Genomic DNA, 60,660 nt, shown 5'->3' with positions numbered 1-60,660 from the left:
GGTTTGAACCTGTTTTAAAGTCTTAAATGATCATTTTGTAACTGGTTAAAAAAAAAAATACTGTTTTTTAGGATATAGCAATATACTTGACACCCAAAATGCATGTGAGTACATGTAGGTAGCATCTGAGAACCGTCTAAGCCTTGTCTAGATGGTGTAAAAGTTTATAAAATGAAAGTTTATGTAAGTTTACTGGCAAGATAACCAATAAGCGCTCTCTTTTATACATTGTATTTGACATAGAAGGGCCACATTGTCATTTGAAGACCAGTCTTATATCTGTTTTTATGGCTAAGTCAATTTCTGATGATTAACACTTTGCTAAGAGTTATAAGAGATTTAATGTTGTCCTTTGATTTTTGTTAATCTGTGCAGATCTGTGATTATTATCACCCTACACTCTGGATTCTAAACTGTACTTTCTAATTGGAAAGCACTTTCCCAAGTTGGTGTTCTCCAAACCAAAATCAGGTGTAGCAAAAGTCTCGATTTTGTATGGAAATAACAAATTTGGTGGGTATTTATTCACATATCTGATGTTTTATAGCTTGATAAGGAAACCTGTTTTCCATAAATTATATATACAATTTTGTGTTGATCTTCACACTGCAATTGGAATTCAAATGTATTTTTTGATGGTATCAATGAGAGCCTGATCTGTTTAAAGGTGACATTGTAAAACATGGAAACATTCTGCCACTTTTTCCACACAAAAGATAAAAGCTCTCTTAGCCTTTTGGATTCATGTTTCAGATGTCATGTTGAATTGTCATTTGTGAGGAGCCCCTCCTCACTGAGATAAGGCTCTGCCTCCCACCGTACCCCGTGTTAGAATGACTCCATACAGACCAGACTTCAGCTCCTTTAAAGTTGTTCAAAAGATTGATTTTTGTTGTAAGGATTACTGTGATCTCAAACAGTGAATATAATATGTAACTAAGTAAAGTTTCAAGATAATAAAAGGCATTTTTCATGGTTTACAGCTATTACACAAACGGAATGTTTTTGGTCTGTTAATTTCATTTTGTATTTTCCCTGTAAAATTTATAACTGTTGCCTATTAGAAGTATTGCTTCACAAAAAAAAAAAAAAACCTGGGTTAATCTGAGATAAGCCACCACCTACAGGATAGATAGTATATAATGCTGACTTCCAGTACTAATACCACCATAATTAAATGAAAGTGGGATCTGTAAAATTATAGATATTAAGTTATGATTTGTTACTCCCTCTTGAACATTGGTGAAACTGGCTTCCTGGGTGTTTAAAACCAAAAACTTAGCCAAAGTCAAGGAAGTAAAAGGGCCGAGCAAAAAACAGCCAATATTTTGGCACTTACCCTCTAAGGTCCGCCAGGAGCTGGGGAACAGAGGACCCTCTCTGGGCCCTGCAACTCTAAGCCACTGAGGGGACCTAAAGAACAGGAAGCCAACCAGTGACATTCTGCCAAGAGGAGGGTCGCTAGAGATCTCCCTGGTGCTTCCAAGAGAAGTCATGTTTGATAGCCAGACCCGGACCCATCCTGGCAGGTGGCTGGCAGAGGAAAGCTAAAGGACAGGCAGGAGGCTTCGCACATGTCCCCAAGAGTGACCCCTGAGGAATCTCAGCTGACTCTTAAGACTAGATAGAAACAAGGTCAGTTTCTACCAACTTGGTCTTAAACAGCTGGCAGGAGAGTAGAACCTAAAAGCACAGTCCTACATGGACATTTAAAAGAAAAAAGATAATGTTTTAAAATATGAATTAAGATGTACTTATGTCAGCCCTACTAACAGTCGTAAAGCTCAAGGCTATAAAGGAAGGGTTCTTGGCTGTGAGTGCCTAATAATAGTAATCACAAGAGTTACGGATTCATCCTGAGTTGATCTGAGTCTGATTCCATAGACCTACGAATCTTCCTAACCTCTTTTACATTGAATTTGATCTGTTTTTCACTGATAAGATTATGAGTTACTGTACTTGTGTTTTTTAAAGACTGGCTGAAATACAAATTGTTTGTGCTGATTGCTTACGAAAAAGTATTTGCTTTGCTGTCTTTATCACTGTCTTAGCATGACCCCTGCCCTAGGTGTGCCTTGTCCAGTCACCTGCCACCTGCCACTTTGGACGTCAGGATTGCTCTGATGCTGAATGCCTTAATGATCCATGACTTACCTGACAGAGAACAAGGATTTTGGGTTACTTCCCCCAATTTCACCCCCTTTTAGCAGGAAGTTGTAGCCCACTTTCCATAGAAATGGAATGTAGAAGTTGACGGTGGGGAATTGTAACAGGGTTCACTTGATGCTTTGACTATATCCCTTGTGGCTTTGAAACTTACACTTTTTTCTTTTTCCGAATCTTCTCTTCCCTAAACTTCTCCTCCCTGATCTTGTTTTCCCTGAACTTCTCCTTCCTGATCTCTCCTCCCCAATCTCATTTTCTCTGAATCACCTCTATAAAAGCCCTTGTTCATGCAGATGGACAGAATCATAGCCTTTGGGACAGAATCATAACCACCCCCCCCCACCCCCCGCCCCAAGCAGGAAGGCCAGAGTTGGGCTGGGAAGCAGAGGGAGTTGGGAGGAGAGGTGAGTCAGGAGGAGTCAGACCAGGAGCAGGGAGGGCATCTTACTTTTTCTCCTTTGGTAGCAAAGCAATAAACCTTCTTTTTCGTTTTTCTCAGAACCACGTCCTCCTTATTGAATTGGCAAGGGGACAAGGACTGAGTTTTCAGCAACAGTGATGACCAAGTCTGCTGACTGAGCGAACAGAGATTGCTTGGAGTTTTGTGCTCTTGCATTTGAACACAGTTCTGACCTGTTCCAACCCTGCTTATAAGCATGAGGATAGAAAGTCCCATGGTCATAAAGAGGCTGATTCACAGTGGGTAGGGAGAGGGAGCATGGGGGGAATAGAGGACTCTAGACAGGGCAGAGGGGTGGGAGGGAGGGAGGGGGCAGGAGTTAGAAATGATGGTGGAATGTGATGATCATTATTATCCAAAGTACAGGTATGAAGACACGGATGGTGTGAATATACTGTGTAGACAACCAGAGATATGAAAAACTGGGCTCTATGTGTGTAATAAGAATTGTAATGCATTCCGCTGTCATATAAAAATAAAAAAGGGAAATGCTAAAAATATATATTTCTTTTTTTTTTTTAAAGAGAGAGAGAGAGAGAGAGAGAGAGAATTTTAATATTTATTTTTTAGTTTTCGGCGGACACAACATCTTTGTGTGTATGTGGTGCTGAGGATCGAACCTGGGCCCCACGCATGCCAGGTGAGCGCGCTACCGCTTGAGGCATATCCCCAGCCCCGAAAAAAATATATATTTCTTGATTGAGTTGTGATTAAAAAAAAAAGAAAAAAGAAAGTCCCATGGACCATTTTCAAAATACAGTATTTAGCCCTAAATGTGACATCACTGGGGATGTTAAAAAAAAAAGACAAAGGGGTCATGAAGAAATGGTCACCAGCCCTTAACTCCTTAGTGGGACAGATCCCATCCCCTCCCTCAACAGACAGGTGAGGAGAGGGGCCTCTGTTCCTCAAGTCTCTAGTGGGTTCTCTGGGTTAGGATTGTGGTGTGCAGTGTACAAACAGGCTTGACGGGCGGGGCCTCAACGGGCCAGGATCCCCAGGGCAGGCTCTGTAGCTACCTGTGTGGCTCAGGATTGATGAGGATCAGTAGGTCTACCTGATGCTATCTCTGTCCTTCCACAAAGTCCTGCTTGTTCTCAGGTCTTGGATGCCCTTGGGGACTTGCCTGGACGTCCTTTTGTCTGAGGAGAGGGCCCCAGAGTCAAAGTTCACTTGAAGTCCTCCTAGACCTCCTGCAGGCGGGGTGATCAGAGTGTCTGCCTGAGGCTTTTTTTTCTTTAATATTTTTAAGTTGTAGATGGACAGAATACCTTTCTTTTATTTGTTTTTTATGTGGTGCTGGGGATTGAACCCAGTCCCTCACGCTTGCTAGACAAGCGCTCTAGCACTGAGCCACAGCCCGGGCCCATGCCCTGAGGCTTCAGTGCCACAGCTAGCTGCCCAGTGGCCCCCTGAAGCCTGGGGATGGACTGCTGCAATGCTCCTGGATGTGGGTGCCCCTTGTCCTGGTAACCCTGGCCGGCCAGTGCAGAAAGGTGCCAGGCTCTCTCACTAGGCTGAGAGAGGTGGGAGGAGGAAGGCTCCTCAAGGACACTGTTGGCTCCCCTGTTTCCTGGTCCACAGGGGAGTGGGAGGGGACCTCCAGCTCTGCTTGCTGTGGCTGCTGGCCACCCTCAGGCCTTGGGCGGGGGCCTAATATCTTTCCTCCCCACTCTTCCTGGAGGGCAGCTGCTCTTATCTGACTCCCTGGGGACCAGTTTACTTGCACTGTGGTCACATCTGGCTCTGAACTCCGTGGAGGGTAGGCCCTCACTCTCTGGTTTAAGTGCAAGGCGTCCTGGGGCCTGATTCCCAGCCGGTGTGGGAGCCATGGGCCAGGGCTGCTCTCCAAGGGCACAGAGGGATCCTGTGGGACTCCCCACACCCTCAGCAAGGGGCAGGAATTACAAAAGAGCGGCCCCAGGGGTGCCTGACCTGCAGAGCAGTGGCCCTAGGGGTGCCCTGACCTGCAGCCAGAATGGAGCTGCCCCCCCCCCCCCCAAGCATGAAGGCCAGAGTTGGGCTGGGTAGCCGAGGGAGGAGGGAGGAGAGGTGAGTCAGGAGGTGTCAGACCAGGAGCAGGGAGGGCATCTTACTTTTGCTTGGGTGGGCTACAGACCCATGTGTGGCTTGGGAGGAAGGAAAGCTCGGCAGAGGGAGAGGCCTGAGGCCCTGGTGGAGCCCTTCAGCTCTGCTGGCTGGGCCATAGCTCTATTGCATGTAGGTGAGGACGACTGCAGACTCCAGTCTGCTCCCCCGCTCCCCAGACCTCAGGCCTCACTGGTCTGAGCTGTCACTTCAAGAGGGTCCCCCCCCCCCAGAACTAGCAAATGGCACAGCTGGTAAACAGGGGTTTGAGACTATGCTGGTGAGCACTGAATTTCCAGCCGTCTTCCAGGGCCTGGAGAAGGCTGAGGGGGACACAGGTTGTTCCCCATGTAGGGGCCTGTCCACTTCTACAGACGTTTTTCCACGTCCCCTGCCAGGAGTTCTCAGGAAACATTCTGGAACAACTAAGTGCCCACTTAGTTCTCAGAGGCCCAGCAACCGCAGCGCAGAGCTGTGGTGCCTTTCTTTCCTACCATCCAGCGAACGCCCTGTTTCCAGCAGGGATTTCCTCCAGGGTGGGCGGCCTCTTCGGGGTGGGGGGTTCTGGACACGGACCCCGTCGCAGGACGTTGGAGAGAAGATGCCTTCTTAATTGCTTGGCTGCCCACTGCTGACCCCATTTAAAGTACCCTTGGCATGGGGAGGAGGCCGAGGCTGCAGAAGTACCCTTTACCTCGCCATGTGGCCACAGCGAACTAAAAACCGACGGCCGAGGGCCAGCAACGGAGAGCCACACGTGGTTCTCACGCCGAAACGCTGAAATCCCAGGATGCTATGGCGGCGACGGGACCATAGGAGGCGGCCGACCGGGGTGGCGCGGTCCCCTAGCGGGAGGTGGCACCTAAGAGATCGCAGGGCACCGAATTCCCACCCGCACGAGGCGCTGCCCTGGACGCGCTGGCGCTCCTTCCACGGTCCAGCTTCTAGTCCCGCTTTGCGGCTACCCGGGGCTGCAGTGCTGCGCCTACCCCCCTCACTCACACCCGGGAGGAGACCCTGGGCTGCACCCAGGGCGGGACCCACCGGGACCCGCCCCCTCGCTGGCTCAGGGCTCCCGGTCCCCTAACCCCGGGTTTGAGGAGGCCGAACGGGACCTCGGTGGGCGCGGGATGCAGGCCTCCAACTTGTATATTCTCGGACCCGAAACGGAGGGGAGCTGACGGAAAATGGGATCTGCGCTTTTCTCCACAAGAGAACAACACAGGGGCCGCACGGCTGAAGTCTAGGGCGCGCGCACGAAGCCCAGCTGGATTCCTAGTGGACTCACAGCCCCTCATCTTTGCGCACGGCGGAGAGGTCTGGGTAGTTGGAGGAGCAGGTGCACCCGGCCCGCCGCGCCCTCCGCCCGCGGGCTCCCCGCCCACCGCCAGCCCCGGCCCGGCCCCTCCTCCCCTCCCCCGCCGGCCCCTCCTCCCCTCCCCCCGCCGGCCCCTCCTCCCCTCCCCCCGCCGGCCCCTCCCTCCCCCGCCGGCCCCTCCCCCGGCGCTCCGCGGTCGCCTGGGCCCCGCCCCGCCGGAAGGACAAGCGCGCCCCGGGGCTGGCGGCGCGCGAGGCTGGGGCTCAGCCCTGGGTTGGGCTCTGCCCGGGATTGGAGTCCGCGCTCTTGTGGGGTCGGCGGTCCGCCCCCATGGAGCCCGCCGAGCGCTTGCAGGCGGCGCGGGCCCGGGTGCCCAGGTGGGTGGCGAAGGCCGAGTCCGAGCCCCGGGGGCTCCTGCGGGGGCGCCGCGCTGCGGGTGGCCAGGGAGGATCCCGGACAGTGGGGACTGGAGGCGAGGGTCGGGAGCGACGGGGAGTCCTGCAGTGAGGCGGGATCGGGGAGGGAGGAGGCCCGGCAGGGACTCGGGGTGTCAGGGAGGGAGGAGCCTTAGGCAGAGAGGGGGTCTGCGGGGTGCAGGGTCCCGCGAAGGCGCGACGGGAGGGACGCGGGTCCGCGGGGTGCAGGTCCGGGAGGGTCCGGCCGGGGAGGGGGTTGCGAAAGGAGGAGGGGCCGGCGGGAGGCCGGCGGGGGGTCGCGTCCTGCACACAGCCTTCTCCAGCGGGCGAGCAAACTTGGATTGGAAAACAGAATTTCCTTTGTGTCTAGGGTCGATCCGTATGGGTTTGAGAGGCCCGCAGACTTTGATTACGCAGCTTACGAAGAATTCTTTTCCACGTACCTGGTGATACTCACCAAGAGAGCCATAAAGTGGTCCAGACTTCTGAAGGGCGGCGGCGCCGTCCGGAGAAGCGCCACAGGTGAGGGAGCCCGAGGACTGCACCACCCACCCCTTCGCGACGGGCGAAGTCCAGCTCCTTCCCCCAGGCGCTGGCGGGGAGGCTGCTTCTCCAGACGCAGCACCCGGAAACAAAGCCCGTCTTCTACCTTCAAAATCAGATGGGGCAGGCTCTCCTTTGCCCCTTCTTCACGGAGAAAGTGGGAGTTGAGGGAGTGGGCCCTGTCCAGACCCCCGTGTTTTCCCCGGTCACTGTCCAAGCCACAGGTGTTATTTATGTGCTGATCTTTTGTTTCCTTGCTGAGAGTCTGCGCGTCCTGCAAAGTGGCTTGACCAGGATGGTGACTTCAGTATTTGTTAAGTGGGCAAGGCAGTGTTGGCCTGCAAGAGGCCACATACAGACCTCCAGTGCACCACCAGGGCAGTGCCTCCCAAGCCGGGCCAGTGAGGGCTAGGCTTCAAGGGACAGAGCTGGATGAGCCAGATGGTAGAGGTGTGAGGGAGAGTAGACATGAAGCAGAGGACCCTGTACTGGCCTGAGGGCCTAGGGTGCTGCGTGGACAGTGAGCAGACAGAAGCACCTGACTCTTTTTTAAAAATCTTTTTTTTAGTTGTAATTGTACACAGTACCTTTATTTTATTTATTTTTATGTGGTCCTGAGGATCCAACCCAGCGCCTTGCTCCGGCTAGGCTCTACGGCTCAGCCCCAGCCCTGCCCCAGCCCCAGCCCCACACCTGACTCTTGAAGGGTTTTAAAGATGTCAGCAGAGTGTTCCTAGGCTGTGCTGGGTTGAGGGACAGAGGACTGGGGTGGGGAAGCTGGTCCCTGCTCAGCCCCTGGGCTTCTTGCCCCTGCCTCCCTCCAAGGCTGTTGCTGGGAGGGTGGGTGAGAGGGTGGGTAAAGGCTCCCAGTGTAGCATACAAGGCAGAGCCCAAGGGACTGCAGGGGTGGCTCGCCTTGGCTTTACAGCCCTGAAGTCAGGGTCCTGGGTGTCCCACAGGTACCCTGCTGTCCCTTCCTGTCACCTGTTTGTCCATGCTCCAGCAAACACGTACCTTTACTTTTCTTCTTTTGGGCTTATTCTTAAAAGTTGTCTTTTAACTTAAGATGTCACATGTTGGTATGCATATCGTGTTTGCACTGTACGTGATAGGTACAGGTACAGTGTGTGTGTGTCTGTGTGTGTGTGTGTACATATATACTTGAAAACATGCAAGATTACGCACAAGGGAAACATTCCGGTCACACTAAGGGTTGGAAAATGAAGTTGTTTATTGCCTGCTCTAGGCCCCAGCCTCTCATACAAGTGACCACTAGGGACTGTCCAGGTGTCCCCCAAGAGCAGAGGTGCCAGCACACAGGCTCACAACTAATGGCATGGGCTCTGCACCACAGGGGCCCAGTGGGAAGAGTCCCTGAGGGATGTGTCTCCTGTGAGACCAGGGCACGTTCCTTCTGTCTGGCTTTGTTGTTGATCCCATGCTGCTTCCCTTCTGTGAGTGGTGGGAGCCATGTTCCGCTCACCTCCGTCTCCCCATGATGGGGGTCTAGCTGGAGCAGGAGTAGAAGGCATCTGGGAAGCAGTCTGCATGCAGAATATAAAATGCTCCCAGGCTCTCGCTCTAGTCCAGCGGTTTTGCTTTGCTTTGCTTCTTTTGAGCACTATCTTAATTCTTTTTAAAAATTTGACTTAGTTTTTATTGAAGTAGCCTTTTCCTGCTCACATTTCTTTAGTAATGCAAAGAGACTGTGATTATGGTAATGAGCACAATCACTGTCAAAGGACTGTGGGGAGATCATTGTGCCACTCAGGGATGCTCAGCCTGAGGACTGGGAGCCACCAGCATCAGCCTGAGGTTCTGCTCAGTCTGGTAGGGGTGAGGGGGTCTGCACCCTGTGTGTCCTTGCTGGCACAAGGTGTGGTTTCTGGGTCCCTTACTGTGGACACAAGGCCCTTAGTACAGGCAAAACTCCAGGTGGACTGTGAGGTCTGAAATAGGAGAAGATACAGGCTTTCCTGCCAGATGCTCTGGGTGGGTGCAGTTGGGTGGCAGTGTGCTCAGCTTCAGGCCCCTGGGTCACCAGGCGCCCCTCCAGTGTGACGTCGCACTCACTGGGTGTTTGTCATGTTGTGGAGGCATGTCGCCCACCTTTTGTGTGTCCAGTAGCACAGTTACCTACAAATGTTGGCATTCAGTGTGTCTTAAGACACACTTACTCTGCTCAGTGCCCTGTTTGTGGGTACAGGGCACACGTTATTTTTCTGTTGTAAGTGTCTGCCAGCAGCCCTATAGCCTGTCGCTCCTGTAGCCTAGAAAGACTGACCTCGGCACACAAGGTTCTGCTCTCCTGTTTCATTTCCTGTCTGGGTGTGAAAAGGACTTCTTTCAGATCTCCTTCTGAGTTGCTTAAGATGTTAACACATCTAAACGAAAATTAAATTACAGTAACATTTTCAAAGACAAATGCCAAAATATGTGACTTTTCTTCCTTTGTCAGGGCAGACAGATGGAAGCTAATTCTCTGGGTACATCTGTGCGCAGGCCCTGCCCTTGGGAGAGGGTCAGTCTGGGAGGACAAGAAACCATTCCATTCCCTGCTAAAGAAACAGTGTAGGTTCAGATAGCAAACTTGTCAAAAAGTAGCAAAAGCTTTTGTTCTGTGTAACCTGCAAGTGTGGCTGCCATTGCCAGATCCAGCCAGGCCTCGGGCACCCTTGTCCTTACCCTGACACCAGGTCGTGCTCCGTCTCTCTGTGTATTTGAGACTGAGCTCCCCAGGTGTGCAGTTTATGGTCAGCAGAGCAGTCGTCTCCGGCTTGTTTGTCCGGGGGAGAGAACCCAGGAGCATCTTCCCAGGAAGCCACATCCTGGCACTTTATAATTTTTGAGACAGGATCTCTCTGAGCCGCCCAGGTTGGCCTCAGACTTGTAGTGCCCCTGCCTCAGCCTTCCCAGTCACTGGGATCACAGACGTGCATCCCTGTGCCCAGGCAGAGCAGGTGTCTGAAGTCGAAGTTGGTGTGTGTAACCATTTTGCCCTTTCATTCAAAACAAAACAAAACTTTATATTGCCAAATTATTTTTTAAATTTACAGGAAAACATTTTTACCTGTGTGTATTTCTGTGAGTTTAGACATAGTCTTCACCACAGTGAAGATTCAAAACAGTTCTATCTCCTTCAGAAATTCCGCTTCTTGCCAAGTGTGCTGGTGCAAGCCTGTCATCCCACAGAGGGCTGAGGCAGGGGGATCATGAATTCAAAGCCAGCCTCAGCAACTTGGCAAGACCCTGTCTCAAAATAAAAAATAAAATGGGCTACAAATGTGGTTCAGTGACTGGGCACCCATGGGTCCGATCCCTGGTACTGGGGTGTGGGTTTCACCCTGCCATCAGCTCCCCCACTGGCAGCTGCCCATCCGCTCTCTGTTGTAAGGGGCGGAGCTTTCCAAGCGCATTTGGACACCATGCATCGGACTCCTGGGACCCTCTTGTGTACTTGGTGGCTCACTCCCGCCCGTTGCTGAGAGTGACGCACTTTCTGGATCTCTCTAGCCATCAGTTGATATTTGGGACGTGCCCAGTCGACCCTGTAAACAGGCAGGTGCTTCTGTGTGAACTTAGCTCTTTCCTCTCTCTTGGAAAACAACCTAGGACTGGAATTGCCGGGTCATGTCAAAGTTTGATTAGTAAGAAATTGCATTTCCTAGCAGATGCAGGGTTTTAGGTCCAGTGCCCGCTCCCCACACACAAAAAAGGAAAAATAAGTTGCAGATTCTTTTTCTAAACGACTGTTCAATTTTGCATTTCTCCCAAAACTGTATGAACACTCAAGTGGCTACGCTTTCTTGTTACAATTTTATTTTTTTTAATCCATTCTTTCTTTTGGACAGATTATTCTTTTTTTAATGTTTATTTTTTAGTTGTAGTTGAACACAATACCTTTACTTTATTTATTTTATTTATTTATTTTTATGTGGTGCTGAGGATCAAACCCAGCGCCTCGCACGTACTAGGTGAGCACTCTACCGCTGAGCTATAACCACAGCCGCTGGACAGATTATTCTATGTGCAACTTTGTCAAAAGACACTCGATTCTGTCTGTGTGAATCCCTCTCTGGTTCTTTCCTGTGTCCATTAATCCACTTGCGTGGCCTTTCACCAACACCACATTGTTGTCACTGTAGTTATCAGTCTGCCAGTCCATGAGTGGGGCGTTTGTCTGCGTTTGCTTGGGTCTTTTGATTCCTTCTGCAGTGTTCAGCATTCAGACCCTGCAGGTGCTTCGTTTGGTTTAGACCCTTTTCTGTTACTGTTTGGTGTTATTGTAAATGACACCTTTAAATTTTTTGCTTCCTGGTTGTTCGCAGTTGGTTTGTGGAGACACCCCTGGTTTGCACGTGTCCTTTCCTTGTGGCGATTAATTTCCTCTGGTTAGAACAGTCCTTGCCGGTGTTGGGACTGACCCCTCTTGATGCTGGCCTGCAAAGAGTGACTAAATACGTTCAGAGCACTCTGGTCACTGTGCCCTCTGAGGGGTTCTGAGACCCACAGCCCAGTTTCAGTACAAATCTACTAATTTGGAGGGAAGGTCAGGTCAAATTATTAGTGTCTGCTTGAATTTTAAATGGGACCAAGCTCCTGCTCTCCGTGTTCACAAACACAGTGATTAGACAAGCTGGCTGGGATGATCTTGTTAGAGCAGGATCCTTAAGGACACTTCTAAACTGCAAAGAGGATCTCCCAGGTTCTTTGGTTCTTGTGGATGGTGCTTGGTCTGTCCTGCCCTGCCTGGGCCTTCCTGGCCACCCACAGCTCTTGTCAGAAGTGGCTGAGCATTCCAGCCTGACTGGGAGGCCCAGTGGGCAGTGGGTGAGGCTTGTCCTCCTGGTGCCTGTATCAAGGTGCCCAGGCCCAGATGTTCATAACTGTGGGTCCCTGAAACTTGTGTTAACAATGTTTGTTACTCATGGATTTCCTGTTGGAGCCTGTGAGGTCCTTCCTAGGGCTTATGATACCTTGTGAAATTTCACTAACTGCACGAATTTTTACTTCTTTTCTTCCCGTTCAGCCAGCTGTTACTATAGCAAGACCTGAGGTCTCTCTTGGCTCACAGCTTTGGAGGCCGCCCTTGTGGGTGGTTGGCCCTGCTGTTCTGAGCCTTGGTGAGGCTGTGCATAACAGCACGAGCATAGGGCTGAGCAGAACTGCTCATCCCAAGGCCAAGAAGCAGAAGAGCAAGAGGACGAGGGGGCCGGGGGCCAGGGTCCCACAGTCCCTGTCGGGCAGAGCTCCCATTGACCCAGGGACCTCTCTGGGCCCCACTCTTAGAGGTTGCACCCTCCCAGAAGTGCCACCTGGGACCAGGCCTTGGCCATATGGCCTTGGAGGACGTCTGACGTGCAAACCTTGGCATTTCCTACAGTGTGGCTACTTCAGAATGGTGTATTCATAATGTAATGGCAGAGGAACACAGCAAAGCCTTGAAAGCTCACTGTTTTGCAGGCTGATGTCATAAAGGCGCAGGGGACACCTGGTCTAATTTGATTGGCCTGTCAGTCTCACTTGGCATCAGTTATCTGAAGGGGTCTTTGAGTCTGGTCCTCTGTTTCTATGGTCATTAGAAGATTACTAATTACTGGCTGGGGATGTGACTTAGTGGTGAGACTCATGCGTAAAACAGGGTTTGATTGCCAGCACCATAAAAAAAATTACTTTTTCTTTTATTTATTTTCAATGAAAATAAAACCACAAGTTGTAGGGCTCAATATACAGGTTAACTTCAGAACCAGGACTGACCACTAGCACCACCTCCCAAGCGCCCCCAGGTCCGTGTGTGCTCACCTCAGCCCTACTGGCTCCGCCCTTCAGCCATAGTCCACGTGGGTGCTGTGCTCCTGACTGGGCCCACTGTTACTCACCGCCAGGTCGGTGTCAGCACCTGAACCTGGTACATGGGGTCCTGTGAGGGCTGCACTGCCTGAAGTTGTGCTTTGGCCCCTGCCAGTCTGCCTATAGCTCCCAGGAACAGCAGAGGGTCAACACCTGCCCCTGCCCTCTTCTGCAGAGGGCCATCTCCACCTGGCCTGGTGCCCACTCAGCACATGGTCGGCCACTGAGCTGTGCCCTTCTCTCCATGTGGCTCTGTATCAGCTCAGGCTCAGCACAGAGGCACAGGGCTGCTGGGGTGAGTCTCCCAGGGCAGGAGCCCGAGGCAGAGCCTGGAGTCTGGCAGAGTCCACAGGGCAGGCAGAAGGGGAGGACCTGGGAGGAGCCTGAAGCCCAGGCCTGTCTCCTCAGGTGCCTGGCAGGGCAGAAGATGAGCAGCGGTGACTGTACCGCCTCTCGTGCTGCTCTGTGGGGAGAGGAGTCTGTCTTGGAGAATTTACAGAGTGTATGTGTGGCTTGGGGGGAGGCTTGACGTCTGGGCCTTCCGCCCGCGTTGTTTAGGGAGGGCAGGCGTGGGAGGCCTGCAGCCACAGGGGCACACTCAGCCCCTCCTGGTTCTGACTTGTGGGCGCTATCTGTCCTTTTGGTTCCAGTGAAACGCTACGTCCGGAAAGGAATCCCGCTGGAACACCGGGCCCGTGTCTGGATGGCAGTGAGTGGAGCCCAGGCCCAGATGGACCAGAACCCTGGCTACTACCACCGACTGCTCCAGGGAGAGCGAAGTTCCTGCCTGGAGGAGGCCATCAGGACAGGTGGGAGCCAGGGCCTGCACGTGGCGGGGTGGTGGACCAGGCAGCTCGGGCAGCAGAAGTGCTGCCCTGTGCACAGCCCTGAGGCCTGTGGAGAAAGCTGTTGTCAAAGACGCATCAGCTCGTTTAGATTTGAAATCACATTTTGGAGGAAAAATAAACTGAAGCATTCATGGGAGGGACAGTGTTTTTAATCCATCCAGAAAGTATTGGAGTGCCTGTTGGCTCACGAGCTCTTCACCCCTCTCAGGGGACGGCGGCAGCCAGCAGCACTGGGCACAGAGTGACAGTGCTGTGCCCAGGAACCAGTCACCAGCAACTCTCAGCTTCTTGCCTCAGGGCCCTTAGTGAGCCCTGAGCTCACTGAACTCTCAGAAGCTCAAAGTGCTGGAAGAGTTCTGACCCAAGTTGAACAGGAGCTGTTTCGGAAATAGATGTCCTCTCCAATTTTAACACCTTTTGAGAAATGTAGGTGTGAACGCGACACAGTTTTTTAAATGAACCCGTTTATGTTGAAGCACAAGAGGTTGAGGGAGGGGGGTGGCCCTGACGTGTGCAGGGCTTCGTGCTGCGGCCCTCCTGGGTTCAGTGTCCTCAGGCTCCAGCTGTGGGAGCGGGGAGGGCTGGGGGGTTGGGAGCCAGAGGCTGCATCCTGGTCACAGAACAGAAGCCCAGCCCAGGGTCCTCACGCGGCAGGGCAGAGGTGCAGATGGCGGTGGGGACAGGGAGCTCATGGAAGCCGTGCGTAGCAGAGCACATGGAATCCTGCTGTTTGTTGGAAAAGTGATTTTAAAGGTTCTGTTGAGCGTGGTTTTGGATCAGTCTTTTTGTCTTATCGTAGTAAAGGTAAAACATAAAAGTTACCATTTTATTTTGCCAAACTGAAACTGTCCTCATTGGGCACTAACCTGCCTCGCTGCCCTGTGGCCCCCCCAGGCCCCCTCTGATGTCTCTGCCTGGCTGCCTGAGGGTCCTCACAGGAGGAATCCCCGCACCTATCCTCCTCTGAGCAGCGGCCTCGAGGTTCCTTGGGGCTGCAGAGGGTCAGGACCCTTCCTTTTAAGGCTGCAGTGTCCTGGGACGTGGGCACCACCTTTAGTTCACCCTTCGGACTCCATGGACACTGGGTGGCTCCACCACCTGGCTCTCTGCTGGAGTCGCTGCCTCTGGCCCTTGGCTGTGGGCCCAGAAGTAGGCCTGCTCGGTGGTGGTGGCAGGTGGTGGTGGCAGGTGGTGGCCTGGTGTCTAACTTGGAGGCATCTGGATGAACCGTTTTACAGGGATCGTAAGGGGGTGTTGGGTGCTCAGGGCGCCTGTGAGCCGTGGCCGCACCTGCACCCGTCCACATCAGCCTTTTCCTTTCCTATAGAACGATGAGAGCAAGGAGAAGCTTCTCCCGGCCAGGGTACCACACAGGAGCATTCACAGCTGTCTCTAGTCTGAAATAGTAAGAGCACCGTCTTTTCCCTTGATTCGTTTATTTGAATGTTGACGATTCCAGAAAGAGGTCTATCTGGGGCCTGGGTGGGGATTGGGCAGGGGTGTGGGCCCTAAGACAGGAAGAGGCCCGCAGGGAGGCCCCTCATACAGAAGCCGGCAGTGCCAGTTGATCTAGTGCTCGGGACTCAGTTTGTCCCTTTATTTCTGAGGGAGTCTCTTGTCCCACTCGCTGTGTGCTTGGTGTTCAGAACTGGGAAGCTCAGCGTGTCTGTTCATTTCTGGTTGAGTCTCCTCTCCTTCGCTGTGTGCCTGGTCTTCAGAACTGGGAAGCTGCCCAGAGCTCAGTGTGTCGTTTCCACTGGTCACCCTGGCGCGGGGAGGGCTCTTCCTGGGGGGAGCTGGGACTCAGGTGAGGTGGGCTGTGCTGGTGGGGCCAGTGTGGAAATGGACCAGTGAGGGCTGTGGCTCTGGATAGCTGCTGTGCCATCTCTGATCCCAAGAGAAAGGACAGTTAGAACTTGTTGCCTGTGTCCCCAGATTCCAAGAAAGCCCCCCTTCTTCCCGACACAGAGTGCCGCTGACCTTTCCCAGGTTGACTCAAGAGGCCACCAGGGCCAGACCAACCCTGAGGTCCTGCACAGAATCCCACGGCACTGGGGTGCACACAGAGGCTTGAGTGCTGACCTCTTTGGTGAATTTCCGTGCAGACCTGAACCGGACCTTCCCGGACAATGTGCGCTTCCGGAAGACGGCCGAGCCCTGCCTGCAGAAGACCTTGTACAACGTGCTGCTGGCGTATGGGATGCACAACCAAGGCGTGGGCTACTGCCAGGTGAGCCTTCAGGCCTTCACACCAACACAGGGTCGCTGGGGGAGCCCTGGGCCTCTGCGTGTGCTGCTGGCACAGGGAGCTTGCTCCGGCTGCAGCCAGGCCACCTCCAGGGTTCCCAGGAGAGCACTCAGGCCAGGTACCCGAGGGCCAGCCTGGTGCCGCCGTCATGGGTCGCCAGCTGTAGCCCAGGTCTGCCACAGAGTGGGAAGCAGCTTTTCCTGAGCTGGAGGTTGCGAGCTTCACATGGCCCTCCTGCTCCCTGTAGCTGAGGTTGGCACCAGGTTTCCGGAGAGGATGATGACTGTGTCCTGAGCTTGGGTGATTTTGGTCCTCTTATCCTGGGCGATAGCTCCAGAAGCCCATGGTCAGTGCCAGGGAGCCCAGAGGGCATGGTTTAGGGAACAGGTGTGAACAGATGTCTGCCCAGAGCAGGTCTGGCAGCTTCGGTCCCCACCTGGAGAGCCCTCACATCATTCTCTGGCTGAGCAAGTGGGTTTCAGGGTGAGAGGGTGGCTGTGTGGGCAGGGAGAGGAGCAGAGGAGGCAGAGGACTGGATGGCCTGCTGCTCGTTTCTGGCCGGATGCCGTTGGGCCAGGCTTGTAGGTCGCACTGCTGGACGCTGGTGTTGCATGCGTGCAGCTGAGGCAGGATGTCCCTCCATCCTTGGCTTGTTGCTGTTGCCACCCTCTGTCAGGGAACCAGACTGTGGCCCAAAGGAGCTGAAGCAAAATGTCTTTATATTGTTCTACTTTCTGTTCTTTTGGCTTTTAAGAACAGTTTTACTTTCAAACACAAACACAGTTTTGATGTTGGCATGACAGTGGAGCTCTGCTGCTTGGACCCCACACACTGCGCATTCTCCGAGTTGGCCAACTGAGGCCCTGACAGGCACACACCACGTGGCTGAGACGCAAGTCCATGCTCCTGCATTTCTGGGGCCTGGAAGTCTGAGGTCAGGGCGGTGGGCTGGGTGCCCGGCCCCAGGCTGTGAGCAGGGTCTGTCCCAGCCTCCCCCAGCCTCTGTGGTCGCTGCCGACTGTGGCGTCCCTGGGCTTGTGGATGCCACACTCTGATCTCTGGCGCATGGTCCCAGGGCATTCTGCCTGCTTGGTGTCTGTGCCTATGGTCCCGTTCTGTAAGGGTCTTCACCCCAGTAGACCCTCACTTATATTAGCAGCAACTGCTGGCACCTCCCCAAGGCACAGGGTGGGTCTCAGCCTGGGAATCCGAGGTGGCTGCCCATGCGCATTGCCTGTGTCAGCATGGTCCACCGCTGTGGCTGTCCCCAGACCCAGTGCACGTTGTCCCTGGGCTCTCGGCAGCAGCGCATGCCAGCCCCTGCCTTCACAGTCTTGATGCCACGGTCTCTGTGTTTAGTTTTTAGTTCTGCTGTGCAACTGAGGTGCAGATCTGAGGGTGTGAGAGCCATGTGTGTGCAGCCGGCGTCTGCTCCTGCAAACCCTCGGTGGCACATGCAGGCCAGGCTTGGTGCCACCACAGCGTGCTGCTGCAGCCTCACCTGCATTGCTTCACACTCACCTACTCCTGGTGGAAGTGAGCTGCGCACTCAGCCCCCAGGAGTGGAGCCCTTCCCAGAGGGCCACAGGCCTGAGGTTTCTGGAAAGTGGTAGGACTCTCCCAGGAGGGTCTCCACCCAGTTCTCTCAGCCACCCTGATGGCCCCGGTGGCAGGCCGTGACCCTCACTTTGTGTAATCACAGCCCTAGGTGTAGAGTCACCTTGGGGGAGAGATCCAGGCCAAGCAAGTGGTCAGATAGCCTTCTGGGAACCAGGGGTGGTGGGCTGACCCATGCAGCCCTCAGAGGGTGGTCTTCAGTGCTCCTCGCATTGCTCAGGGGTTTTAACTGTTAACTTTTTCTTATTTTTATGGAGGTTCAATGAACACAGTACTACTGGCAGACCTTTAGTTTCTCTAAGATTCCACCAAAAGATTGTTCCAGGCTCATTCAAGTTTTAGGGAAGGGAAGAGAACTGGGGACCTAGTAGCCGCCCAACTAGTACCCAATTGTAAGGCAGTTGAAGAGTCAGTGAGACCAGTTGTGGTGGTCCATGCCTGTAATTCCAGTGACTTGGGAGGCTGGGGCAGGAGGATTGCAGGTTTAAGGCCAGCCTGGGCAACTCAGCAAGACCGTCTCAAAATAAAAAGTAAAAAGCTTGGGCTGCAGCTCGGTGGTGGAAGGCCCCTGGGTTCAATCCCTGGTACCACCAAAAAACAAAACAGAATGTAAAAACCTCAGTGTGAGTTTTGCTTCTCCTTTTTCTGATTTTAGGGAATGAACTTCATAGCAGGATATCTGATTCTCATAACGAAGAATGAGGAAGAGTCTTTTTGGCTCTTGGACGCTCTTGTTGGAAGGATACTGCCTGGTATGTTGGAGCCCCTGCTACGCCTTCCTACCCTGCCTCTGGGTTAGCCAGGCCAGCTGGCTGACCCTCCAGCTCTAGTGGAGGCACAGCCGTCCTCCTCAAGCTCCCAACATGGGCGTGGGCACCACTAGGTGTGGGGGGTGGTCTGCTGCACAGCATGGGTTTGGCTTTGACCATGCGTTCAGCTCTGCTCTTCCTCTGTTGGCCCTTCCCTAGGGAGTGGGGGACTTGTGGAGTCTGAGGATCACGCAGTCTGCCAGGGGCTGGCCTGGCTGCCCATGTATTGGTCATTAGGTTTGTGAGTTCTCATCAGCACAATAGCAATCTCTTCTTACTACTTTTGGGGAAAATCACTCTTAAATCCGTATGCTTTTTAACTTCCTGACAAGTAAGAACAGCTACCAGCTTTAACAAAGCGTAGTGCAGACTGCATAGTGTGAGGTCACTTTGGGTAGAGAGGAAGAGCCAGAGCTGTCCCCATGGAAGAGGACGTGGGGCAGCTGACTTCCTGTCCCACCCCAGTCTGACACAGGTGCTGGGAAGAGCACTCTGTGCCTGTCCCCAGGCAAGGGCATGAGATACGGATGCTCCACACATGTGTCCTCACTCCAGCCCAGGTCATTTGTGCCACCAGATAGCCAGACGGCCACAGCACCCCTTTCACAGAGGGTCTGCAGGCTTGGGGAGTGTGAGTGTGGGCCTGCTCGCAGGCTCGTGTGCCAGGTGAGGCAGTAGCACCTGGACCTCAGCCCGTGTGCCCCCTGGAAGGGCGCCTGGGCGCACCGTGGTGAAGAGAAGGCAGGCTGAGAGGTGATGCCTCCCTCACAGCAGCCAGGGCCAGGACAAAGGAGAGGGAACTGCAGCAGGTGCCGCTGCCTCCGGCCCTCGAGGGTGAGGCTGGTGTGCACCAGGTCAGCTCTGTCCTTCCCAATGGGCCTGGCATGGTCCAGGCCCTGTTCCGGGGTCTGGGAAGCACCAGTCCTGTCCTCAGACAGGTTCTGGACAGCAGCAGCACACCCTCTCATCCCAGTTGCTCAGATCAGCAGGAAACCATGTGGCACCAGCCCGTTGGAGCCCTTGGTGCCTCGCCCCCTCTCCAGGATGCCACTGCACAGAGCAGACTGTGGCTTCCCTGCAGCAAGAAGACTCCTTGTCTCCCAGAGGAGCCCTCTGTGGATCTGTGGCACTGCTGAGAGGGCAGGCTCTGGGATGAGCTGACGCCTGCATGTCCTGAACAGGAGAACATGTAGGTCAGAGGGGAGAAGGGCCAGGCTCCGGCTCCCCTCAGTGGGCAGCGGTGTCGAGCAGAGCTTCATCCCCACGTTGCTGCCTGCGTGGGTTCAGTTGAACCAAACTGCCACAGAACAGGTCTCGATTCAGACTCGGAACTCGGGTGAAACGTCAGCCAGTGAGAGGAGGTAGTCCTGCCACTGTGGAGTGCTCCAGGTAGCAGAGGCAGGGACACTGCACCTCCCAAGTCTTGTCCCGGGCAGCCTGTGTCCTGCTTTTCATCATCTCTTTTTTAATTATATGAGGGATATACATATAACATTTTCATTTGGAAAGTTAAAAAAAATCTAGTACCAATGATAGGATGACAGTGACAATCTTCCATGAATACATGCCATCTGTCTCCCTCAGAGGTGTTGAGAAAAACAGTCTAACAAAGTTGACTTGACGGACATGCCTAGTTTTCTCTACTGTCAAACCCTGAAGAAACAGATAATTCCTGTTTTATTTAATTATATTTTAAAATAAAGCTTAGCCGGGCACAGTAGCATGTATCTGTGGTCCCAGTTACTCGGTAGGCTAAGGCAGGAGGCTCGTTGGAGCCCATCTCAAAAAAATTGGTCTGGGGTGGATCTTGGCTGTTGAGTATGCTGGCCTGGCACACACAAGGCCCTGGGTGTGATTCCTGGCACCACAAAAACTTTTTCGAATAAAATCTTGCAGAAAATGGAAAATGACGATCCGCTCGTCAGCTCATGTTAGGAAGCCAGAACAGTGCGACGTCCTGCGCGTAGGCTCGTCTCCCTGAGGCACAGGGGCACGTCCCTGGTAACACACTCAGGGATTGAGCAACTGGAATCTAGAAATGGTTGTGAAGTGAGTTCTTTCTTTTTGTTGTTGTCGAAAGTCATTTTATCCCAGGAATGCCAGAATGACCTAATCATTTCAAAGAGTCCAGGGCAAGACAGGCCAAGAAAAGCTTAAAGAAGGAAACTGGCGGTTGATTGATGCTCAAGGTATGTGGAGTTAGTTTGTCTACGGGTGGAACAGAACTGAGAAGCCCAAGCCAACTGGTCTGTGGCTGCATCTGCCATCCGTTGGAATGTCTTGTATAAGGCACATCAATTAATGGAGAAATAACTGTTTAAAACACTATTCTGTGACAGTTGACTGTCTACATGGAAGAAAGCAAAATTAGGTCCTTATTCGATTCCAGATGGTTCAGAATTTCACAGTTAAAAAGTCAGAGCTCTGAAGCTCAGAGAAGAAGAGCGGTTTGTGAGGCTGCAGTGAGATGAAATTCTGGAAGGCAACTCAAAAGCATGGAAGACACTGAGAATCTCAGTCACATGAAAATAAGCCAGTCTTGGAGACAGATGACAGAAGCAAGTGGCTGCTGGTTTGGAGAAGACATCTGGTCCATGCGATGAACCAAGGGCTGTGGATCTGGATTGTCTGAAGAATTCCTAAAGGTCTGGGAGAGGACAGCATCAGGGGAAGGAAATGGCCAACAGTTGATTCACAGACAGGCACCTGGATGGCCCACGGACTTAGGCAGAGGTGGTGCGGCCTTCAGCAGGCCAGTGCCAAGCAATGTCCCCAGCTGTGGAGCCACTGAAACCTGGCAGTAGTCATCTGCATCCCTGAGAACAGGTGTCAGTCAGTGCAATTCAAGAGGAGGACCGTGGAGAACAGAATGAGCAACCTGCACACCCCCTACCAGAGACTTCTGCACTGTGGCCAGTCCTTGGCCGCCCCTGACTGTACTCAGCCCAGGTTTTGGGCCAGAGCCCCTCTCATCCCAGTTGCTCAGATCAGCAGGAAACCATGTGGCACCAGCCCGTTGGAGCCCTTGGTGCCTCGCCCCCTCTCCAGGATGCCACTGCACAGAGCAGACTGTGGCTTCCCTGCAGCAAGAAGACTCCTTGTCTCCCAGAGGAGCCCTCTGTGGATCTGTGGCACTGCTGAGAGGGCAGGCTCTGGGATGAGCTGACGCCTGCATGTCCTGAAAGACTGGTGTGACCTGGTTTCCCCTGAAATGCAGGGGAACAGGTCCTTGATGACACACCTCAGCTCTGGCCAGCAGGAGGGCCAAGATGAGCACCAAGGCACACTCTGCAAGGCCACAGCTCCAGTCCAGGAGCAGAGGAGGGTTGGTGTGGGCTGGTGGTGCCCTGATGGTCTCAGCCAGGGCTGAGCAGGACTCCACACTCTTCTGGTGGGCTTCCCCCATGACTGCCCATCCCGAGCCTGGTGTTTCCTGGGGGAGTGCTGCCCTTGCTGTGTATGAGTTGGGCCTCCGTGTGGGCATCCAACTACAGACAAGCCCAGCTCCACCACGGAACAGTCAGGTAGCACAGACTCCGCTCCGACCTCTTCTCCCAGCATGCTGTCTCTGGCAGAGTAGAGGACCCAGCAGGGTGGCCAGCCAGGGCCTTCTAGTGGAGCCCAGCATGCCCGGGTGCCTCACCTCCCAAAGGAGGGTCTGGGACTTGATCTCCCTGCCAGGCAGAGGAGGGATATTACATGTTTTTTTTTTTTTTTTTCCCTTAGTTAAATTCTATAGTATTGTGCTCTAAAAAAAAATCAATCTATCATTTCTATGATAATAGGCTTAGGACTTGGCAAAAAATACAAAGAATAAAAATGTTTTATGTTTACTCATTTTCATAAGAGACAGGGTCTTATTATGTTGTGTTGGGACTGCAGGTGTGTGCCATCATGACTGGTTGAATCTCTTTTAAAATCTCTATTTTTATTGCTATCTAGTGAGCTACTTACATATTTGATTTTTTTTTTTTTTTTTAAATGTTTCAGTACCAAGGGTTGAACATAGGGGCACTGAAACACTAAACCCCTCATCCCTGGCCCTTTGTTATTTTTTATTTTTTGGTACTGGGGATTGAACTCAGGGTCACTCAACCACTGAGCCACATCCTTAGCAACCCCCCCGCCTCCTTTCTTTATGGTGCTGGGGATTGAACCCATGGCCTTGTGCATGTGAGGCAAGAACTCTACCAACTGAGCTAGATTCCCCAACCCCCAGCCCTGTTTTGTATTTTACTTAGAGACAGGGTCTCACTGAGTTGCTCAGTGCCTCACTGTTGCTGAGGCTGGCTTTGAGCTTGCTATCCTCCTGTCTCAACCTCCTGAGTCTCTGGGATTACAGGCGTGCGCCACTGCACCCAGCTTATTTTAAAAATTTTGACAGTCTTGCTGAGTTTCTTAGGGCCTTGCTTAGCTGCTAAGGCTGGCCTTGAATTTGGAATCCTCCTTCTTCAGCCTCCAGGGATGCTGAGTTACAGGTTTGCACCACTGTGCCCAACTGAGTTAGTTCTTTTTGAAGGCAGGAGAATAGCAAGTTTGAGGCCAGCCTCAGCAACTTGAACCCCATCTCAAAATAAAAAAAAAAAAATATTTAAAAAGGGCTGGGAATGTTGCTCAGTGGTAGAGTGCCATAGGGTTCAAACTACTACTACACAAAAACTAAGTAAACCTAAAAAAAAAAAAAATGCAATGTCCCCTCATCTTGGGGACAGGCCCCAAGACCCCTCCCCTATGCCTGGAACCATTGGTAGTACTGAGCCTGCTGTTTCACCTTACACACAGACCTGGGATGAAGTGTGTCAGTCGGGCAGAGGAGAGATTAGCAGTGACCCATGGCAAGGTGACTATAACTGTATACGGTGATAAAGGCTGGGTGAAGGAGGCCTCCCTCTATGCTCGCCTTTCTTGAGGCCATGAGGCCATGAGGCCACGGAGCAGGGTGATGAAGTGGCCCTGTGGCAGAGACTGGGAACCATGGCTGTTGCTATTGACGGTGCGGCTGAGGGTGGTCCTCCTCGGGGGAGAGGTCCCTGAGTGGGGAAGGGCAGCTGCTGGTCCTGTGGCCCTGTTGTGCCCTGGGTGGACACACTGTGCCCGCCTTCCCTTTGTCTTGGGCCATGCAGTGTGGTGTCCTTGTGGGCCATGTTTTGCATGCTTGGGCCAGAGACCTTAACGTTGACACTTAGGGTCAGGAGTGTGCTGTGTAGAAGGCCCTCGCCCCAGCGAAATGTCTTCAGGGCTCCGTTTCACTCCCTTCCTCCTCCATCCCTGGGAAGCAGCACAGTTTTGGGGGGAGGAAGGCTCCTGGGTCCTGCTCCTGAGGGGTGGGAGTGGGGGGCTGAGACCCCCTAGACTCAGCCCTGGGTCCTGGGGCGTCCGTGAATTGGGATGTGGCCGTGCACACTGGGTATCAGGTGAGGGTGAGTGGGGGTGCAGCCCTGGGCATCAGTTCTGGAGGACATCGATGCACTGATGGAAGGGCAAGGCGCCCCCCCGGGACAGAGGCCACATGCTTCCTATGCCCCAAGTGTGTCACAGCTGTACCTGGGCCACCCTCCATGACACAGTGTCCCCATCAGGTGCCCAACACTGCCTGTGCCCAAGGTCCATCTGGTGGGTGCAACTGGGTGCCAGTGTGGATTGCTCTGGAGTTGGGGTGAATTGCGTGGCCTGTTTCTGTGGCCCCAGTTTTATGCCCATTGGGTGGTTAGCAGCCCCAAGTGGCATCAGGTCTTAATGGTTCTGTCGTTTTCCTTTGGGGTTACTTGGGGTCGAGCTCAGCCACAGGTGGCTTAGCACAGAGGCCCGCCGCCTCTCCCCCTCCCACCTTCAGCAGGAGCCCGCGAGGTACCGCCGGGCCTGCTGTGGCCCTGTGGATGGGGAGGTTTGACCCACCTTTCATCCTCGTCTGAGAGCACAGCTGGAGCCCATGTGGGAGTGTGATGCCAGCCCTCATCGTGCTTCTCGTGGAACGCTGGCCGGAAGAGAGTCCAGCAACGGAGGACAGGTCACAGGCACTGGAGATGCTGTGCTGCTGTCTTTGTGGCCCCTCTCAGGTGTGACCTCAGCCTTGGGGCTCCAGGGCACTAGTACCTGGCCCAGCTGTGCCTGCTGGCCTCAGACCCTCATGGAACACCAGCACTACAGCCCTGCCAGCACCTTCCACACTCAGGGAAGGGAAGGCGCCATGAACTTACTTTAATCCTGCCCTTGGAGACCGCCATAGCCCTCAGCCCCATGAGGTCAGGGTATGAGTTTAGCGCCTCTATTTATGGAAGTTGTTCTCAGCCTCTCTGTCCTGGGACCAAGGTCGCACTGCACCTTGTAAATCGCCTCTTGCTTGTTGCTCTGCTCAGCTCAGCTCAGCTCCTTGCAGGGTCTGATGACGGATGTGGGGTTGCTGTGCCTCTCTTCCAGCTGAACAGCATGCTCTCGGTCACGAAGGCAAAGACAATAAACAGCTCACGCTTTGAAGAGATACGTGCAATATCAAGATAGGAAGGGGGTTCAGAAATCCCTGGCATTTCTTAAAATCTCCAGGTACTTTCATTTCAAACATCCTTGTTGTTTGCTTACTCTGAGAATCAGTCATGTGCCGGCGTCTGTAATGACTGTTTCAACCAAGACACCAAGTCCGCCCAGCCGCACCTCCTACCTGGTTAAGCAGCCACGTGGCAGGTGGCTAGAAGGCCTGCTGGGCATGCAGCATCTGCTGCGGCTTCTGCTGTGACAGTATGAGGATAGCCTACTGTGTTCTTTTTTTTCAGAGGGAGTACTGGGGATTGAGCTCAGGGGCACTGAGCACTGAGCCATATCCCGACCCTATTTTGTATTTTATTTAGACAGGGTCTGACTGCATTGCTTAGTGCCTTACTTTTGCTGAGGCTGGCTCCCGAGCTACTGGGATTACAGGCGTGTACCACCATGCCTGGCTACTGCATTCTTCTATATCACAAATTGAGCATTAAAACTTACTACAGTATGTCACATTGACTTTAAAAATCAAGTAGGAGGGGCTGGGGTTGTGGCTCAGTGGTGGAGCGCTCGCCTAGCATGCACGAGGCACTGGGTTCGATCCTCAGCTCCACATAAATGTAAAATAAAGGGGCTGGGAATGTGGCTCAAGTGGTAGCGCACTCGCCTGGCACGCATGCGGCCCGGGTTCGATCCTCAGCACCGCATACAAACAAAGATGTTGTGTCTGCCGAAAACTAAAAAAAAATATATTAAAATTCTCTCTCTCTCTCTCTCAAAAAAAAACAAAAAAACAATGGTTTCTTTAAAAAAAAGGTAAAATAAAGAATAAATATTAAAAAAAAAATCGAGTAGGAAACCCAGAAATTCTGTGGTAAGACAAATGTCCATTCAAAGGAAGATAGAATGCTATTTAGAAGTGTTGGAGTGTGAATTCTGTTTTTGTTGGGGTAAAACACAGACAGCATGAAATTCACGCTTAACCATTTCTGTGTTCGCCTTAGGAGCATTAGTGACACACTGAATTTGGGGGCCCCTGGGATTAAGGAGAACTTGCTCCTGCTAAGAGAGAGAAGTCCAAGGGCTGCAGCCCCCACCCTGACAGGCTCTAAAGCAGCCAGGTGTGGAGATGCCCGGCCCTGGCCTGTTTGGCACCGGCCTGTGGACTGCACGTTCCTGTCCATGGTCTCGCCTCTCCACCTGGTCTCCTTTAAAGTCCTGCTCACTTTCAGGTGTTTTGAAGACGGGACTTTTGAACCCATTAAGTTTCTTCTGTCTTCCTTCAAAGCCAGCTTTGAATAAAACCTTTTTTTCCTACCAAATTGACTATGAATATTTTGCAAGTAGCAGGGGCTGCAGTCTCACCTTCTGCCCCCATTGCTGTGCCTGTCACCTTGTGTCTGCATTAAGTGCTGACTCCCCTCCCCTCCACCCGCTCATCTGTCTCTGAGTGAGGACTTAGGGACCTCTTAGAAGAGGGGTCATAGGGCTAGGGTTGTGGCTGAGTGGTAGAGCGCTTGCCTGGCATGTGTGAGGCCCTGGGTTTAATTCTCAGCACCACATATAAATAAAATAAAGGTCCATCAACAACTAAAAAATATTAAAAAAAAAAAAAAAGGGGGGTCACATAGTGTGTGTCTTTCTTGGACAGGCTCATTTCACTGAGCACGGTGTCCTCAAGAACCGTGACCTGTTGTGGCCTGTGTCATAATCCCTCTCATTTTAAGTCTGGATAATGTTTCATCATATGGACATCTGTCCGTGTGTCTATTGATGCACACCCCTTAGCAGTTGTGAACAGCACAGATGTGAACACCTGGGTGTGCAAACATCTTTTTCAGTCTCTTCCTGCCTGAAGATTTTAACTAATGCCCAATGGGACCTGAGTGGGTGGCATCTGGCCCAGACCCCTGGTGCCCATGGCTGTCCCGGGGGCCTTGCTTTGGGAGTTGCTCACAGGTGCTCCTGGACTATGGTCCTTCCTCCTGGGAGAGCCCCGTCTCCACTCCCAGCTCAGAGGCAAGCGAGGCCTTGGGGGCACCAGTGGCTTGCCAAGTGTGCCTGAGTCTCTTGGTTTCCCTCCCCCTCTGGCAGATTACTACAGCCCTGCAATGCTGGGCCTGAAGACTGACCAGGAGGTCCTTGCGGAACTGGTGAGGCTGAAGATGCCCGCGGTGGCAGCCCTGATGGAGGGACATGGCGTGCTGTGGACCCTGGTGGTGTCCCGCTGGTTCATCTGCCTGTTTGTGGACATCCTGCCGGTGGAGGTGAGCACCTCCATGGGCCCCGAAGCATGTGGGCTGCTGCCTGAGTGACGTGGGTCTATGTCTCCACAGACAGTGCTGCGCATCTGGGACTGCTTATTCAACGAGGGCTCCAAGATCCTCTTCCGGGTGGCCCTGACTTTGATCAAGCAACACCAGACATTCATCCTGGAAGCCACAAGCGTTCCAGACATCTGCGACAGGTTCAAGCAGATCACCAGAGGGAGCTTTGTGACCGAGTGCCACACATTCATGCAGGTGAGTTTTGTAGGTGATGACCCATGGGGGCCCCCCCTGCCTGCCTGTGTGCCGGACCTGGGCTTCTACTGGGCCCCTCTCCCCGGGAGGACTATGCCCTCTTCCCGCTGTAGCCACCCTTCTCTCCTGTGGCCTGCCGAGGTGGGGGCATGATTCCCCTCTTACCCATCCATGTCCGAGGCTGCCTCTGACCACGTAGAGGGTCAGATCAGGGTTCCCTGGGTCAGAAGGGTGGGCACAAGAACATAGACCCGCTTACCGGTGCTTTGGTGTCCTGGGGGAGTGGCACCATGTTATCCAGGCTTGGCCTTACTATGTCCTCTCACTCTCCTGACCATCCTGCCTGCAGCAGGCCATTTCTTTTCAACCTTCATGCTTTTGACTTCACCCTTGGCCAGATGGGCTGCCCCTGTGTGTGGTGCCTGGAAGGGCAGCTCCCTGCCGAGTCCCAAGCCTGACTGTGCAGACAAACTCAAGTGGGGTCTGCACTGACAAGCGTTGGGGGGGGGGGGGTTGTGGGGGCTGGGCAAGGCTGTGAGCAGAGCCTCTCAGTGGGCATGACCCTGTCAGGACCAGACCAAAGGCAGAGCTTAAGGGGCCTGTTGTAACACCGTGACTTTTTATCTTGAGATACAGATTCAAAGGGAGTCCCGGAGGCACCTTGGGGTCCATCCCACCTAGCCTTGGTTAGGTACCAAGAGAGCTGGAGGCAGTTTTGGGAGCCCTGCAAGCTGGCTGTGGGACTGCCTTCTTTCAGAAAGAGCAGGCACATGTGGACAAAGTCTCCACTGGCTCTGCCTGCTCCCTTGTGGTGGGTGGTGCCAGTGAGCGGCCCGGCTGCAGGAGGTCGAGCCCTTTGATGTGGGCACAGCCGATGGCAGGTGGGCTCCTGCCCCCAGAGGCTCTGGCAGAGGCTGCACCTTCCTTCTCTGCTGTGTGGCCGAGTGTGGCCACCGCCTTGTGCAAGTGGTTCTGCTGGGACCAGACACACCCTCCATGCACAGGACCAAAGAGGAGACTGAGTGCTGTGAGGAGCAGCAACTCATGTGAACCCCTAACCTAGAGTTAACGCCACTGTGGCTAGCTCTGGTCACCAGGAACTAGTGCCTTTGGAGGGGCAGTGTTGGCCCTTGGAAGCTGCTGCTGGCTCAGGGCTCCTCCAGGAGATGTTCCAAGGGAAGCGCAAGCAAGCACAGGGCTATGGTCACTTTCATGGAGCACTGAGAACACCAGCCCTGGGGAAGCCGCAGTGCAGTCCATGGGCTTAGCCCAAGTCAGGGGCAGAGACTTGCAGAGAGAGATCCCAGAGCCTTCCCTCCAGGCTGACAGCAGCCTCAAGGACCTCACGGGCCTCACCCACCGAGTGCCCCAGGATGGTTCTCCTAGGTAGCTGCCAGCGGCCCCTCCTGTTCCAGAAGCAGCCTTTTGTTCCTGCTGCCCTGAGTGTTTTATAATCCACGTTGGAAAACACAATTTTTTTACACGACCAAATATTTCCACTGTGGGCTCTATGGGTTTTAGGGTCCAAATGTTCTTCCCATTGGTGAAAATAGGCTGTGGCCATGAATGGTTTGTGTTAGACGGCATCAGGCAACCTCAGGATCACTTCAGATTGTGATGCCAAGTTAGAAAGACCCACTCAGAAGTTTCTGGGTAAGAATGGTGCTGCCATGAGGAGGTAGGGTATCAGGGATGCCCAGGGCAGACAGGGCCAGCCTGGCAAGGGCCTGGGCAAACCCTGTGATGCTGTAGCCAGCAGAGCTCTGCCCCCTGCTCAGGACACAGTGTGGGGGCCTGAAGCGCCCTCAAGTCTCAGCTGTGTCCAGGGCATGACCAAGTCCCAGCCCCAAATGCCCCAGGACCAGGAAGCACTCACAGGGCTTCCATGCTGCCCAGGCAGGGCACATGGGGACATCTAGGGGCTGGTGGTCTTGGCTCTTCTCAGGGTTGCTGCAGTTTTCGAGTATGTGGAACCAGGGAGGACACCCCTTTGCCCCCCAACAGCCACAGTGCTGTGCACATGGAGCCAGGCCCTCGCCCAAGTCCCACCTCCACGTGTGCTAGCTCTGGCCACTGGGCTCCCAGCCCCCCTCACACCTTTGTGGTGTGCCGTGTCCCTTGCTGAGCACAGGGACCAGAGGGGTGTGTGTGGCCCAAGATGGCCAGTGTTGCATGCAGGTGACCCCTGGCTTCCAGGTGAACTGACAGCCCGGCCCTGCAGTGTCTACCAGGCTGACTACTCAGGCCCACTGTGAGCATGGCTGCCTAGGTGTTGGGGGTGGAGGGCAGGGGCTGTGGTCATTGTGGGCCTGGCCCCCACTAATTGGCCCTACAGGGAAGGCTCTGCCCTGTGAGGTAGCTCTGGTGAGCACTGGCAGGTGGCTTTGTCCTGGTGCCGTTCCAGATAAGGTGGGAATATATATTTTTGGCTGATTTGTTTTTAAATTATTTCTCTTCCAGAAAATATTCTCAGAGCCAGGGAGCTTGTCCATGACGACCATCACCAGGCTGCGTGAGAGCCACCGTGCTGCACTGCTGGCACAGGGCTGACAGGCTCCCTCTTCCCTGCCCCGCTGCCCGTGGGCCCATGACCATTCCTACTGCCCCCTTGTCAGGTTGTGAATGCCTGATGTCACTGCACTGCAGCGGTAGGTCTAGAGAGACCTCCGATCCTGTCACTCAGGCTGTGAGATCATAGATTCCAACAGCATTTATATTTAATAAAGTGTGAGCACTGAGTTTGTGGTGTCAGCTGGTCAGCGTTTCGGCGCTATCACTGAGGTCAGCCTAGTTACCGCTCTTGCCTGTGGGGGAGTGCTCACCTTGTGGCCCCTTAGGGTTGCAACCAACAAGCAGGGCTCTCCCAGCAGCACCCAGGAAGGCCACACCATCACTTGGAACCCCTCTGACTCCTCCAGGAGGCCAGGCTGACCTTCATGAGAGCCTGCATGCCAGCCTGGTCCTGTCTAGACTCATTCTGACCTTGAGAGGGGCTCCTCGCAGGGTGGGCAACACCACTCCACCTGGCCCACCTGACCGAGATGCACTGCTAGAGCAGCAGTTTGTGGGGGCCTCGGCTTGTCCCCATGTCTGCTTCTGCAGTCTGGGTGCCTGGTAGTGCGGGCCTGTGGAAGAACACCAGTCAGGAAGCCTGGGCTCTGGGCCACTTGCAGGCCATCCTTAAAGCCAACCCCCAAGGTCCCAGGATCCTCAGTGCCAGAGTTCTGCTTCAGAAAACAGAAGGCGAGCTTCTGTGCCCTGAGCTCTAGGTTCAGCAAGTGGTGGCTCCCACTGCACCTCATGGAGACCAGAGGAGGGGCTGGCTGCAGCATGGAGGACAGGGAAAGGCAGACTTCAGAGCCGAGTGTCTCTCCAGTCCCAGGCCTGCCTTCCCAGGTGCAGCAGCTCTCACATTCTTTGGCCTTTTATACCTCTCGTAAGCAGACAGGAAACTGGTGAGACCAGCACCCCACGGAACAGAGGGGCCAGACACCCAGTTGCCTGAGCACAGCAGAGCCTGTGCCTCAGCTAGGGCCCAGGGCACATGTGGTTTTGACACAGGTGGCTTTGCCTGCAGAGCCCAAGAGAGCATGGATACTGCTGCCATTTGAGACCCAGTGTTCTCAGGTTACTGCCCAAGAGGCTAACTATCCCAACAGCTCTCCTGAACCAAGGACACAGGCCCCGATCCAGGGCTGCTGCCACCGCCAGTACCCACCGCCTCCCGTCCACAGACCTCTAGCAGCATGCTCCCTCAGCAGCCACCACTGAGGCATGCGTGGCGCTCGGCAGACACGAGGTGCAGACAGACGAAGAAAGAGACTTTTTATTAGCATCGTTACAGGCAGCGTGTCGCGTGTGAGCTGACCCTCAGTGTGCAACCCACCCAAGCCGCAGCGCAGACGTCAGTGGTGAATCTATTATTGTACGCAGTGCAGAAACAGAATCACCCTGAATGCCGACAGAGGACGGAAAATCACTTTACAAAAAGTAAATAAAAATAACACCCTTTCTACACTTAGAAAAGTGCCAGCTCTTGGGCGGCAAAACATGGGAACAATGAGGGTCACGCCCAGCCTGGACACTGCCTCGCCACATGCGGGCCAGCCCTCCTGAAAAAGCTTAACCTGAGCATCCAGGTGTTCACCCTTGGTACCTCCACGGTAACACTTTCCTGGCTCTATTATGTTTAATTTTCTAAGCATGCCAGTCTCACCATCAGCCACCCTGCACCAGGCCCAAGTGTTCAAACCAGAGACTTCCCTTTGTAAGGCTTAAATCTGAGCAAAGAATGAAAAAACCAACACCAAATCTTAACAGTCGAATCAAAGTGGAGCCGTGCCACATTAGCAAAGCACTCTTGCCTCTTTAGAGTTCTACTTTGGTAAATATTAACGTTTAACCAGTTAGCAAAATATTTAACCCAGTTAGCAAAATTAACACCGTCATTTCAATAGTTACTCTTTTTGTGCATAGTAAATGTTGCAGGATGAACTTCACATTTGATAAAGCAGATTTGAAAACGGTTTGCCAGAAAGTGTGCCCCGCTCCACACGAATCTAAGCTTGGGGACACGAGAACAGACCCCCTGCCTCTGCTGTCTGCGGCACACCTGCCAGTCTGCTAAATTGTCTGGTAGCCAGCGTGACTCCTCTTCCTGCCGATGAGGTAGGCAATGAGGACGATGAGGACGAGCCCGGCCAGGGCGCCCCCCACAGCTATGGGGATCAGCATGTTGTTCCCATCCAGCAGACACTCTTCCACTGCAAGACAGACAGCCACACACCACTCACCAAAGGACCTGCCTCCACTTGCTGGTCCTCCCCAGCCAGAGGGGCAAGAGGAGGCCAGGTGAGAGGTCTCAACTCCAGACAATTGTCACTACATAAGTCATTACAGGGTGGGACACTCTCCATTTGGCTGGGAAACCACAGCCGTGCTTCCCCCCCAAGATGAAAGGTTGGTGCCAAAGCAGGTCATGCTGGCCACCTGTGCTGCACCCAGCTCCAGACCCCTCACACTCAAGTGTTCACAGGAGGACAGCCTCCATTTCTAAATGAGACTGCCTCTGTTAAGGGAGTCCTCTGCCCCACCTGTCAGGCAGCTTGGGTCCTTCTAAAGCAAGGGGAAGGGATTTCTCCAGAATCTCTCTATTGGAAGAACAGAGTTTTCTTTGAGAGGGAAAAGGAAGCCACCGTCCCCAACTCCTGGCAGTGTGACTGGGAGAGGTCTGATGCGCTTCTACTGCCACCACTACGGCGAATGCCACCCTCAGGACCACTTACCAGACCCAAACCTGTCGCCTTCCACCTGGAAGGCCTGGACCCACACTCTGAAGATGTTGAGGGAGAAGGCCTGGGTGACACGGATGTGCTCCTCAGTGTTGCACTTGTAGGAGTGCCCGACGGTGGCCTGTAGGGCTCTCAGTGAGGTGTTGGTGGCTCTGAAGGTGGGCTCTGCAAAGCAGTCAAAAGTCTGAGTCCCCAGGGCCACAGTGGCTGGGGCCTGGTGAATTGTGGGGTCTTACCTTTGGCGTCAGGAAAAGTTGCATTCAACTGGATCCCTTGTAGGAAAAACCGGCTAGAGCTTGCATTCTGAGAGGGAAGAGAGTGCACAGTCTGTCAACCCACAGGTCCCTGGTGGTCCACTGGACTTCCCACATTCCTAGCTTTAGGACAAAGCTGCTTATCTTATCATCTGAAGGAGCACCATGACTCTAGGAACACAAAGTTTGCTTAGTTCCTTCCAGACCATTTCAAAGATTCAGATTCTCTAATAAAATTGGGTTTGCAGGAGCCATCTTACAAAAAAGTAAAATTGTTTTGAATGGGTACAGTTAAAAAAGAGCCCCAACTATCAAATCAGTCCATTTGCACAGCATCAGATGGTTGTGAGTGGTTCCAACACTCTTCCCACTTCACTGGCTGACTGACACCATGGCTCCTTCCAAGCACAGGGCACAGGACATGGATCACCACTGCTAGGAGATAGGTGGCAGCACCTGGCCCCAGGAAAGAGTGGCCTGGCCCCTAGTCAGCAACCTGTGCCCTGCAGGCACCCTGGCTTTCAGGCCTACACAGGTCTTTCTGAAATGTCCGCAGAATAAATGAACAATGGTGTGCCTCAATGAGAAAGTGGGAGGGGAACTCAGGAAGATGCACACAGGGTGGCAGAGTCTGCGCACTGGAAGCAGAGCTGTGACTCTGGACTCTGAACCACAGACGCCGGGCTTACACACAGCACCCTGCTAGTGGGCCACAGCGGTCCTGCCTGACACTGTTGCAAGGGCATGAGAAAGGCAGCAGGAGGAAGACCCCAGTGAGCAGCCCTAATGCTGAAGGAGCAAAGAGCCTCACCATCCCAAACCACAAGACCAGGACCATGCCCTTCTTGCTCTGCAGCTCCAGGGTCACTAGGAGGGAACTGCAGTTCCCGCTGGCTGTGGTCTCGTTTGGGTTGATGTTCAGCACACTAGTCACCGTCTGAAAGAAAAGCAAACAGGTCACGACCTCAGGCCCTGGGCCCAGGCTAACACCTCACGTCAGCCAAACCCCAGGGAACGCTGAGCAAATGTCCAGGTCCTACAATGTTTCCCACTGTTTCCAACACACTCAGAATGCTGGGCGGTGTGGCCTTACACCAGCCCCACTCCCTCAGAGCTGCACACTTTTTTCTTAAAAAAATTCTTACCTGATTTTCAAAACGTGGTCTCACTGCATGCCCAGGCTGGCCTTTTAATTCCTGGGCTCAAGCCATCCTGTCTCAGTCTCCCAGGTAATGCAGACAACAGGTGTTTGTACCACACCTGGCTCAGCCACACTTTAAAACTCAAGCCAGCACCCTTTCTCCCAGGGAATAATAAAAACTGATACCTAAATGAGTGTCAGCAGTTCAGGGGAAATGCAGTGCACCCCCCAGGACTGACACTTTCTCTCTGAGGGGTCCAACAAGCACTGTAGGCCGACAGTGTGGCGGGCACAGTGCTCTGCAGTGAACCCGACTTGGGGCAACACCCTCTCCATGCACTCTCCCTACCGTGTTGTCCCTCCGGGCGTAAGTGACGTTCAGCTGCAGCCCCATGCTGGCCAGCAGGCAGGTCCCGTTGTCACCACTCACGTTGTACCTGGACACGGAGGGGCTCTCAGCGGGCACAGGGCTAGGCGAAGGGCTGGGTGGAGCAGGTGGCAGGGCAGTTGGGGAAGGCTCAGGCTTGTCCTGCTTGCAGCGTGACTCTGCAGGGATGTTGGAGGGGGTGCAAGTTCAAAGCCCAGCTCTCTGGTAATGACTGCTAGCTCACCTGAGGCCAAACTCAGAACTGAGAACCCACTGTAGACCCCTAGTCTCTTCTCAGAGGTGACTGCCCCCCAGAGGACAGCATGAGGTCATGCTCTCTTAGGCATACGACAGAAGCAGGTCACACAGTGGGCTCAGGGGAGCAGACCAGGTGGGTATGCTAGAGTATCCTCTATGCACCGGGTGCTTCACTTCAGCCAAGGCAGTGGGTCACTATGCCACCGTGTGGCCTGTCACCAGAGAACACACGTGCAAGGCCCTCTTTTTGGACATGTGCCCCACAAATGTGACTTTTGGTTGTTCATTCGCTCTAAGCGGTCTCCTACCAGGCACTGTGCTAGCACTGACAGAGAGGACAGCAGAGGTCCTGGCCTCCCAGGCTCAGCAAGTGGAGCAGCATAAGCATAGGCGCTGACCATGTCTGCCAGTTGGGACAGGGCAGCTTCCCTGAGGACCCCAAACAGGGACTCAAGGTGAACAGGCCAGCCAGCTATCTCAGGGCTGTAAGGGTAGGGACAAGCATCCTCCTTTAAAGAGAGGGTAGAGGGGGAAGGCACGGAGATAGACAGGTGAGGGACAGGGGTATGCTCACAGGACAGCGGGGACGGAAAGGCCTGTAGGGAGGGGACACACTGAGGAGTCTGATCATGGTCCTGTCCCTTAGAATGTGATCTAACAAAAATTTACATCTAGCACTAAGGCAGACTGAACCCAGGCAAGAGAGCTGATCACTGCACAGGAGTCAAGCTGGCCCTCTATGGGCGATGCTCTCAAACAGCACTTCTTCACCACCTTACTTCTGAGGAGAACCAAGAAATTTAGAACAACGTTCATACATTTCCCATCCAATGTGATCCTTTCCACATTTTTTCCTAAGTCATGAGAATGTGGCCTAAAATATCCAGCGTGGGTGAGCCCACAGGAATTTGCTATGGAACTTCGTGAACCACTTATTACCAGGAGCGAAGAACCAAGCTCTCATTTCAGCTCTTCTCCCGTTGCCAGCTCCTATCCCACCCCCATGTATATTTGCAGCAGGGGACAGGATGGGGTCCTTCCCCAGAACACGCCCCGCTTCACCTCGTGGGTGTGGATGGAGATCTTCACCTGCTGTACCTCCCAAGTGGTGCTTGGCACACTTCTGGAATGCTCCCTCACCAGCAGCGTCTTCCCCATGTGAGACCCACTTCTGGACAGAGCAGAACAACAGAGATGACCCAGCCCGGGCCCAGAGAACCTGCCTGGAGCTCTGCAGTCACTTAACCCTGGGCAACAAGGCAATGCAGATGCTGAGGCCAAGGCGGCACTGAACCACACTTAACTCAGGACTCGAGAAGTCTGGTGGTAAAGGGCTCTCTTCATTCTCTCTGGATGATGTATGCAAAACCCACGCATCAACCAGCCTCATCCTTCATTCCCTGAACATACACTAAGTACCAAAGCCCTCCCTGCAGAAGGCTCATGACCTAGAAGACATCATCACACAAACTGCAAAGACACACACCACAGGAGATGTCCTGGACCCTCAGAACTCAGGACGCAGGGCAGCTATGGGTGCACCCTTCCAGACTACCTCCCAAAGGCTTCTGCGCCATCCAGGCCCCAGACAGCCTCCTGAGAGCAGCAGTGCTCAAACAGGCCTGCCTGCTGCCATCAAGAAGCAACCTCAGGTGACAAGAACCTGTCAGCATCAATGCCTTCAGCTCAGGCGAGTCTGGAGGGAGATCCCGGTTCTTAAGAAATCAGTCAAAAACACTGGCCAATCGGGCAGAGTGAGCCTTATAATGACAAGGCTTCAAAGCCATGGAAGCCTTCGACTCACAGCAAGCACCCCCCTCCCAAGCCGGAAGATACACAGACAGCAGTGTCCCAGGGCCAGGTGAACTGACCACAGCCCAGGCTTCTCTACACAGCCAGGCCCAGGCGAGCATCGTCTGCCTGGCTCTCGAGCACTCAGCAAAGGTGCTGCTTTCCTCATCACAGGCCAACAGGAGACCCGTGCGTCCTGGCTTGTGCTTTCCTTTCTCTCACCAAGTCTCCTTCGACACAATGTTGAGTTCAAAGGCAAGATGAATGAGGCTGTCTGTTTAAGGCCACCGCTGCTCTGCTGACGAATAGGCCACAGAGGCCTCGCTCCTCCACTAGTAGCTTGTCAAATAAAAGCTACATGGGTAAGAGACCAAGGGGCTGTTTTCTGACCAAAGAAATCAGTGACTTAATGAATCCATTCAGCATGTATTAGGAACCATTCAGAGCAGGCTGGGGACACAAGAACAGACTCCATATGATTGATCTGGGACCTTTCCCTGGAACAGCTCTTGACTTGGTTAAGAGACACCAAAAAATAAGTCATAAAAGTGACTAGGAACCAAAAATATGAAAAGGAAATGAAATGACCAATTCTGAGAGACCTCAAGGATTCTTAAGCAGTCTGCCAACAAGGCAGTCGTGTGATCAGTGTTTCAAATGTCAACTCGTCCTCTATGCTTGTGTCCCGTAGTGCTGGCCTTCAGCAAGTCCTTGCTGCCCACTGCTGAGGCCCTACCCAAGGCAGTGAGTGGTGGGAGGACTGCACCCAGGGCTTCTCACATGCTAGGCAAGTATGCTACCCTGAGCCCCGCTCTGGCCCAGTTTGGTTTGTGCTTACTATTTTTTTTTTTTTTTTTTTTTTTTAGCAAGAAGGGCCTGGACTGACGAGGACTTACCCTAGGCTGTGACTCAACACTGAGATGGCTTCCAAAAGCCCAGGGGCTCCTTCCTCCTACTGAAGAGAACCTCCTCCACCCTTCACCCTTGTTGCCGGCAAAAAGAGGGACAGACCTGGATTGTCAGGACACCCCAGCTTTTGTGGAACATTTGGGAAGTTTTAGGATAATTTTAACTCCCCTATTACCCACTAGAACGCACTAAAAAAGGGCTCTAAGATCTTTGAAAAAGAAGCAAGATTTCCTTTATTCACAATGTGTACCTGCAGATTTAACAAACTCAAGAAATCATGATGAAAGGGCAGGTATGGATGTTCTTAGCCCCTTCTCTAAAGGGAGGACGCGCTGAGTGACCATCCTCTGGTGGACAAATTGATGGCGAGTCAGGGACAGCCACCCACAACAAGGTCCCCATGACTCATCAGTTTCAAAGCCCATCCTCTGGGGTAGACAACATCCAACATGAGCACATGGCCAGTCCACCCCACTGGCTGCCCCCAGAGAGGTACACGTGGCGGCCTCAGGCATCAGGAGCCTTCTTCTCAGACTCTTTTCACAAGCATGTGCTCTCCACGTAACTATGGTGTGAATGTGAACAGTGAGGGGTGCTGGTGAAGCACACTGGGTATACAGCAACCACTCAACTCTACTAGGAACCTAAAACTATTACAAAAATAAAATCTCTCTAAAAATAATTAACCTCAAAAAAACACAGCAAGTCTTCTATCTCTGCTTGTATTCACTTTCAGTCCAGAGAGAGCAGCCAAGGTCTCAGGGCTTGTCCTTGCTGACCACCACTGCACGGCTTTTCCCTTCAAGCCCTCTCTGCGTGGGGAAGAAAGCAGGGCACCAGGTGACATGTGCCCAGGATGTAGAGCTAGGTGGCAAGCCACATTCTGTGACCACCACATCCAGGCCAAGCCAGTAGCAGACACTGGACAAGGTCATCAGGCCAGACTCTGGTTTCCAGGTTCTTCCTGCTCTTCAGATCTGAGACCTCTGATGGCCCACATAACCAGGGACTCGTGACTGAACACTCTCTGCTCTGAACACTGTCACCCTGCCTAATGAGGTCACTGCAAGCTGCCTGGGCATGGACTGAGTATGGCACTCCTAGAGACTGCCAGACAGGCCATCTTCACTGGTGCCCACATGCCAGCAGCGCCCTCCCCACCCCACCAAGCAGACACAGACAGGCTCAGTGTGCTCACTGTGTCATCGTGGGTGAGCCTGTGCATGCGCCAGTGGGCCAGGAGCCATTCCACAAACTCCAGGGGCTTCTGTTAACCATTCAACATGGCAAGGTTTGTCCAAAGACCTGACTCAAGTTGGCTTCCTTCAGAACTTCCCTGTGACAGTCCTGTTCCTCCCAGTTACACCTGGCTTTGGGGGGCAGGACTTCTCAGGCCTGGCTCTACCACTAACGCTCTTGTCACTGATCAAAGGTCAGCAAGTCCTTTCTACAAAGTGACAGGCAGTAAATATTCTAGATTTGCAGGCTCTAGTTCTGTCCTGAGAACTGGACTCTGCCATTGCTAATGCAAAAGCAGGTGCAGAAAACCCTGAGCAGGTAGCAGTGCTGTGCCCATCAACGGGAGACGCTGTTTCTATGTCCCCCAAGCTACATCCTAAGCACCCCACTCCTTCTAAATAAATTCTGAGATAGGATCTTGCTAAGTAGTTCAGGCTACCTCCAGTCTTCTTCCTCAGCCTCCCAGTCACCGGAATTACTGGGTGTGCCACGGTACCTGGCCAGACACTGAGTCTTATAACCTGGTTGTTTATTTTTTGTTTTCAAACCTTAGACAGCAGGACTGGGCCTGTGCCTGGGTGCACCCTGCTGTGAGCATATACCCCGAGACCGCAATGGACCCTAACTAGCACCCAAGAAAAAGCATCCTGTTAGCCACTCCCCCAAGTCACCTTGGAGCCGACTACTGGGGAAGAGGCCAAACCAAGGTCAATCAGGGCAGGTCTGAGGTCAAGGGAAGGCCATGTTCTCTTCATCCACCTGCAGTGGCCAGGTGAGCCCTTCTTAGGCCAATCACACATCCTCTACTTCTGAAATGTGACAGAGGTTTCTGAGCTGGCGGTTGGGGAGGATTTTCTCAAGTAACAATAAAATGATTTAAGAAAAAAAAAAAAAACATACAAAAGGAAAGGAGATAGTAAAATGTATGTGCTACTCTTTGCCAGACACTGATAAGTAGTTTGCATAAATTTATATTTTAATCCCAACATGCTTCAAAGACGGGAAGAGGTGGCTTGGACCCACCTGTCTGGACCTCACGCCCACTGGCTGAGTCCACAGGTGTGGGTCAGACACAGACTCAGAAAGGCAGTGCTGATCCATGGCCTCCTGAGTGGAACTGAGAGTGCTCTGTGCCTCTGATCCCACTAGTGGGGTCATGAGGGAAGGTTCCAGTGGCCTTGCTCTTCTGCTGCCCTCCCTTTCCTCCTCTCCTCCCCTCCTCCCTTCCTTCTCTTGCTTTCTGCAGTACTGGGGATTGAACCCAGGAGTGCTTTACCACTGACTACATCTCTAGTCCTTTTCACTTTTGGAGACAGTCTCTAACTGGCCTAGCCTGAACTTGCAGTCTCCCTGCCTCAGCCTCCCAAGTTGTTTGGATTGCAGGTGTGCACTACTATGCCAGGATTGCTCTTCTTTGTGGCAAAAACACTTAAAAACCACTCTCTCAGCAATACTCAAGAACACAGTGCATCACTGGTCACCACCATCACCATGTGGCACAATGATCTCTGGGTTCTAGTGATCTAACTGGAGCACTCTATCTGCAGGCCAACATCCCCACCTGAGCCCGGGGCTGTCACCAGCCTACTCTCCTTGCCTGTGAGATCAAGACTGACATCTGAGATCAGATGACACTTGCCCTTTGGTGCCTGGCTTATTTCACTCCAACCTTCTACTCTTGTGAATCAAGATGTGTCCACCCTCATCTACAGAGGTCATCTTCTCCAAAGAGAAGAGTTCTGCTGCACAGCTCTGCAAAGAGGCATCCCTGGCTGCGTAAACATTCTCTCCATGTGGTATGCCAGGCACCTGATACCGAGAAGTGAGCTACTGCAGCCACATGACCAACACCAGAGGACAAGGTCAGCGTCCTACCTCCCTTGCTGAAGCTGCTGCTTGACAGGTAGGCCTGGATGGTGGCATCGCTGAGGGTGATGGTCACATTGCTCATGTGGACCTGGGTGGTGCTGACACACCTGTACTTCTTGTCTATGTCGGCCTTGATGTCAGTTACAGATGAAACATTCTTGACTTCTGCATCAAAAACAAGATTAAAAATAAACAAAAAATAATGATCAAAATAAAAAAAACCCTACAATTTTGAACTACTTGCAGTACTCTGCTAAAGTGATTTCTCAGCATCTTCCCACCCAAATCTCTCTCTCTTCAAGCAGTCAACCCTGATCCCTACCCTTGGAACTTGCGTTGGGGAAAGTCCATGTGTCTGACATGTTGTAAATAAAACTCATGAGCTGGACCCGATAACGTGTTGTGTTTCTTGTGAAAGTGAGGGTCAGCGAATGTCCTCTTCCGAAAGCAATCACGAGGCTAGAGTCAGAAGCGTTTTTTCCACCACAAGAGCTGCTGTTCAGTACTTCTGCAGAGGGTGGCAGTTCAAAGCTCACGTTCTAGAATAAACACAATTGCAACAGAGCCCGATGAGAATGCATGTTATTAAAGCGATTCAAATACTAAAGACAGAGATCTGTTAAGTCTGACAGGCTTACACCTCAGTTCCAACTCAGATACACTATCTTTTCTATGAGCTGGAGTCCTTCAAACTCGTCTTCTAGTTATTGTTGTAGGCTCTAGTTACCTCATAGTTCTATAAAGTATTCTTTTTTATTTTGGGAGGTACAAGGGATCGAACTCAGGGGCACTCAACCTCTGAGCCACACCCCCAGCTTTATTTTGAATTTTATTTAGAGACAGGGTCTCATTGAGTTGTTTAGCATCTCACTTCTGCTGAGGCTGGCTTTGAACTGGTGAACCTCCTGCCTCAGCCTCCTGAGCTGCAGAGATTACAGACATGTGCCACTGCACCTGGCTTCACTTTTTTTAATGTAAACAAGAAAACTCATTTTTAAAAAAGATCGATTACATCAGTTAATAGAAAAGTAAATCAAATCTAAGAGAAAGGTGACTTCATTATTCATAGTTTAAAACTTCGCTCCTATTAAAACAAAACTTTAATTGGGGCTGGGATTGTAGCTCAGCGGTAGGGCGCTCGCCTAGCATGGGCAGGACCTGGGTTCGATCCTCAGCACCACATAAAAATAAAAGGCATTGTGTTGTGTCCATCTACACCTAAAATAAATAAATAAAATAAATATTTTTAAAAAAAAGACTTTAATCTATTTATAACAGAATAAAAACTATAAAGTTACTTTGAAGTGCCCTGAAACTTAATTCTTACTGGGTGTCAGGACCAGCTACATATTCATTATAACTGAAATTCTGCCACTACTATTTTTACTATAGAACATTTGTAGTTTAAAGAATATCTCTTAAACCAAAGTATTTACTTGAGAATTGTTTGAATTTACTGTTATAAGCAAAACTGGAAAATCACCTAATGTGCATTAAAATGAACTAGGTTATGCAAACATGGTTCTAGAAACTGACAGAATTACAGCGTAACGGACTGATTTCTACAACATCCAACTACCAAGACCATATCTAAAAAAGTAAAGTTGAAATTAAAAAGTGCTTGGACAAATATTTATAACTTGAGACGTTGTTACAAAACAAATCCTTGTTTCCAGTTTTCTTCAATTTGGACAGACACATGGAGACAAAGACATAGTTAATAAACACAGGCCAAGTGGCTGCACAGAGCACAGAGAGTGCTGGAGGACCGCACCCTTCTTCCTGGTACTCCAGCACCACTACTGCCCTTTGCTAGTTGACAGCTCAGTGACAGTCAGATGGCAGTATGCAAGGAAAAATGGAGCTTCAGCCAAGAACTGAACATAAAATGTACCTCAGGGATGCAATTACTGAGTAGATATTATGCAGAACGAGTATGTGAAATACCCACTAATGACTAGTTGAGGAAGAAACACAATAAATACATGCTACCTATCTGTCAGCAATCTAGGAAACAGAAAGGCCTCACTCATCCCATAGAAACACAAAAGTTGTTTTAATACACGATGAACATTTTAATCAAAGTAATGAGGTGCTATAAGCCAAGTTATACAGATGTTTTCAAGTATAACACTATATCCAAAGTAAATGCAACATCACACACCTACAACGCTGTTCAATGGGCATTAGGAAGAGCAAGCCTGCCAATAGGGAGGCGGCTTAGCAAGCGGTGCTGACCAGTGCCCTGAAGTGCCATGCTGTGACTGTAAAGGGTCATCGCGAAGACCACAAAGACACATGTACTAAACACAGGTGACAGCACAGGTCACTGGAGAAGGGGCACGTTAATGAGGGGTCGCTTCTCAGATTCAGTTTTAAACTTACGCTCTCTCACACACATAGATGAAGCACGAGCACCAGCATCTCCTACCTGAGAACCATGCACAGTCTCATAGCTCATCCTGAAGGCAGCGGAGAAGTTGGCCATTATGCAAGCTGTCCCATTGCCGTCTTTCACCACAAACATGGCTGAGGCACCATGGACAACACCTGCTGATTCCAGGAAAGACAGACAGAATCAGGCATCTTTCTCAAAGTACCAGGGGGCATTTTGGTTTTCTGTACCTAGAGTGGGAGTGCATTTTATTAAGAGATTCCACTATACTCCTAAACCACTGAAGAACTACACTGGGCTCTGTGTGACACAGCAGCATCACCTGGTATTCTGTCCCTCCTGGACACACTCTAGTGCTTTATTTCAGAACACTCAATGGGTGTTTACAGTCCATTTCCAGGCCAGTGCTCTGCATCCGTGGTTCCTGGCTCCTCAGGAGCCTGTGAAGATGTGGTGGGGCTTTGGGAGCATATCACACTCCTCATACAACCTTTTGTGGGGACACTGGGGAGAGCATGCAGCTCCCTTCACTGCAGACCTGAACTGGTATTTCAAGTCCCATCTGCTGTGGCTTCTCAGGGACTAGTGTGTGACAAGAAAAGTCATTCTGAGGCCAGGGTTACGGCTCATTGGTAGAGCGCTTGCCTAGCATGCATGAGGCACTGGGTTTGATCCTCAGCACCACATTAAAAAATAAATAAATAAATAAAGGTATTGTGTCCATCTACAACTAAGAAAGAAAGAAAAACAGAAGTTATTCTGAACTCATTACCCAATTTCAGGAAGGTCCTCACATACAGTGACTGGAACTTAACAAGAACAGGGCGAAGACATCTTAAGTATACTGAAAATTAAAGGGCAGGTGAAAGCCACATGGGTCTTTCTGGCCTAAAAGTGGGCCTTGCTGAAAACCTCCTCTCTGGATTCTTTAGGCTGCCCTGCACTGATCAAGATGCCTAGCAAATGCAATCGGATCACTCTGGTACAAAAGTAGTACTTCTGAAAAACCACTAGTTTTATTACAGTTTGTACACAGATTGCCCCAAATTTGTGTTTTTGCTGGTTCTTTTTGTTTTGTTTTGTTATCAGGGATTGAACTCAGGGGCATTCGACCACTGAGCCACATCCCCAGCCCTATTTTGCATTTTATTTAGAGACAGGGTCTCAATGAGTTGCTTAGCACCTCACTAAGTTGCTAAGGCTGGCTTTGAACTTGCAAGCCTCCTGCCTCAGGCTCCTGGGGCCGCTGAGATTACAGGCATGTGCCATAGTGCATGGCTTGTTTTTGCTAGTTCTAAAGCCAAATATTTATCAGCCATCACTGTGTAGTGAAATACAGAAATGACACGCTGTCACTGGTCCCTGCTGTTACAAGCTTGTGTACACCCTTCCCAATGACATTTATACACCTGGGGTCTGATGTGACATTCCAAGTGGGTGTGTACGCCCATCTGATGAGAATTCATCTGCACACCTGGAACTTGGTCTTCCACTCTAAAAAGTGGAAACATGACTCAAGCACGGTTTGGGAACAGCATCCTCAAAGAGAGGCTTCAACTTTTCATTTAAAATTCTGTGTTTTTTTTTTTTTTTGGAAAGTAAATTAACTCCAGTGAACCTAATTCATTTCATCCTTGGGACTTTGAAAAAAATAAAATCTTTCGAGAAACTGGTATTCAAGTTCAGAACCAAGAAAGTACCCAGAAATACCACATACCTTCCCTTAGAGAAGGGAAGACCACACCTACACTCCTGAAGAAGTGCTGCTGTGTGGGGCTGAAGCAGATTCCTTCCACAGAAGGAAGCCTGTGTAGCTACTGCATGCTCTGCTCTGCTTTCTGACCCATACATAGCCTGCGGTGCTCAGGCAGTGTCACCCTAAAAGCATTCGCAATTAGCCAATGCGACACTTTAAAAACCTAGAAGACTCATCACTGTATTTCCCACATAGTAAAGCTTTTAAAAAACAGAACATTCCTACCCCTGTCTGTGAGGGACAGCAGCAAGGCAGAAAAGCCAGAGCAGAGGCAGCAAGCCAGTTGGTGAAGGCATGGGCACTGAGGCCAAAGAAAGAATGGAACAGACTCTAGCACATCCATGGCCTGAGATGTCCTCAGTGGGAGGACCAGAGGTCACTTGTCTGACAGAGCAGGATGCCCACATGGGATCATACACAGGCCAGCTCTTACCAAGTGGTGCTCTTACCCAAGTTTCCTAAATCATTAAAAAAAAAAAAAAAAAAATCCTTCTGGGGCTGGAGATGCAGCTCAGTGGTAGAGCACTTGCCTATCATGCATGAAGCCCTGGCTTTAATCCCCAATACTGAAGGAAAAAAAAAAGATCTTTTTATTGACCCAAAGCACTTCATTAGGAAACACTTCACCCTAAGTCACCTGTCAGTCACCTTTTTTTCATTTACTAAGTACGGTGAGTCTAAGCTTTAAAAGGAAAAAAAAAAAAAGAGGTATCACTCACAAATTTAAAATAAGCTTTAGCAGCACTCAACATCCATGTTTATTCTGGAAAGGCCCACAAATTTTGAACTATTAAAAATAAGAAATTTGGGCTGGGGATGTGGCTCAAGCGGTAGTGCGCTCGCCTGGCATGCGTGCGGCCCGGGTTCGATCCTCAGCACCACATACAAACAAAGATGTTGTGTCCGCCGAGAACTAAAAAATAAATATTAAAATTCTCTCTCTATTTCTCTCTCTTCCTAAAAAAAATAAAATAAGAAATTTATCTGCCCTAAAGGTCAATTCTGGTCGAGAGAAAAATTTAAATAAGAGCACTAGAACAGAATTTTAAGAAAAATGTATATAAAGATAGTCTTTAAAAAATTTCTTAACTGTGACAGCTGGCTTAGGGCAGCTTCTAACCTCAGTTAAGGTGCCTGAGGTAACCTGACAAGTGTCAGGGCCTGGCGGGAGCAGCTGCTAGGGGGCCCAGTGCCTGCCAAGGACTGCTGGCTCTGTTCACCCAGAACCAATGAATTTATTTCTCCAGGGGTCACTTAAAGGAGCAACTTTGGCTTGTTCTTTCAAAATACTCACATTTGTACAAAGTCCTTTTTTGACACTGCAGATGCAGGAAGCACATGAGACGGACAGCAGCACTTCAGAGGCCTCAGCCCCCAGGGGCCCCTCCACCACATACTAGCTCTGTGACCCTGGCACAGAGTAGCCACCCCACTCTCGGTTCATGTACTTTTGACAAGGAAATAAGGGTGCTGATCCCCCAGGCTATGAGGGCATCTCCAGTAGCCAATGCAGTGGAGCACTGGTGCAGGGCAGTCATTCATTTCAATGCTAGCCACTGTTACTTAATTCTTTAATTCTCAGGCTCTGACAAAGCATCAAAAAGATACATTATTTAATAAGCACTATTCCCAGGCCAACCTCAAATGCTTGGATTCAAGCTTTACTACAGCCTCAGCCTCGGAGAGGTGGGACTACAGGCATGTGTCATCACATGCTGGCTTAACAAGCACTTACTTTGTGATAAGCACTACTCAAGTACTTTGCAATTAATCTGCTTACCATGACAACCCTAACAGGTAGACACTACTATGACTCCATTTTACAGAGGTGGATACTAAGACACAGACAAGCTGACTGATTCGCTCAATATCACACATCAAATGAAGGGCAGGAGTCTTCTGTTGTGGCACAGGGCTAATAAGCTGGTTGCAGGGCATATACCACTGTTGAGCACACTGCCTCTCCAGTGCCTGGTGAGGGGGTATGTTTTAAATTATTAAATGTTTCTTTTGAAATGAGAGACTGCTATCTGAAGCCAATAAATTTCTTTTTAAAACTGATTTGCAGGGGCTGGGGATGTGGCTCAAGCAGTAACGCGCTCGCCTAGCATGTGCGAGGCGCTGGGTTCGATCCTCAGCACCACATAAAAATAAAATAAAGATGTTGTGTCCACCGAAATAATAAAAAATAAATATTAAAAAATTCTCTCTCTTAAAAAAAAAAACTGATTTGCAGGGTCTGGGATTGTGGCTCAGTGGTAGAGCACTTGCCTAACAAGTGTGAGGCACTGGGTTTGATCCTCAGCACCACATAAAAATATAAAACCAAATTAAAGGTTTCTGTACATATACAACAACAAAAAAATTTTAAAAAAACCTAATCTGCATAAAAATCCAATTCTATTTTGTCCTGGCTTCTTTCAAATTGAGAATTTTTCTTTTTTTGGTACAAGGGACTCAACCCAGGGGTGCTTAATCACTGAGTCAAACCCTCAGAGATATTTGTTTTATTTAGAGACCAGGTCTCCACTAATTTGCTGAGGCTGGCCTGGAACTTGGGAGCCTCCTGCCTCAGCATCCTGTGCTGCTGGGATCACGGTCATGTGCCACCATGCCCACCCAGTGTTTTTTTTTTTTCTTAACCAGCAACAATTACCTGCAAAGATTAAAAAAAAAAAAAAAAAAAAAAGACCCAAGCTCCATCCCAGGCACAGGTCACAACCTTAAGTGGCAGGACAGAGTATTCCTAAAAAGCCAATTTGTGACTAAAATTGGTTAAGGACCACTGTTGTAAAATTCAACAGTCCTAAACAAAATAAGCCAGACACAGCAGAAAGACAACAATCCTGTTGGAGGTGGGGGGTGGTCATAAAAGCAGGAGACCAACAGGGTAAAGAAAGTTGGGGCGTAAGGGGAGGTGCTGGAAAACAAAAATTGTCAAACTATGGTATATGCCTGTACGATCATGCTACAATGAAACTCACTATTCTGCATAATATGCACCAATAATAAAAATCAGACACGTGTAAGTGCCACACACTGTCAAGTCTGGGTTGGGCTTTACATATGGGAAAGGCTAAAGACTTGTCAAACAGTCACAGAAGAGGTAGCCTGGTGCCAGGTCACAGGATATGTAGTTTAAGTAATGAGAGAGAGAATACTGTTTGGGGTGCATCCATCCTAACTCCACCGGAAAAGCCGACAAACTCCACTACCGAGGGTAACACTGGTTACCACAAAAAACCTTTCAAACTTCCTAAGTGGCCGACGTCATTCGGAAACAGGAAAGCATTCAGTCGTCATCTATGTTTAAGTTGACATTACACAATTACACCGTTTAGGAAGTAAAACTTCGGTTCTTGCTTCTCCGTTCTTTCTAAGGATACCCAACAGTGGCAGCTTTACCCAGTTCTAGTTATTAATGTAGAAAAATTTAGAAACCAGGATCCTTTTTTTTAAGTTGTTTTATGGTAAAGTCGTGCGTTAAAGTAAACATTAAAACACCTTTTTGCCTGCGATCCCAGCGACTGAGAAGCTGAGGCAGGATAACTGCTAGTTCGAGGCCAGCCGGGGCAGCGCGCAGGCTGGGGAGGTGGTGGGTGGCTGGGGAGGTGGTGGGTGGCTGGGGAGCGCCCGCCCCGCGCGCAGAGGCCGGGCTGCGGCGTCAGGCGCGAGCCCCGTCACACAGGTCGGCGCGCTCCAGCCGGCCCCCCGCGGCGGGCCGGCACACCCTGAGCCTCGCGCGCCCTTCTCAGGCCGCGGCCTCCCGCGTCCCGGCCTCGAGCCAGGCTGCGGGCTCCCCCGCGAGGCTCCCCCGGGGCGGCTCCCGCGGCGCACCGGCCTTCCACGCAGGCGGCGCAGGCCGGAACGCAACGCGAAGCCCCGGGCGGCGGGGGCGCAGCGCGAGTCGGGCGGCCGGGGCCGGCAGGCTCGCCCGCGGCCTCCGCGCCACCGGGCCCCGCCGCCATGGCGCCGCGCCCAACGGCCGCCGCGAGCGCAGCCCCCCGCCCGCGCTCACCAAGCAGCAGCAGCAGCAGTCGCCGGGCGCCGCCGAGGGCCGCCATGGCGCGGGGCGGCCGGGACGCGGCGGACGGGAGTGTGGGCCGGCGGGCGGGAGCGCGGCGTCCACCTCTGGAGAGCCCCGGCCGCTGCGGCGCCGGCACCGACGAGACCCCGCTGCCCGCGGCGCCTGTCACGTGAGCGGCGCCGCGCCCGGCCGCCACGTGACCGGCAGGTATCGCGAGAGCGCGCGTCGACGCCGGCCACGGTTGCCCCGCTGCACCTCGCCCTCCAGGCGTCCCTCGGCAGACACGTGACCCCGCCCGGCACGTGACCGCCTGTCTCGGCACGTGATGCCGCGGCCACGTGAGCGGCCGGCGGCCTGAAACAGTGGCCTGGGGCTGGAGAAAGTGAAGAGGAAGAGCCGGGCAGTGGAAAGTGAGAGCGGGAAGGGGAGGCCGCCTGGAGACCAGGGCGGCGCGTTGTGGACACTGGCCCGAGGCGCACGGGCCCTCTCCCGCCAGCCGGGCCGGTACTGGCCGCCGTTCCACTTTGTGTAGTGCGGGGGGAACCTGCGAGGCCCATCTCTTGTAGGTGGACCTGGGTCCCCAGGTAGGGGTGGGCCAGAAGGAGTTCGTTGTGGAGTGGCAAGCCCCTCAGTTGCCTCTGGGAAACTTGTTTCGGTCCTCAGCGTTCTCCCCTCTTAGGAGAGAAGGGAGGTGAAATCCGCCAAGTGTGGTTTTGATTTCCAAGCAGGAAAGGGAGTAGAGGAGCAGGTGTGACACTTCTCAGCGTTTTGGAGCACTCTCGATGGCTGGAGAAGATAGCCATGTCAGTCTTACCGGGAGTCCCCTCGGTGAACTCGACCTCTGGGTCCTTCCCCCACAGAACTGAAACCCGGAAACCCCTGAATTTTAACTTGGGGATTCCTCTGGCCCTCTGATTCTCAAAAAGGTTGGAAATGGGAGTTAGAACTGGGACTTCAACAAGCATACTGAATGCTGGAATTCATGTTATGAAACAAAAGTTGTCTTTAAAAATAGTTATTGCTGGGTATGGTGGCACAGGCCTGTAATCCCAGGAACTTGGGAGGTTGTGAGGCTGGCCTTAGGCCTGAGCCTAAGCAACTCCATTTTAAAACTCCAGTTTGAAACCTGCAGTCTCGCCAGGCACTATGGTCCTCAGGCACCAACAAGTCACTTCTCCCACCCTGATAAAGAGTGAAGCCTCTGGCAGGCTGCCGGAGGGAAAGGCGGAGAAGATCAGGGTGGGGACCACAATACCAGATGTTTTAACCCCAGGATAAATGATGTCCCTGAGAAATCCAGTGGTAGCTGATAAGGATTGAAAGGGGGGTCAAGGGCTGGGGATGTGGCTCAAGCCGCAGAGCACTCGCCTGGCATGCATGCGTCCTGGTTAGATCCTCAGCACCACGTACAAAGATGTTGTGTCTGCCGATAACTAAAAAATAAATATTAAAATTCTCTCTCTCACTCTCTCTTTAAAAAAAATACATTCTACTGTCATGTATAACTAAAAAGAATAAATTAAAAAAATTTTTAAAAAAAGAAAGGGGGGTCAAAAGCCCCAAAATTTAGTATAAATAATAGAGCAAATGAACAAGACATTCAGCCAGCTGATACTGATGCACACAAGCTGGAGAGCCTGATGAGGACCTGGACTGACATCCCAACTCTTATCTGCCTGAACCTCTGCATTGTCCTCACTGCCTCAAACTCTACAGCCACATCTTGACCTTGGTGAGAGCCACAACTTCTCCCTAGGACTGCCTCCTCAATCGCCATCAGCTCCATCCCAGGAGAAACCTGCCTTCTTTCCTGACCTGATCACCAGGGTCTGAGTGTGTGGGCATCTGCTGGACTTAAAAGCCTAGGGTTTAAGATTTTTGATCTGACACTTGAACTTAGCACACATAGGGAGTATCTGTCACTAGGCTGTCATGATTAAGTGTGTTTGCAATGCTTAGAATTAATCTAGAATTGTTTGCTTGAATTTTAATCTAGAATTGTTAGCTGTGAATTGATTATGTCTATTGCAGTGCCTAGCATTAAGGATTGTCATTTTCTTGATTAAGAACTTATAGCGTGAAATTGTATTGAGTGATTTAAGCATTGAAAAGGGCAGAAGTGGGTGGACATTCTTTATTTCTCCCCCTGGACTCAGCTGCGGCCCCTGCCATTCTGCCTTGTGACTTTCCTGCTCTAGTCTGCACTTTTTGCCCATCACAACAGTGGCTGAGACTGGAGGATTGCAAGTTTGAGGCCAAAGTCAGCACTGTAGCAAGTCCTTTAGCTCCTTAGACCGTGCCTCAAAAAATAACAAGGGCTGGGGATGTAGCTCTTTGGTAAAGCACCCCTGGGTTCAATCCTCAGTACTTTAACTCCCCCACCCAAAAAGGAACATTATGCTGGACAAGATCTTGGTTTAAGGGTTCACTGTGATTCCTGTTTGTTTAGTGGTCCTATAGTGTGCTTTAGGCCACAGGTGGGGGATTTACCAGAGCATGGCAGGAGCACTCAGTCCAGTATATACATGTTTTCCTTTAAGAGAAATCCAAGTCTTGGACTGGGGATGTAGCTCAGTTGGTAGAGTGCTTGCCTCACATGCACAAGGCCCTGGGTTCAATCCCCAGCACCCCAAAAGAAAGAAAAGAAATCCAAGTTCCTGGCCTCTGGGGCCTGAGGTAGCCTGGTAGTTTATCACCTGCTGTCTGCAGGGTGAAGAGCCCAAGCCTGGCTTCCTCTTGTCCTTTCTTTGCTCCTGGTGCCTGCTTGTCTTTTTGGTTGGTTCAGTTATTTATAAAGTGAATGTCCCACCTTCTTCCCTACAACATAAAATCCCAGCTTCTTAGGAACCATATCTGAAGTCACTTCAGTTCTGGTTTGTGCACTACAGTGGGTCACTCAACTAAATCGTCCTGGATTCTTGTCACTTTTTTCGTTTGTTTTCACTTGTTGTAGATTTGACTTTCCCTGCTATTAATTCTGTCTTCCTCTTGCCTCTCCAGCCTGATAAGTAGTGAACTGGGAGTCTGTCTGTTGAATTTTTTTTCTGTGGTTGGGGTGGGAATGGAATGCTTGGTAAAGAGTGTGTTTCCTCATATCTTCTTCAGGTTTCCAGATTCTTCTACAGTTTGTTTCCTGCTGTTCCAGAAAAGGAGGAGTAATGGCAGAATTCCACCAAGGTGATGCTCTCCTCCTTGCCGGCAAGGCTGAGGCCTGTTAAGCTGCTCAGAGCCTGCTGAGACTTCTCCTGTGCAGTCGTTGGTCAGCAGTAACGTGACGTGCTGTTGGTCCAATACCTGAATAGGCTAAGTCTGGTTTGCTTCTACGAAATACAATGTTAAATTCAAATGTGATTGGAGGAATTCTAATATATTCTAATATATTTCCATTTTCTCTTGAAAAACTACTGGATAATCTTGAGCTTGGAAACAAAGCCCCAGAACTGTTTTTTGGCTCTGAATCCTTTCCTATCCTGTGGGTGTAGGTGGTGGCAGAACACCTGTAGAGGCTGAAAAAACACTCCGTTCCCAGCTTTCCTGGTAGCTCACGTGTGGGCTATCAGGAGTCCAGCCTGTCAGGCTGAAGTGGAGCTGGTGAGTGCAGAGACGCTGGCCCTGGGCATCAGGGGAAGGCTGTGCTGGCCTGTCAGGACTTGGTGTGAATGTGCGTCTGCACTCAGTTGTGGTCCTGCCATTCCCCGTTGTGACTTTCCTGCACTGTTCTGCATCCTTTTTGGAAATTTTGTGAGCTACTCAGAGTCTTTTCAGTACATTATTTTTCTGCTTAGAGCATTCAGAACCTGTCTGTACAATCGAGTTGTTTCCTGGGCTGGGGTTGTGGCTCAGTGGTAGAGCGCTTGCCTGACATGTGTGAGGCACTGGGTTCAATTCTCAGCACCACATATAAATAAGTAAAGGTCCATCCACTGTAAACTAATACATACATATATATTTAAAAACAGACAGTCGGGCCTGGAGATGTGGCTCAAGTGGTAGCGTGCTCGCCTGGCATGCGTGCAGCCTGGGTTCGATCCTCAGCACCACATACAAATAAAGATGTTGTGTCCACCGAAAACTAATAATAAATAATAAAATTCTCTCTCTCTCTCTCTCTCTCTCTCTCTCTCTCTCTCTCTGTCTCTCTCTCCAAAAAAAAAAAAAGACTTGAACTGCGATCCTTTAAACTAAGATGTAAAATATATATTTTAATAAGTAAATAAATAAAACAAGTCATTTCCTGAATTTAACCTTCAAAATCTCTTTTTAGCTGGGCACTGTGGCACACATCTGAAATCCCAGTGACTCAGGGAGCTGAGGCTGGAGGATTCCAAGTTCAAAGCCAGCCTCAGCAAAAGCGAGGCACTAAGCAACTCAGACCCTGTATCTAAATAAAATACAACATAGGGCTGGAGATGTGGTTCAGTGATTGAGTGTCCCTGAGTTCAATCCCTGGTGAGGGAAAAAAAGGCCACAAATGGAAAGTTTGGAAGTGTAGAGTGTGATGGAGCAGAGCTGTAAGGGGAGCGTTCACTGTTTTTCTGTGTTGAATCCTTAAAAGCTGATACGGTCTGATGAAGGAAAGATGTGAATTAACGTGTCTTCATGTGTCGCAATGTCTGGGACAGAGGCTTGCTTGCTCACTTTCTTTCTTTTTTTTTTTTTTTGAACTCAGCAGTTATGGTAGTGACCAGTAGAGAAGTTTTACTCTTAGAAAGCAGCAGATAGCTTTATCTGCTTCAGGTTCTTGGCAGAATTGAGGAACAGAACCTAGCACATCCTTTATATTAAAGGGTGGTAACCAGTTCCCAAAATAAGTATTTTTATTACAAATAGAAAACTATTGGGTTGGGGTGTATCCCGGAGGCAGAGTGCTTGCTCATCATGAGTAAGGTCCTGGTTTGATCCTCAACACCACCAAAGAGAGAAAACAACATTACAGAAGACCATTTGATGGCACTTTAATCAGCTAACCAAGGTCAGCATCACTAGTAGGAGGACAAACTGACTTGATGTCCTTCCCAAGGGCTCTATGGAAGCCACTCCTCTGATGTTCTTCCCAGTGATGGAGAACTTACTTCTGTCTGCAGTAGAACAGATGGGCATGAATTGTGGGGCTCTGCAGGATGACAGACAGCTGAAACAATCCTCTTGGGTTGAAAGGTCACAAAGGCAGGACTGGTCACAGGTAGAAAGAGACTCAGAGACACAAGACCAGTGCAATGTGGGACCCTGGATTACTCTTGGAACTGAAACAGGATGTGGTCAAGAAGCTAGTAACATTCGAGGGAACTTTGTGGTTTCTCTCCACCAGTGTTGGTGTCTGTGGTGAGCATACCCATCCTGTAAGAAAGAGTGGGGAACTCCCTCCTGCCAAGACACTCTTGGTAGCTGAGAGCAACACGTTTTTACTGGACTTTGACATGTTGATAGATCAGCTGGGGAGGGGACATCTTCATGGCACTGTGTCTTGTAATCTTGGGGCACTTCATTTGTAGATATACAGAAGTCATTTTACTTTTCATTTATTTTCAATGTTTTAGTTGTAGATAGACACAATAACTTTTTATGTGGTGCTGAGGATCAAACCCAGTGCCTCACATGCTAGGCAAGCGCTCTACCATTGAGCTACAACACAGCTCAAAGCCGTTTTTCGATTACTGTTTTTCTGTGAAAATAATGGTACATTATGCTGGTTAGTAATAGAAAACAGAGAAATGTGAAAATGTGGGATCAAAGGAGGAAATGCACCACTTGTTACCCACCAGTTATCTATGGTGGTGGTTGCTGTTTTCTGGTGGTACTGAGGGTCAAACTCGGGGCCTCATGCATGTGCCGCAGGTGTTCTGCACAGCTGCATCCCAGCCCCTGGGGGTGGTGTGTGGAGTCTGGTAGTACACAGGTGCTTCTTAAAAATGCCGATACTTTGTGTCCTAATTCTTGCCTTATAGCAAACATTTCCCCATGCAGTACAGGCTTCCTGGAAGCAGCTCTAGTACTCGTGTTACAGCATTTCCTGGTGTAAGTGAGATACGGAAACATTTTTGAGGATAGTTTTGTGTGCTTAGGATCTCCCCATGGCCTGCCAGGTGAGGTGGTGGGCCAGATGGTGATGCCAGGCTGCCCACTAGCGACCACTGGAAGGTCTCCCATTCTTGGTTGGCCGTTTGCTAGGTGTCCACCTTGCCCAGGCTCTGTCTCCTGTCTTCGTTGCCTGAGAGTCGGTGGAGCGGCTTGGATCCAGATGGACGGCTGGTTGGGTTTTAAGCACCTGGCCTGGGAAGAAGGAGAGGCTGCCAGGGGGTCTTCCCACCACAGAGCCTTGCTGGCTCTTTTCCCTTCTCTTCCCATTTTCTTGCCAGTCCACCTCAGGTATCATTACCTAATGATAATGGCACTCATTATCATTAGGTAATGATACACAGGTGACTGCAGTGGCAGGCCAGGGCAGGCCTAGTATTGGTAATGTGTTAGGGACCTATACCAAGTTTCCAAGGGGAACATGCGCTGGTGCACAGAAAAGAGAAGCAGGCCTTCGTCGGGTGGCTGCAGGTGCAGAGCAGCTTGGGAAGAGCCCCGTGGGCAGCCTGGGTCAGAACCGACAGGCATGAAAGGCAGTGTGACCAGACCCTCCAGCCAGGACATGCGTGTCCTCAGAGCTCGCCCTGAAGCCTGCATGGTGGTGTCACTCTGGCCTCTGTGCCTTCTTATGACAAAAGGCTACCTGAGGACCAGTATGGAATCAGAGGCTGCAGCAATGTGTTTCCCAAGAGCCAGGCTCCTGGCAAGCATGTCTTTGTCTCCTCCAGCTTTAACAACTAGCTTTCTATGTAAAATAGAGACACCCATTGAGCTGTTGGGTCAGCGAGTTTTGACAGTTGTGTACACCTGTGAAACCAGCACCCCAACGGGACGTAAGACGCTTTCTCCACCCCAGAGTTTCCGGTGCCCCTGAGCGTCAGCCCCTCCCTGCCCACCAATCACTGATGTGTCACTACAGAGCAGTTCTCATACACAGGACTCACAGGGTGACTAATTTATTAAAAGAACATAGTAAAATAGTGAAACTGTTTCTGGGTGGGCACCCACTGACACGTCGTTCCTGGCCTTTCTGTGACTCTGGGGACCCTGTGTCCTGCTGTATGAGGAAGTCCCCCAGCCTTTCTCCGTGTCAGTCTGGTGGAGGTCATTTCTTCAGCACATCTGACCGGTGGTCGTTTGCCTTCATTCACTGAGTATGTGGTTAGCTGAATGTTCATAAATAAACCACTTCAGTCACCACAGTGTCCTCCCACCCTGGGGAGCTGCAGTTTGCAGGCTGTTCCTTGGTCCTTTCAGTTGTGTGGTTTCTGGTGTAAGGAGCTTTGTACTTTGAACTCAGAATAACCCCCGGGAATTAGATCATTATCTCCATTTGAAAAAATAAAAACCACGCTTCAGAGATTTTAAGCAATTTACCTGGGGCATGCAGTCCTTGCAGAACCAGTACTGGTTCCTGGGGCTTCCAACTTGGAGGCCCAGCCTGAGACCAGTGTGGACCCTCCTCTCCACTGACCCTGTGCCTTGAAAGCTCTGTCCACTCTTTGTGGTGGTTCAGACACCTGTCGGTGCTCACAGCAAGGTGCCATCCCAGGTGACTCTACAACCGGCTGCGATTCCTGAGTCCCTCCACTTTTCTTTCCTTGCTTCACCTCCGTGGACACCTGTGCCTGGCTTTGCACCATGTGTCGCTGCCAGGGGCAGGTGCACAGGCCCCATGTGCTGCTGGGCCTCCTCCACTGTCCAGCTCTTCTGGAAACTTGACCTGCACCATTTCTTCTCTTCTACATTTTCATATTCTTCCTCTCTCCTCCCTGGATCGGCTGGTCCCATGGAGAATGAATTTTCTCTGCTTTCATCATCCTGGAAAAACTCCCTGGTGCCTGCTCTATCCAGTGGCCACTGTTGTGCGCTTCAGGCCTGTCCTGCCCAGACACATGCCCTGCTGGCCTGAACTGGTGCAGCCTGTGGGCATCCGCACCGTTCTTCCCACTTTCCCCTCTCCCCTTGTTCCTCTCCCTAACACTCGCTGTTTCTGTTGCAGGGGACAGACGAGGCAAGGGACCGAAGACAGCAGGAAACCGTTTTATTTGGCTGCAGCCAGGTTCAGAGGGCAGATCTTTTGCTGAAATCAATTAATCCCCTGAACCCCGAGTTCAGGCAGTTTCAGAGTTTTATACCCAGCGCTGTGAGGGGAGGGGCTCAGAAGTTCACAGCCTGCAGCAGTTCACATAAAAGCAGCTTTTCACTGTTCTGGGCAAGTTAACCCTTGAAGGACAGCGCCTGAGAAGGGGAGAGCCTCTTCTCCCCTTCCTTTCCTCCCCTGCCAGCTGTGACCATGGAGCCCAACTGGTAACTTCTCTGATCTTAGAAATGTAGACATCTCTGTGAAGCCCAGCTCAAGGCCAGAGGCCTTGTTAAAGGATTTTTTTTTAATCACACTCTGCATTTGCAAACACACTTCACAAACTACTATACTGGAGACATGTTTGTGAAAAACAAGTAAAGGGGCCTTCAGCACCTGGAGTGCTGATCTCTTCCAGGCCAGTGGCCAAGTAAAATGGAGCAACAGGAAAATAGGAAGTTTAATTACACTGAACTTTTGCTTATAGTCTAAATAATCAGTTGTGGTGGAGATTTCTGGAGAAGCTTAGTTAAGATGTTCTGTGGAAGGGGGGCCACTGCACTTCTAATGGCTCCTGAGGGCTGGGGAGGTGCACAACTCAGGTGAAGTTCTGCTCTGTCAATGCCTCTGGAACCTGGTGAGTGAGGCCTCCGGACACCACAGATGGCGAGGGTTGAGGTAGGAAAAGGCCCGATGCAGAACAGGGGGGCCTGCCTTCCAGATGACCTTTGACCTTGGTGTTCCTGGATGCCTGCTGTTAAAGCACAGAAATAGGGACAGGCCGGGGGGGGGTTGTTAGTGCTTGGACCTTACGACCAGATAACCAGCTGGCCCTGGAGCAGACTGCTGCCCACAACTCATTAGATGAACTGAGAGTGGTTTTAAGATTTTAAAGTGTGAGAAAACAAGAATATGTAACGGACCATGAGATTTGCAAGGCTATTTTCTCTCCAGCCCTTTATAGAAAAAGTTTGCCTCTCTTCCCTGAGCAGGAGGAAGGAGAAAAGAACTCTGTAGCCATAAAATAAAAAGTCTGTTATTAAGTGTACACCTGTAATCTCAGCAGCTTGGGAGGCTGAGGTAGGAGGATTGCAAGTTCAAAGCCAGCCTCAGCAATTTATCGAGGCCCTAAGCAACTTGGTGACAACCTGTCTCAAAAAGTAAAAGGAAACAGGGATGTGGCTTACAAAACAAGAAATGATCTGACATGGAGGCTGAAAGGACACTCGCAGAGTCTACGAAAAGTCCATAGATCATGCCACACCCTGGAATCTCACACAAGAGATTTATTTTCAGTAGCACAAGGCAAACCAACAAGGCTGTCCCTCCGAGGACAACAGCAGTGGGTTGGCACTCAGAGCAGATTTATAGCCTGCAAGATGAATTTCATAAGCTGCTGAGGAGCTGCACCATAAGCTGGGTGGGATTGCTCATTTAGCAGGCACCTGTTCTACGGGAAGTTAAGCAGCCTTGCCTCAGAATCCAAACTTTGGAGCCTCTAGATAAAATGGCTCCCGACCTATAAAGGTGAATCTGATGCCAATAGAGGACATGACCAGGAACCCCAGAAACAAATGGAGCAGGAGTCTGGGGAGGTAGCTTTTTCTTGTAAAACCCTCTGGCCAGCTGACCTACACAATTTGAGGCAGGTGGGAGCAAAGGAGCTGGAGAAGCAGAGCCACATGGGAGGTCAGGGGATGCTTCTGCAAGACAGAAACCCAGGAGCCAAGCGCGCGCTTTGTCTGGCGGAGTCCCAGGAACAAAAGAGTCAACCACATGAAAGCAGGTGAACTTTGTAGCCAGTGGGCAGACAGCACACGGCAATGCCTTCAGGCTCAAAGGGAAAATGAACCTAGAATTTTTACACAACCAAACTGTTAAGCACAAATATAAAAACAGAAGCAAAGGTTCAGTAAATGTGTCTGCACGCATTCTGAGAATCATTCTCAGAATCTGTTTTAGTAAAACCAAGAAAACAAAAAGGAAGGCCAAAAGCCAAAAGGGAGTGGGCCTCAGCAGGAACTCAGAGAAAAGGGATTCCAGGGTCACATCTATGCTGCAGAGCTGTCACCAAAAGCTCAGTCCTTTGTCTCCAAGTCCAATCCAATAATGAGGACGGATGTTGAGAAAAAGGAAAAAAGTTTCATTGGCTTTACTAGCAAAGAAGCACAGGAGACTCCCATCCCAGAGGCTGTGATTCTGCCGGTCAGCAGGAATAGGGGGCTTTTAAAGGGGTGACTCAAAGGGTACACTCCAGGGTTCTCGGTTGGAGTTATAATTCACTTGTTAATTGGGGAGACTGTATCTGAGATCTGCTGGAGGACTTCATTGGTGTGGTGGGTGTGTGCTCAAGGACAGATGGAAAAGGCTGGGGAAGAAAGGTAATCCTGTTTCCCCTGAGATTAGGGAAGGGGAGAAATTAGGAACAGGGATAGAGGAAGAGGAAGAAATGTTCCATTTAAAAATAAGTCTCAGGCTGGGGCTGGGGAGGTGCAGAATGAGACAGACATTATTACCCTGCGTGCGCATATGACACACTACGGAGGGACTCCACATCAGGCACAGCCAGAGCAAGCAGGAGTTGTGTTCCATTTGTGTACAATGTCAAAATGCATTCTACTGTCAAAAAAATTCACTGAACTAGACAAAAGGGGAATGAAGGGAAGGGAGAAGGGATAGTAATAGAAAAAAAAAAAAGCAGAATAAATTGAACATATCTTAACTATTCTCATTTATAAATATATGGCCAATATAAATCCATATCATGTACAATCACAATAATGTGATACTAATTGGAACAAGTTCTTCTATGTATAATATTTCAAAATATACTGTCATTTTTAAAAATTGAAAAAGGAGAACTCAACCAAGGGTACTTTGCATGGAAAATTTAAAGTGCCCCTAAAAACTGATGCAAAAAACCAGCTACTTATGTGTAAAAATTTTAACAGGAATTTAGGGAAGAAAAAATTTGTAAGGGTAATAAATGCATGGAAAGTATATGATCTCACACATAATAAGTACATAATCAGAGAAACATAAACTAAAATAACACCACTTTGGCACCTATTGAATATAAGCAAAATTTAAGTGTAAAAAAATTCCAAAATGCTGATGAGGATTTGAGCAACAGACATTCTAATGCAATCATCTTGGAGAATAATTTGGAAATATTTAGTAAAGATAAGTTACAGTGTAGCAATTCCACTCTCGGGGCATACTCTAGGTCAGTAGTTCTTAAACATTTGGTACCAGAATTCCTTAAAACTTTTAAAATTTATTTGAGAATAACAAAGAGCTTTTGTTTTTGTGGGTTTTGTCTATTGATATTTGCCATATTAGAAAACAAAACTGAGAAATTAAAAATACAACGTACTGTCATTTAAAGGTCAATAAAAGATCCACATTAACGTTAAAAAATAACAATCAGTCTTGGGTCTGGCACAGTGATGCCTGCCTGTAATCCCAGTGGCTCAGGAGGCTGAGGCAGGAGGATGGAGAGTTCAAAGCCAGCCTCAGCAATGGTGAGGTGCTAATGAGCAACTCAGTGAGACCCTGTCTTTAAATAAAATACAAAATAGGGCTGGGGATGGGGCTCAGTGGTTGAGTGCCCCCAAATTCAATCCCCAGTACCCACCACCCCAAATAAATGGCGGGCTGCAGTTGTAGCTCAGCAGTAGACACTTGCCTTGCCTGTTAGGCACTGGGTTCAGTCCTCAGCACCACATAAAAATAAAAGTATTGTGTCCATTTACACTTAAAAGAAATGGTTCAAACTAAAACAACAGAAGATTGAAAAAAATTGTCTTAGAGAAAAAAAATTGGATTTATGTAAATAGTGTAACA

The 60,660-nt window shown here is 51.0% G+C and overlaps 2 protein-coding genes, 1 long non-coding RNA gene and 1 other non-coding gene across 6 annotated transcripts; 3 read left to right on the top strand and 1 right to left on the bottom strand.

The window, feature by feature from the left end:
- The first annotated feature begins 4,363 nt into the window (after nucleotides 1-4,363).
- Grtp1 (growth hormone regulated TBC protein 1) lies at nucleotides 4,364-30,097 on the top strand. Of its 2 annotated transcripts, none has more exons than XM_071611663.1 (8): nucleotides 4,364-4,388; nucleotides 6,819-6,970; nucleotides 13,492-13,650; nucleotides 15,795-15,919; nucleotides 18,210-18,306; nucleotides 26,932-27,104; nucleotides 27,174-27,359; nucleotides 29,820-30,097. In XM_071611663.1, the coding sequence occupies exons 3-8, from the start codon at nucleotides 13,545-13,547 to the stop codon at nucleotides 29,907-29,909; spliced, it is 777 nt and encodes a 258-aa protein (XP_071467764.1). In that variant the 5' UTR covers nucleotides 4,364-4,388; nucleotides 6,819-6,970; nucleotides 13,492-13,544; the 3' UTR covers nucleotides 29,910-30,097. The 2 variants fall into 2 exon arrangements, with proteins under 2 accessions (XP_071467764.1, XP_027794744.2); XM_027938943.2 differs by lacking the exon at nucleotides 4,364-4,388 and adding an exon at nucleotides 6,253-6,409.
- Nucleotides 30,098-31,167: 1,070 nt separating this feature from the next.
- On the bottom strand, nucleotides 31,168-48,839 carry Lamp1 (lysosomal associated membrane protein 1). Of its 2 annotated transcripts, none has more exons than XM_027938853.2 (9): nucleotides 48,648-48,839; nucleotides 42,910-43,031; nucleotides 40,801-41,017; nucleotides 40,485-40,643; nucleotides 34,395-34,591; nucleotides 33,716-33,841; nucleotides 32,887-32,953; nucleotides 32,645-32,815; nucleotides 31,168-32,122 (listed from the first exon to the last, which is right to left on the bottom strand). In XM_027938853.2, exons 1-9 carry the CDS (start codon nucleotides 48,691-48,693, stop codon nucleotides 31,983-31,985), a joined length of 1,245 nt encoding a protein of 414 aa, XP_027794654.1. In that variant the 5' UTR covers nucleotides 48,694-48,839; the 3' UTR covers nucleotides 31,168-31,982. The 2 variants fall into 2 exon arrangements, with proteins under 2 accessions (XP_027794654.1, XP_027794655.1); XM_027938854.2 differs by having other exon boundaries at nucleotides 42,910-43,028.
- A 123-nt stretch (nucleotides 48,840-48,962) lies between these two features.
- On the top strand, nucleotides 48,963-52,764 carry LOC139705462 (uncharacterized). Its single transcript, XR_011707435.1, has 2 exons — nucleotides 48,963-50,388; nucleotides 51,762-52,764. It is a non-coding gene; the product is annotated as an uncharacterized lncRNA (long non-coding RNA).
- Trnav-cac (transfer RNA valine (anticodon CAC)) lies at nucleotides 51,216-51,289 on the top strand. The gene has a single exon. It is a non-coding gene; the product is annotated as a tRNA-Val (tRNA).
- Nucleotides 52,765-60,660: the final 7,896 nt, after the last annotated feature.

The sequence above is a fragment of the Marmota flaviventris genome, chromosome 4 (assembly GCF_047511675.1).
Source record: "Marmota flaviventris isolate mMarFla1 chromosome 4, mMarFla1.hap1, whole genome shotgun sequence".
Lineage (NCBI taxonomy): Eukaryota > Metazoa > Chordata > Mammalia > Rodentia > Sciuridae > Marmota > Marmota flaviventris.
Note: the sequence above shows the minus strand (reverse complement) of the source record. Positions and strands in the feature narration are given on the sequence as shown.

Coding starts and splice junctions, on each gene's coding strand:
- Grtp1 (XM_027938943.2), top strand. CDS start 6,363: ATGGAGCCCGCCGAGCGCTTGCAGGCGGCGCGGGCCCGGGTGCCCAG. Junction 13,651..15,794: donor GGAGGAGGCCATCAGGACAG/GTGGGAGCCAGG, acceptor ATTTCCGTGCAG/ACCTGAACCGGACCTTCCCG. Junction 18,307..26,931: donor TGTTGGAAGGATACTGCCTG/GTATGTTGGAGC, acceptor CCCCTCTGGCAG/ATTACTACAGCCCTGCAATG.
- Lamp1 (XM_027938853.2), bottom strand. CDS start 48,693: ATGGCGGCCCTCGGCGGCGCCCGGCGACTGCTGCTGCTGCTGCTTG. Junction 33,842..34,394: donor ACGCCCGGAGGGACAACACG/GTAGGGAGAGTG, acceptor CTTTTCTTTCAG/ACGGTGACTAGTGTGCTGAA. Junction 32,123..32,644: donor AGGCGACAGGTTTGGGTCTG/GTAAGTGGTCCT, acceptor TCTGTCTTGCAG/TGGAAGAGTGTCTGCTGGAT.